The sequence below is a fragment of the Oryx dammah genome, unplaced genomic scaffold (genome assembly GCF_014754425.2).
Source record: "Oryx dammah isolate SB20612 unplaced genomic scaffold, SCBI_Odam_1.1 HiC_scaffold_10, whole genome shotgun sequence".
Classification (NCBI taxonomy): Eukaryota; Metazoa; Chordata; class Mammalia; order Artiodactyla; family Bovidae; genus Oryx; species Oryx dammah.
In genome coordinates, this window is record NW_024070194.1 from 47,116,166 (window position 1) to 47,188,254 (window position 72,089).

The following is a 72,089-nucleotide window of genomic DNA, read 5'->3' on the forward strand; positions in this document are numbered from 1 at the left end:
TCAGCTGTGGTCCTGGCTTGGGTTACCCCATCTATCCTTTCCTCGAGTTCTCTTTCCAGCTACCCTAAGACACTGGGGACTTTTTATTCTTACAGAAATTAAGTGACCTGCAAATCTTGGTTTCATTAGCACCGTGTTTTAAGCAACTTAGGTAATATCTGAGACACATGTATTGCCAGTTTGTCAAAAGTGTGTCTGGGTGTGTGTGTCTTAGTGTGATTAATAAATTACAGGTGGCTTATCTTGACACAGTATTTCTATTTCCCATCTATTCCCACAGGACTGTCCTAACCCTATCCCAGCCTCACTCCGTTTAAGTGATTTATGATGTAAATTAAACCTGAAAGGATATCATTAAAATTTTTTTGAAGCATAGGAGTTTTAAAGTTACTGTTTTACAGTTTTGTTTTCCTTGGCAGTTTAGACACATTTTATAACCTAAATAGTAATTTAGAATATGAATAGTATAAACCTGTTAGAATTATTATAGCTAGAAAACTTTATCAGAGTATGTCATGTGTGTGTATAACATCAGCATTATTGAGCACTTAAACTGTAGCGTATATTTTATAACATGTTACCATGTTTAACTCTCATATTACTCTGCAAGTACATATTATCATTCAATTTTACAGAGGAGGAAACTGGGGCAGAGAGAAAGTATGACACCAAATGTCCAACAGCTGACACATACATCCAGGATTTGAACTCATTCAAAGACTTGGCTACAAAGGTTGTGCTTACTGCACTGTGAGAATTCTACTAATTTAACACAACGTGTTAAAATTCCAGTATTCTGAAATGTGTTGTTCTAATGCCTGAGTTATGCAGTTATATGGTGCTGCTTAGCACACACCTCATAAATTTTCAGCTGGAGTAAATCTGTCACTCAGAAGTAACAGGAAACAGTTACATGCAGTTCTATGATGCTCTGTTTTGCAACTTGATACATTTTTGAAACTACAACAACACAGGAAATAATGTAACTAAAGTCTGCTAAAAATTTGGCAGCACAAACAACTTTAATCTCATTTCTTAGAATGTGATTTTTTTTCAAGCATTTTCAAAGAAACAGTTTCCATTTGAAGAGAGACCCATGCAGACACATTTTTTTCAAGAGACACTTGGAAAGCACCTGGAATTGATTTTTGTTAAGAAACAAAGGAAAGGCAGAGGGTTCCTCTCAAATATGTGAACTCAAATATATACATAAAATAAATTGGGACTAGGAGAACCCTTTGTGAGTGTTGAGGGGTTGGGGAGATGAGAGCGGGGGTGAAGGTTGTCACAGGTGTCACCAGGAAACACTGAAAGAGGAAGAATTCTCACAACAAAGTTGTAGAACAACTTAGGAGAAGGCAGTGGCAACCCACTCCAGTACTCTTGCCTGGAAAGTCCCATGGATGGAGGAGCCTGGTAGGCCACAGTCCACGGGGTCGCGAAGAGTCAGACACGAATGAGCGACTTCCCTTTCACTTTTCACTTTCATGCATTGGAGAAGGAAATGGCAACCCACTCCAGTGTTCCTGCCTGGAGAATCCCAGGGACGGTGGAACCTGGTGGGCTGCTGTCTATGGGGTCGCACAGAGTCGGACATGACTGAAGCGACTCAGCAGCAGCAGCGGCAGGAAGAAATGAGTGGAAGTTCCAGTTCAAAATATTAAACATAAGAGAAACTTGGTCCAAATAGAACAGAAGAAAACACACTTGGGTTTTTCCCTGTAAACCCTTGACTGTTCATGGCAACAACTGAATCCACTATGAGATGATTGTGAGGTGTCTTATTGAAACTGAGATTTTGTTTCTTTTTCTTTAGTTGCCAAGCAACATGTTCACTTAGAAGTTCTTTCCTATTATGTTTATGTTCATATGCCGGGTGTTTATTTGCTGTGATACAAACCATGTACAAACTTATAGGGGTTAAAATGTCTTTTGCAATTCTAATACTGATATTTTCTCTTTATGGACCTCTATTTCTCTTAACAATTTTTTCTTTATAAATATATGTGTGTGTGTGTGCACAGTTGCTCAGCCACGACCAACTCTTTGTGGCCCATGGACTGTAGCCTGCCAGGCTCCTCTGTCGATGGGATTTCCCAAGCAAGAATACTGGAGTGGGTTGCAATTTCCTTCTCCAGGAGATCTTCCTGACCCAGGGATCAAACCCATGTCTCTTGCTTCTTCTGAATTGGCAGGTAGATTCTTTACAACTAGTGCCACCTGGGAAGTCCTATGAAATACATATTTTGTCCAAATAGCTACGGAATATTTTAAGTAAAACAGAAAGTGTGATTACAGTTCAAGACAGAATGCATGCATTTTTTTGCTCCTTTTCAAAATCTATCTATGAGTTTAAATGTATTTCAAAATTATATTAGTTATTTACTGTTGAGTAGCAAACTTGAGGGCTTAAAATAACAAAATTTTTTTTTTTAATTCCACAGTTTGGTGGGAATTAGGGAGCAGTTTTCAGCCTAGGGTCTCTTAGGAGGCTGTAATCAAGATCGGGCAGGCAGGGCTACAGTTGTCTGAAGACTTGACTTGGACCTGAAGGACTGATTGCCAAGCTCACTCCCATGGCTGAGGACAGGAAGCCTCAGTTTCTCACCACGAGGGCCTCTCCATGAGGCTGCTTGAGTGACCTTGTGAGGCACCTGGCTTCCCTCAACTCCAGTGACCCAAGCAACAAAGGTCAAGGTGGAAGTCACCATGTTTTTCATGACCTAGCATCAGAAGTCCAGCTTCTATTAGTCACATGGACTAACTTTCATACAAAGTAGGGAGGAATCCGCAGGAATGTGACTGTGAGAACAAGGAGATCACGGGGAGCTTTTCTTGGAGACTGGATACCACAAAAAGAAAAATCCATAACAGCAAAGTAAAAGGGACATGACTGCCATCCAAAGATCAGAAAATATGAGGACTCTGGGAATGGTAGAAAGCAGATGAAACTACAGAATATTGACAGACAAGTAAAAACAAGAATCCTGGATATAAAACCTATGAATGTTGTCAAATTACTACTCAGAGGAACAGGCAGAGCTGTAATTCATTATTATAAGACCCAGAATATGGAAAATATATTATCTAAATTTTTAACTCAAATAATTATAAAAACTCATTAATTTCAGCTTTTGTCTGACATAGTTTTTTTAAGTACTTTTGAACAAAAAAGCAAAATATGTTTCTTTCCCAAAAGTAGCAAAGTTTTTGAGAGTCTGATCAAGAACAAAAGAGAACAGATTTATATAAAAACTAAAATAAACCAATCCACAAATTATGAGAAATAGTAAATCACTGCTTTAAGACATAAAGTGTTGTGGTGGTTTGATACACAGCAGTGGACATTGAAGACTCACAGCACATAAACCTTGTCCAGCCAGGGTTAGGGTTGGGTTAATGACATTCTGGTCAATTAGAAGAACTGGCACACATCTTCTTTTGTGGGCACCTGATAGTAAATATTTCAGGTGTTTCAAATATTTTGGCCCCTTTATGGGCCAAATGATCTCTGCTCAAATATTCAGCTGTCACTGTGGCATAAAGACTGTTATAGACAAAATATATTGAATTGTGAGGTGTTTTTCAATAAAACTTTATTTACAAAAACAGAAAGCAGACTGGATTTGGCCCATGGGTTGCCTTTGCTGACCCGAAGATTAGAGCATCACTTTTCTTGGGGTTTGGTCCAGGGAAGGGTACATGGTCAGTCAGATCCACTGAGACTCAATTCTAGGAACTTGTGACTCTGTTGGAAAGAGAAAAATCACCATTTTCTCCTGTGATTGTCAACTAGAAGAGGGAAGCTTGAAGATGCTGCTGGTGTCTTGGTGCTGTGAGGGGACCACTGTCTAACACTAAGGAATACATGTCCAAGAGGTGGAAAGAAGGGGACTTAGTGACAATATTTAAACTCTTGGATCCAGGTAAGCCTGAAACTACATTTATCTTTGGACTTTTCAAGTTCTTGAACCTATATATTATTTATTTAAGCCTATTTCAGTTGGGTTATCTATCATTTATAACCAAATGAGTCATTTATTTCTTTATTTCTTCCTTCATTGAACAAATACGGATTGTGTTCTCCTGTATATAAAGTGCTATTCTAGGATCTGGGAATATAACATGGTATGAGGCAAATGAGTGCCCTACTTTTATGGAGCTTATATTCCAAAGGAAAAAGTCAGGCAATAAACATGGTAAATGAATAAATAAACGCTGTAATGGCTTCCCTGGTGGTCCAGTGGCTATGTTTCTCTTCTGCCAATACTGGGTTCAGTCAAGGAACTAGATGTGTGGCTGCATCTTGCATGCCACGACAAAGATCAAAGGTCCGCAGGCCTCAACTAAGGCCAGGCGCAGGCAAATAAATAAATACTGTAATTTCAGATACGGATCAGTGGGGTGAGGAAATAAGCCAGGAATGAGGGACAGTAGTCATTTGGATCTAGATGTTTAGAAGAAACCTCTCTGAGGAGAGGCCAGAGTGATGAGAAGGAACCAGACAAAGGAAAACTCTACTCCAGACAGAGAAACCAGTGAGTGTAAAGCGTGGAGGCATTAATAAGCTTAGTCTGTTTCAGGAACTGTAGGAAACCTACTGCAGAGAACATGGGATGGGCAAGGCAGAGGGGGATACAGGATGAGAGTAGAGGCCCAGATGGGAGACTCCAAAAGCTTGGAATTTCTTTTTCCTAAGTATAACAAAATGCCACAAAATATTGTCTCCTTTTTTTCTTTTTGCACAAAGAACAACATGAATTATTTGTATATTAAGTTGCTTAAGAGAATAGATCTTAACAGTCCTCATCACAAGCAGAAAAAAATTAACTATGTGTGGTGATGGATATTAATTAGATGTGGTGTGCTGGTCATTTTGCAACATACATAAACAGCAAATCATTAACTAATGGAATGTTCTATGTCAATTATACCTCAGATATATATTGATTCTGTAGTTGCTATGGATGGAAGAAGAATGAAAGCAGAGATGATTCAGAGGTTCCTGTGGCCCCCAGACAAGAGGCAGAAGTGGGGTCTTAGCCAAATGGGAAGTCATATTGATGGTGAGTGGTGGCTGGATTTAGGGAAGTGAAGGGAAAGTCGCTCAGTCGTGTCCGACTCTTTGCAACCCTATGGACTATACAGTCCATGGAATTCTCCAGGCCAGAATACTGAAATGGGTAGCCTTTCCCTTCTCCAGGGGATCTTCCCAATCCAGGGATCGAACCCAGGTCTCCCACATTGCAGGTGGATTCTTTACCAGCTGAGCCAAAGGGAAGCCCAAGAATACTGGAGTGAGTAGCCTGTCCCTTCTCCAGCAGATCTTCCAGACCCAGGAATTGAACCAGGGTCTCCTGCATTGCAGGCAGATTCTTTACCAACTGAGCTATGAGAGAAGCCCAGCTGGATTTTGGGTGTATTTTAAAAAGAGAAGAACAGAGTACTTACTGACAGGTTGTGTTGTGAGGTCTTAGGTTGTGGCATAAACAACTAGTAGCACCACTAACTGAGAAAAGAATGATTCCAAAGTGGATGTGGGGAAGGGGCTGAGGACTGAGTGTATGCTGATGAAACATACACATGGATATAGGAGTTAAGTGTTTGAATACTTTAGACAGGAGTCCACTGAAAATCTAAACATGGGAATCATCAGCAAATATTGTGCTCTCAAAGTCATGGAAATAGATGGAAAAGAGGGCTAAGGACTGAGCCCTCAGCATAGCAGGACCTTCTGCACTTAAAGGCCAAGCTGAGGAAGAGGAACAAGTAAAGAAAACTGAAAAGTAGAGGATAATGAAGTGGGGATAAGCCAACAACACAGACTTTCCTGGTGGGGTCCAGAGGTTAAGAATCCGCCTTCCAATGCAGGGGATGCAGGGATTCAGGGATCATCTGTGTTGGAAGAACCAAGATCCCACACGCTGCAGGGCAACAGCTGAGCCCTCACGCTCTGGAAACCACGTACCACAATTAGACGGAAGCTCGCACGCCACAGCCAAAGATCCCAAGTGTCACAACTAAGACCCAACACAATCAAAGAAATAAATAGTTAAAAAAGAAAAAAAAAGTCCAGAAGAGCATAGTCTCCAGATGTCAAGAAGAGAAAGGGATTCAAGGAGAGAGGGTCAAGGGCACAATAATAACACTGCTGACCAGTCATTGCCCAATAGATCTGGCAAAACGGAGCCTCTGTGACTTTGGCAGGAGTGGCTCCAGTGATGCCGGGTTTGTGGTGAGGATAAAGGCACGTGTGCAGTGGGCAAGAGAGATGTGGCAGTCGAGGAGGCAGAAATACGAGTCTAGGCGAGGTTTTCAAGGAGCCATAAAGAGGTGTTGTGTTTAACGGTGGGACTGTGCCAAATGCTGCAAGGACTCTGGAATCCATATGGTCATAAAATTTTGGAAAGAAAATAGAGATTTGTAGAAAATGGAAGAATTTTTTTCAAATAGGAAATTTTACTAAGACCAGGCTGTAGAAGTTTCCTATTAGTGAGCAGGAAAGTATTCAAATTAAATTCCAGACTTTTAACTAGTATCTCTCAAAAGCAGAGTAAACAGCATTGTCAATGATAAAATAGAAATATTAATATAAGGATCAAATCAAGAATGCCAAATAACAGTACCATTGTTTCATATTGTTCTGGAGTCCTAACCCACGCAGTAGGTGCAAAAGAAAAAACAAACAAAGAAAGAAATGAGTGAGATGTAATTTTTGAAAGGAAGACAGACTTTCATTATTCAGATGCTTTAAAATAAGAACTGTGGTGATACCTGTGAAATGGGTTCTCTGAGTGTAGTTCCGGGATGTTTTCATTTCCATTAAGGAGTAAGAAATTTGCCTTAACTGTACTTTGTTGGTCTACTATGTGGATTTTTTCTTGATTAAATTGAAAAATAGTTTTTAAATACTGTAAGAGTATTTCCTCAATTTTTGGTATTATTGACAATGTAATGACAACAGGTGTGACATATTTTAAAATTTAATCTCCATTATTAATATTTTCTCCATGCTTGTTGCCAAGAAAAGTCTGGAGAATTAACAAAATGATTGCTGAAGATCTGTTTTGTAGCATTTGCTGATTTTCGTGCTGTCAATCTCTCATCATCGTTTCTTTCAAGCTACTAATTAAACCCACTGAACATGAGGTTGGGAGCAATCTACTGTAGCACACACAAAAAGTTTCCACTGTACAGAAATACTAGAAAAAATTAGGAGGCTGGGATTAACATATACACACTACTATACATAAAATGAAAGTGAAGAAGAACTAAGGAGCCTCTTGATGAAAGTGAAAGAGAAGAGTAAAAAGTTGGCTTAAAACTCAACATTCAAAAAACTAAGAACATGGCATCTGGTCCCAACACTTCATAGCAAATAGATGGGGAAACAGTGGAAACAGTAGCTGACTTTATTTCCTTGGGCTCCAAAATCACTGCAGATGGTGACTGCAGCCATGAAATTGAAAGACACTTGCTCCTTGGAAGAAAAGCTATGACCAACCTAGACAGCATATTAAAAAGCAGAGACATTACTTTGCCAACAAAGATCCAGCTAGTCAAAGCTATGGTTTTTCCAGTAGTCATGTATGGATGTGAGAGCTGGACCATAAAGAAGGCTGAGTGCTGAAGAATTGATGCCTCCTAATTGCAGTGTTGGAGAAAACTCTTGAGAGTCCCCTGGACTGCAAAGAAGATCCAACCAGTCAATCCTAAAGGAAATCAGTCTTGAATATTCATTGAAAGGACTGATGCTGAAGCTGAAGCTCCATTACTTCGGCCACCTGATGCAAAGAACTGACTCATTTGAAAAACCCTGATGGTGGAAAGATTGAAAGCAGGAGGAGAAGGGGATGACAGAAAATAAGATGGTTTGATGGCGTCACAGACTCGATGGACATGAGTCTGAGCAAGCTCTGGGAGTTGATGATGGACAGGGAAGCCTGGAGTGCTGCAGTCCATGGGGTCAGAAAGAGTTGGACATGACTGAGCAACTGAAGTGATATGTAAAATAGGTAACCAACAAGGACCTACTGTATAGCACAGTGTGCTATACTCAGAATTCTGTAATCACCTATGTGGGAAAATAATCTAAAAGGGAGTGGATATATGAAAAACTGAATCACTTTGCTGTACACCTGAAGGTAACACAACATTGTAAATCAACTACACTCCAATATAAAATAAAATTTAAATTTTAAGACATTAAAAAAAATAACTTTCAGAGCATAGGTAAGGGGTGGGTGAGAGCTGTACTCCATGGGATAAGTCACTGGTGGTGCCCAACAGAGCAGAAGATGGGGGAGCATGGGCTGGAGGTACTGTCAGAGCAGCACCCCTCCCAGCCCTTGTCCTAAAACGCCTTCCCGAGGCTGACCCCAGAGGCTTGGACTCCAGCTTTCTCTAGTGCTCGAGGTCCTGAGGACCTGGGCCCCTCAGGCCCTTCAGAAGAAAACTTGGACATGGAGTCTTCACTGAGACGATGGAGGCCAACATGCCTGGCTCTGCCCACCTCCCAAAGGGTACCACAAGGGACATGATGCTAAAGTTTCCTTACAGTTGAGAGGTACCTGCAACCACAAAGCTCTGAGGTCCAAGGTCAGGCATCCATCTCCCCAGAGTCCCTGTGGCTGCCCAGCAAAGCTCCAAGAAGGGAGTAGGTCTCTCCTGCTGCTGCTGGGGACCCCCAAAAGGAGGCAATGGGTGCTGTAGTGGAGCTGCTGCTAGGGTGGGTATCCCCTGAAGTTGTTCCCTAGCTGTTGGAGGGAGCACAACTAGGAAGGCTGGCCAAAGCCTGGGGTTGGGGCTGGGGAGCTTAGAGGAAGTTGGGCAGAGGCTAGGAGAGGGGAAGAGGGAGGGACTTCCAGCCCAGGATGGCCCCAAGCAGGACACCCAGGTACCCCAGAGCACCCAGAAGGATGAGTCGATGCTTTCCTCCTGTAGAAGTAGTGATGCTGGGTGACCAGAGGACCAGAAGATTCGCCAGGCCTTGGATTATTTTTTTGTAATTTAGACATGGTAAAAGATTTCCTTAGCAAGACACGAAACCAGAAACCTGAACGTGATAAAGGAAATGCAGCACAAGGAACAGATTCCTAAGAACAATCTTTGCATTTCAAGAAACTCGGGAATTCAATAAAAATCAAGTTACAGACTGAGAAGAAATATTTGCTACAAATATAGTGGTCAATGGGCTTCCCAGGTGATGCTAGTAGTAAAGAACATGCCTGCCAGTGCAGGAGATTTAAGAGACCCTGGTTGGAAGCCTGGCATGGGGTCTGCAAAGAGCTGGACACAACTGAGTGACTATCACTTTCACTTTCATGGTGGTCAATGGATAGGTGCTAGCAATATATCAAGAGCCCCTATAAATCAATAAGAAAAAGATAACACACCTAAACCAAAATCCTAACATCTCTGTCCAACAGGAATATCACGTGAGCTATACAGGTAATTCAAAATTTTTCAGTAACCATATTAAAATTATCTAAAGCAGCATGTGGATAATATTATTATTTGAACATGCAGTCAATAGAAAAACATTCATGAAGTATATGATACCCTCTTTGAAGTATCTAGTGTATTTTAGGCAGACTGCCCGTCTCTGTTCTGGCACATCCGAAGTGTTCAATAGCCACATGTGGCTCATGGCCGTCGTGTAGGATGACACAGATCTGAACAGTTCACAAAAGAAGTGTAAATGGCCAACAGATTAAAATAATGCTTCACTTAATTCAGATGAAATGCGAGGGGGAGAAACAAGGAGATTGCAAGTTTCACCCATCACACTGACAATCCTTGAAAGAAGGAAAATTGTTAGAAAAGAAACTTGGGTACAGAGAAGTTTATGATAGAACTGTTTGTGGGACTTCCCTGGTGATCCAGTGTTTAAGAGTTCACCTTCCAACACAGGGGACTTGGGTTCAATCCCTGGTCAGAGACCTAAGGATCCCACATGCCCATGAACTAAGTGCAATCATCACTGTGCTTGCTACAACTAGAGAAGCCCCACACCCCACGAGGAAGACCCAGCGCAGCCAAAAAAAAAAAGAATAGTAACAGCAAAAGGAAAGGAAGGAAAGGGAAAAATAGGAAGGAAGGGAAAATAACTGCTCCCGGAGCAAACTGAGCTAGACATGTTAGATGGCTTTATGAAATAGAAACTGTAGTGACCTAAAGGAATTATTTCAACTGTTAAGTAGTCGCATGAGACATTCTCTCATAAAAAATGATAACAGAAAGAAAGGAACTTGTGGAAATTATTATGTGATAAGATTTATATAACACAAGTCATTTTTTAGGTTGGTTTGCACGTATGCACATGTTTCTAAGTGCACTGAAAACTATCAGAAAGGATATGAATGGAAGTATTAACAACATGCCCTCTGGTGAGGGTGGGGAGAGATGCTTGTTGATGGTGGGGAGGGAGACACCTCGTTGTACAATATGTAGCTTTCTGCACTCAGCACAGGTTAGATCTGAAATTGGCAAAAGGTTTCTTTTTAAACACTGGAGGCTCCATAAACCACCACTGAGAATTCAGTTCTCATGATCCAGATTCCATGCAGCTGGTTCTCTCAACTACTATAGTCCTTACAAATACTCAGAGGCCATCCCAGGGACGGTTAGCTTAGGATATATACTTTTAGAGTTGTTGCAAGTATCTAGGGGCCAGTAGTTAACTTTTGACAGTTCCAATCCAAACAGCTCAACATTGAAGGTATTTCACTCTACGCAAATTTTCTGTGTATCCAACCATCCTTTTTCTGAACATACACTGGAGGGTAAGTCTTCACTGAGAGAATATAAGGATAAGAAGCCAGGAGTCTGGCTTGGGAGGACTCATCCCAATCAGAGGATCATTTTATGGAGCAGAAAAGGAAACCTCTTTGGTTTTCCTGACAGAAGTGTGGTCCTCATTTTTCAACAACCCAAGCTGTTAATGATAGGTAAGAATTTGTTAGCCTATTTTACCCTCTACCCTTCCCCATTTCTTTGAGCCTAAAATAAAAATGTCATCTCTGAAGAGAGGACAGAAACCACAAGCTAAGGAAGGTATTGAAATCCTCTAAATATCACCAGGCTCCCTGTTAATACAGCAACATTCAGTTGATTAGAACTCGTTGCAGGAAGGGAGCATGCCCCCTGGACAGTCTTGGCAGGGAGTCTTGAAAGAAAGTGCTGTTGAGAGTGATCTGTTTTCCTAGGGAGCAGACTGTGGCCTCAGATACAAAGATGGGCAGAAATTCCCTGAAGTAACAGGGATGTAACATATTGGTTAGTTATTTCCTTGGGCAAAGTTCTCTAGAACCAACAATGCAGTCATGCTTGGTTGAGCATTTCCATATCTAGTCTTTGTTCTCAAATTCTCATTTTTTTTAACCTGGCAGTTGACATGGGTAGTCTAAGTTCTGAGTCCTACTCGCTGTACTGTTAAGAACATAATTTTTCTTTTTTCCGTTAAGTTTGTGTTTAGTAAATCACTCAGTGGTGTCCAATTCTTCTGCGACCCCATGGTCTGCGGCCTGCCAAGCTCCTCTGTCCATGGGGATTCTTCAGGCAAGAATACTGGAGTGGGTTGCCATGATCTCCTCCAGGGGATCTTCCTGACCTAGGGATCAAACCCAGGTCTCCCGCATTGCAGGGAGATTCTTTGCTGTCTGAATCACCAGGGGCGCCCCTCCCTGTACTGCTGAAGCAGGTGGATGCAGTTCTGAATGGTAAGTGGAGTCTAGAAGGAACCTGAGTCCATTACAACTTAACAGCACAGCAGGCTCTGCCCATGTCCGGGTTTCTCATTATGTGGCTTACACTTAAGCCAGTGTGCTTAGGTTTGCATTATAGGCAGCAAAATTCAATTCCAAACTAATGTACCCTGAGGAAAAAGTTGTGTTAAGCAGCCCCATGCTCTTAAAAGATTTTCTGAAAAGAGAAGTAAATGTGGGCAAAGGGTGAAGGTCCTTTTGAGCCATGCTAAGGAGAGTGGCTTTTATCTGTGGTGTCATGGGGAGCCTCTTAAAAATTAAGCAAGAAAAATTGATTCCTAATCAGACTGCTTATCCCCATTTTGTTCCAAGACATGACTGATCTGAGAGATTTCTCCCTAAGAGTCAATACAAATTTAATTAGAATAAATTGCTTTGTTTCTCTCAGTATTGATGGACTGATGTTCATGTAGCTTTGCAAAGAAACTTGGCAATAACCAACCTGAAAGAACTGACCTCTTCATGGACCAGTGTCTCAACAGAATAAGAAACGTCAAGAAATTTTATACCCCAAACTTTGTTTTGTGGATCTAATAAAATTCTTGAATGTTAAAAAAAAATTAGGCAAAAAAAGTTACCAGATTTATGTTCTAGAAAGTTCCAGTGGTGTTAGAGAGAGGCAAGATTGGAGCCAAGAAGACTTATGGGGAGGCTACAGTTACATACCAAAACAAGGATTAAGAATCTGAGCTGTGATGGTGGGTGTGAGGAGTTATTCCTTTATTCCCACACGTATACTGAACATTCACTACTTGCCAGGCACTGTGCTAGGCATTGGAGATTCAATGGTAAAAAACCAAAACAGTCCTTGTGGGCTTACAATCTAACCCATGTTAAGGGCCTTCCGTGTGCCAAAAGCTTTATGTTCATGATCTCATCGGCTCTTCAAAAACACTGTATTACTGTGTGTGTGTGTATGAAAGTGAAAGTGGTTCAGTCATGTCTGACTCTTTGTGACCCCATGGGCTATACAGTCCATGGAATTCTCCAGGCCAAAATACTGGAGTGGGTAGTCATTCACTTCTCCAGGGGATCTTCCTGGCCCAGGGATCAAACTCAGGTCTCCCACACTGCAGGCAGATTCTTTACCATCTGAGCCAGCAGGGAAGCCCAAGAAGACTAGAGTGGGTAGCCTATCCCTTCTCCAGCAGATCTTCCCAACCCAGGAATCGAACTAGGGTCTCCTGCATTGCAAGTGGACTCTACCAACTGAGCTATTAGGGAAGCGCATGTGTGTGTATGAGGGGACACTGTTATTATCTTATATCACAGATGAAACCCTGAGGACACTAGGGAAGTGGAAGAAAGGACAGATATGAAGGAGGCTGACCAACCTGATTTCTTCTAACATAGAGTGTTGCTGATCTAAGCTAGTGGGTTTTGCTACATGTGAGGATTCTCAGATATACGAGCATTTTCAGCGAGTAGTTCCTACAACCCTTGCCCTGTGGGGTGGTCAGCAAACACTGAGGAACTTCATTTCCAAACCCAACTTTTGTCCTCAAACCAGCAGTTTCACGTGAAGCTACTTGACACTTGATGCTCTCAGGATGGATTCTAATGGAGACATGTTATTTTTCATCTGCACACCATCTCTCTACCCCAGGTAATGCATCCCGGAAGAATCCCACTTCTACTCATCACTCTTCTTCTACACTACAAAAATACCTTCCCTTTCTTTATCCTGTTTCTATTCATTCTCTCACTCAGCTGAGCAAATTCTGCAATACCATTTTAGATACTTAACTATGAAATCTCCAGGAAACGTCGTCACATCTCAGTAATAGGAAGAGAGGGACTTTGTCCTTGGCCGGCCCCCTAGCAGGGTGACAGAATTCCACCAACAATCTTCCTCTTTTCTCTTAGAAATTCCTTGAGTAATAGATTATGAATTGACCAACTCCTTAAATTCTTCTCCTTTCCTACTTGACATTGCAGGCCTGGTGAAACAGCTCTTGGAATCATCCCGTAGATCTTATGATTAAGATCCTACAAGCGACCTCTTGGGAGCTCATCAGAGAAGATGAATTGTCCTTTGAGTAGTCCCTCAAAGTGTCTGCTTTTCCTCCTTCCTGCTCCTTTCCCTGCCTTTCTCCTCCTCCTCTCCTTCTTCTCAACACCCGTTAAGTTCCTTTTATCCACTTGGAACCGTAAAGCAAGCAGCAGACGCCAGACCACTCTTCTTCCTCTAACCTTTCCTGCTCCCTTTTCTTCCCCGGTTACCTATGCATCATTTCCTCCACGATGGCCTCATTCTTGGCACCTTCCCTCCGCACCGGAGTCTGTGCCTGCTTCCCACACTTCATCCCCACTGCCCTCCTTAAGCTTCAGATCTTTCTCCTCAGCCTCACCCCCAACTCCTACATCACCTTCAGTCCTCTCAGAGCAGATGTGGGCTCTTTCAGACTGCCCCTTTCTTCCCCAGATTGGCAACACCTTTTACTTTTAGAGAAATAGAATATAAAAGAGTATGGTCATGATGTTTGTATCACATTACCTTTGACACAAACAGTCTAAATCATTTTCTGCTATTATTCATAAGTCCACAGAATCAACAGAGGGAAATACAGAGACATATGCCTTCCATTATTGTAATAAATTATAGCGGACACTTATTTGTCAATTGTCAGCTTGTATTATTCTAATCTTTCAGTCACCTTCAGAAGGTATGAAATGGAGTTCTTGATTCCCACCTGCCTATCTCGCTGCTAATGAGGAGATTCAAACTGTCAAAATGATTGTGAAAACCCTGCAGCCAAGCTCCACAGACGTGTGATACATGACTCTATGATTTCCCCCACTTGTCACATGACAGACCTTGGGAGTCTCACAGTATCTCTGTGTTACTGATGGACTCATTCCCACTTTATACCTGAGAAAACAAGCAATGATTATCCACGATCAAAAGGCAGATGAATATTATAACTGGAAAAAGATCTATTTCTAGTCCTTCCTGTTTTATAAGCTTCCTATTTTGAACATGGAGCTGTAGCAAAATTATACATGGAAAATGCATGTGATCTAATTTGTTCAGATCAACTTCTTTCAGTGCAGCATAAGAGTCACAGTGTTACCTTTTAAACTCTCAGCAGCTGGATAAATATAATTACTGCTGCTGCTAAGTCGCTTCAGTCCTGTCCAACTCTGTGCGACCCCAGAGACAGCAGCCCACCAGGCTCCTCCGTCCCTGGGATTCTCCAGGCAAGAACACTGGAGTGGGTTGCCATTTCCTTCTCCAAATTAATTACTATGTATGTGCAAATTAAGTGATAGAAAGCACTAACCAAATACAAGGATGATTTTGCTGTACATTCTATGATTATTGGTTGCTGTTGTTGCTGTTTAGTTGGTAAGTCATGTCCAACTCTTTTGCAACCCCATGGACTGTAGCCCACCAGCCTCCTCTGTCCATGGGATTTCCCAGGCAAGAATACTGGAGTGGATTGCTGTTTCCTTCTCCAAGGGATTTTCTCGGACCAGGGATTGAACCCGTGTCTCCTGCATTGCAGGCAGACTCTTTACCATCTGAGCCACCAGGTTGCCAGGACCCAAATCAGTTCCTTTATTCTGAATAGCCATGTTTGTGCCACTACAAGTATCAATATTTTAATACTTATTGAAATATTACTACCCACTAATATGATGCATTTGAGCATTTATTTGCCAATTTGTGGAATGATGTGCTTCTCTGAACACAAACTGAAATTTTCTGTAAGGTAAATTAAGGAAATTTTAATAAATCTTTGAAGCCCAGACTAAAACCTGCTTTACTGACAAACTCAATCATTTATGTTTCAGTGAGCCAACAGAAGAAAACCATTTCCTCTAGCTAAAAACAACAGTCACTATTCATAATTTTTTGTTTTATGAAATATTTCTCTTTTCAGAATTGCAAAGGTTGCTTTACCCTCCCCCTTGAAAGAAGCCCTATTAATCATTTTGAAACGTTTTGTAGATAAATGATCAAATATTGGTTACGTTACTTCAAAGCAACCCCCAATAAAACCAAACACCAATCTGTATTAACAAAAATTTCTCCAGTAATGATCAATTGATTTCCAATAATGATTTGTCCAATAGTTTGAGTGCTGATCTCTTTTTAAAAGTCTTCTATTTTCTTGTTGAACTAAACAAAAAAACCCAATAGGTTCTAGGATTTCCATGGTGGTCCAGGGGCTAAGACTCAGAGCTCCCAATGCAGGGGTCCTGGGTTCTATTTCTGGTCAGGGAACAAGATCCCATATGCTGCAACTAAGATCCAGTGCGGTCAAATAAATAAATAAATATTTTTTAAAAACCCATTATGTTCCAGAATAAAAAAAGAGCACAGTCTGACAAACAGATCAGTAGAACTGAGTAGAAGTCCAGAATGTAAGCTACATATCCAGGGTAAGTGATATTGAACAAATCACAAGGGTAAATTAGTGCAAAAAATGATTTTTTTCAATAAAAGGTGCAAGAATAATTGGATAAACATATGCCAAAAAAAAAAAAAGAACAACTTTGATTCACACCTCATGCCATATTAAAAAAAAAAAAATTCTCTTAAACAGATCATTGGCCTAAATGTAAACCATAAAACTATAAAATTTCTAAAAGAACTAAAATTTCTAAACTATAAAATTTCTCCCTGGTCTCTCAGATTGTATAGAATCTGCCTGCAATGCAGGAGACCGCCTGCAATGCAAGAGACCAGTGCTGGATCTCTGGATCAGGAAGATCCCCTGGAGAAGGAAATGGCAACCCACTCCAGTATTCTTGCCTGGGAAATCACGTAGACAGAGGAGCCTGGCAGGCTGTAGTGTGTGGGGTCTCAGACATGACTTAGCGACTAAACCACCACACCATAAAATTTCTAAACAGATCATTGGCCTAAGTGTAAATCATAAAACCATAACATTTCTAAAGGACTTTTTTTCAGTTGTAGCATTTATTTTGTTATAGAAACTTACTTAAAACAGTATATTTTCTGTAACATACATGAAAGTTCACATCCAGATGTCTTTTCTATCAAACCCATGAAAAACTACTTGTGACTTGTGGCAACATTTCTTAGATATGATCCACAAGAGAAAAAGGTGGACTTGATTAAAATTAGGAACGTCTGCTTTTTGTAAGACATTGTTACAAAAAAAAAAAAAAAAAAAAAAACTCAAAATGGGAGAAAACATTTGCAAATAACATGTCTGATAAAGGTTTTAGATTCAGAAAACATAAAGAACTCTTAAAACTCAATAAGAAAATAAACAAATTTTTCAAATGGGCCAGAGTTGAACAGACACATTATCAAAGATATAAAAATGGGAAACAAATATGTGAAAGACATTTGAATCATGTCACTGGCAAAATGGAGTACTTTTTAATATCGTGCTGTTTAATTTATCTGAGAAAAGTGTGTGCCCTTGAACCGTAATTTGCATTTATTTAATAGTCTTTAGTGAAAGTTTCATGATTTATTTGACTTTATTTTTGTTCATGTGTAGTAAGTGATGTCTTTAATCAATATAAATAATTAATTGATACTGAAACATTACTGTTTTCCCTGTACCTTTGAAGCTCTCTTTCTCTTGTATTCTTGAATAAAGTAAATCTTTGTTTCATATATTCATTCAAAATTTATGAAGAGCTTGTTATGTGCTGGCTTCTGGCAAGGCCTGAGAATACAAAGATTAGTGAATCCAATGATGATTCTAAGGATTTATTCCCAGCATTATGTTGTACAATTATCTGCTAATTTCAAGCTGTTTTATTTAGGTATTTTTCTGGAAGGTGATGCCATATATTATTTCATTTTTATACTTTTCTCAGTCTAGAGACATTCCTGTGAAGATGAGGACTGTCTTAGACTCTCCACTACAGGCAAAAGGACAATTATGAAAAGGGAATTAGGAAGGTTTACTTGGACCAACAGATTGCCAATGGGCTCCAGAATGCACAAAGGACCTGTGGTCTCACTAGATCCCACACTGTTGGGGTCCTGTGTAGACAGCCCCACGAGTGAGTGGCCAAGAGTGGTGGCCACCACCTGTATTTGTCAGGGATCTCCAGAGAACCAACAGGTAGAGATATTGATACAGATACAGATTTAGATATAGATCAGATAGAGTGAATATATTATGATATTACATATCATATATGTGTATAAAGAGATTTATTATAGGAACTGGCTCCTGTACTTATGGAGGTCAAGAAGTCTCACCATCTGCTATCTGCAAACCGGAGAACCAGGAAAGCTAGTGCATGATTCAGTCTGAGTCCAGAGGCCTGAGAACCAAAAGCACCCATGTCCAAGGGCAGAAGAAGAGATGTCCCAAGTCCAGCAGAGAGCCAGTCTGCCCTTCCTCTACTTTTGTGTTCTGGATAGTCCCTCAAGGGACTGGCTGATGCCCACCCATACTGGGAGGGGCCACCTGCTTTACTCACCAATTCAAAGGCTAATCTTTTCTGGAAACACCATCACAGACACACTCGAAGGTATGCTTTATTAGCTCCCTGGACATCCCTTAGCCCAGTCACACTGACATGTGAAATAAACCATATAGCATCAATGGTAAGAGTACGAAGGATTGTAAGTGAGACATGGGCAAAGGGGTACTCAGAGGCTTTTTTGGCAAAAATATGGGGGACATTATTCTTAGGATCAGTATTTCCTGCAGGTGAAGGATGGATGTCCTAGAATTTGTGTAAAGTGGCACTGGAACAAGAGTAATAGCATATTAGAAAAAGAATAATAGAATAAAGTGTGTTGTCATTCAACTAGTAACATCATCGAATAATTTTTTTCATCTACTGATTTTATTGATTTATTGATGCTGCCCTGGGTCACAGTTGCTGGATTTTCTCTAGTTGTGGTGAGCGAGGGCTACTCTTCCTTACAGTCCACAGGTTTCTCTTTGTGGTGGCTTCTCTTGCAGGGCACAGGCTCCAGGGTGCAAGGGCTCAATAGTTGCAGTGCACGGGCTGAGTTGCTTCACAGCATGTGGGATCTTCCCGGACCAGGGATGGAACCCAAGTCCCCTGCACTGGACCACCAGGGAAATCTCCATCAGATAATTTAAATTGTGACTAACTAAATGCTGGGAAAGATTGAGGGCAGGAGAAGAAGGGGGTGACAGAGGATGAGATGGTTGGATGGCATCATCGACTCAATGGACATGAGCTTGAGCAAACTCTGGCAAACAGTGAAGCAGTGAAGCCTGGTGTGGTGGAATCCATGGAATTGCAAAGAGTTGGACACAACTGAGCGACTGAACAAAAAGTCAACTTAAGGCTTCTCAGGTGGCTCAGTGGTAAAGAATTTGCCTGCCAATGCAGGAGACGCAGGTTTGATCCCTGGGTCGGGAAGATCCCCTGGAGGAGGAAATGGCAACCCACTCCAGTATTCTTGCCTCAAAAATCCCATGGACAGAGGAACCTGGCGGGCTACAGTCCATGGGGTTGCAAAAAGTCGAACATGACTAAGCAACTGTGCACACAAACAGAGTCAACTTAATGACTAGAATCAAGAAACTTTCTAAAACAGAGGCTGCTGTAATGATCCATTATACCAATTATTTTGAAAAAACCTTTTAAAAAACTAATGATTACCTGTAAGGGAAGAGAATCTGGAAAAGAATATGTATGTGTGTGTATAACTGAATCACTTTGCTGTAATATGAAACTGACATGATATTGTAAACCAATTATATTTCAATTTTAAAAAAAGAAAAAAATACTAATGAAAAAATTTTAAAGGTAAAAAGTGAAAGTGAAAGTCACAAAGTCACGTCCAGCTCTTTGCGAGACCCCATGGACTGTAGCCTATCTGACTCCTCTGTCCATGGAATTCTCCAGGCAAGGGGTTGCCATTTCCTTCTTCAGGGGGTCTTCTCGACGCAGGGATCAAACCCAGGTCTCCTGCATTGCAGGCAGATTCTTCACCAACTGACCACCAGGAAAGCAAGTAAAAAAACCTCAATCTACCCACAAGTATGAAGCAACCATGCATACTTATAATCTTAGCCTTGATTTTAAAATAATACTGAAATATTTATAAGTCAAAAATTCTTAAATTATTTTTAATAGCTATTATGACAGTGTAATTTTTAAAAAAATATTCTAATGCCAGAGTACCATATGGAGACATTAAAAGAGGTTTCATCCTAAGCATTTCCTTGGGTCCCTATAAATGTTTAGAAAGACTCAGTTATTACTACCACATGAGCCAGTGGTTTCACATCTCTTTCCAACATCAGGTTATATGACATGAAATCCAGAACTTTCTCCGACGGTCTACAGCCGGGGGTTGGTGTGGAGGGTGGAATTTTAGAAGAAAGGGAGGTTAAATAAGAAAATAAGAAATGAGAATTAGGAGAACAAAACAAAACAGGTTGAGAAAAATAGAAGGGAAAAATAGATAAAGGAGAAAGAGAGTAATGAAAAAAGTGTTAATAAAAGGAAACTGAAAAATGAGCCACTTATGCAGATAGAGTGTTACATATAATTTGCTTCTATCTTTACAGATTGGGGCACGTGACCTTTTAGGTTTTGGTTTTATTATTGCTGCTTTTTAAAAAGCTAGAAATCCTTATAATTTTCTTTTACTTCCTTCTCAGCCTCTCCTCACCCACCCACAACGTTCACGTACAAAAAGGGGAAGGAGAAAAGAAGCGGAAGGGCGTCTAGTCACGTATGGCCTGTGGTCGTTACAGAGAATGCTTGCTGGAAAAGGAGAGCCTGATGGAAACCCTCTCATGGTGGATGCAGCTGAGACCCCTGCCAGCTTCCAAAGTGTGAGACGACGTGGCCTCTTCTGTGCTCGCTCTCTGGGCGGTCGTCACCTTTCTGCTCCTGACAAGTGTTTCCTTTGCAGAGTCAAACTCTCTTGCCAAGCCGTCTTTCAGCCAGAACTCCTGTTCCTCTAATTCACAGGAAAAAGAGGAAGACAGAATCCCACCCATCCTTTTCTCAGCTGATTATTTTCCATTTGGAATTAATGTGCTTCCCGCAGGGAGGCCAAGTGGCTCTGCTTAGATAACGAAGCTGGACTTTTCTTGTGGATCTTAGCCATCTAGGGACAGAGTCCTTCCCACGGCTAAAAAGAAGAAAGGCCACTGTTTGATGGAGACTGACGTTAGACTCGAGTTTCTCTCCAAATTTATCTGCCCACTGTTAACAGGGGAATTTTCAGTGAAAAGGTCAATGTTCACTCAGGACCTTTCACATGTGGATGTACAGTTTAAGTGTCTTCTGGGTGGCCAGTGTTTTAGAATATACACTGAGGACAGTAGAGGAAAGAGTGGTGATCCTGGACCAGGTATACATCACCATCCTCTACCATACAGAAGACTCATCTCGCAGGAAAAGCCCACCTCCCTGTGAGTCAGCATCAAGGAGCCCACACACCTGGGGGTCACTGGAGACTCACGCCTTCTCACAAGGAGCAACTGACAGAAAAAATATACAGCAAGAGTCTCCTTGGCATAAATTCTTCTCTATACCTCCCACCATCTGGATGCCCTTAAAACTGGGAGAATTGAAAGGCAGAGCTAGAAGCTATTCCTGGGCACAAATTAGAAATTACCTTCAGTTAGAAGAATCGGAAAAATGTGGCTAGGACTTTCCTGGTGACACAGTGGACAAGAATCTGCCTGCCAATGCTCAGGACAAATGGTCTGGAGCAATTCCACATGCCCCGTGCACCACAACTATTGAGCCCATGCTCTAGAGCCCGAGAGCTGCAAATACTGAAGCCCGTGCCGCTGGAGCTGGTGCTCAGCAATAAGAGACGTCACCGCAAGGAGAAGCCCTCGCACCCCAGTGAAGAGTAGCCCCCACTCACTGCAACTAGAGAAAGTTGGCACATAGCAGCAAAGACCCAGCACAACCAAAGACAAATTAATTAATTGATTAATAATAAAAAAGGAAAGAAAACGTGGCTATTTGTCCACTCAGGCTCACATTTAATGAAAGTACCCAAGTCATAGTGATTAGAACAGCTTTAGCTTCCTGAGAAAAGAAGGGAGATGGTGAGTGACTGTATCCTGCTCACCACCTGCAGGCCCACTCACCCCTGGCCAAAGGGCAGGGGGTTGTAGTAGAGGGTTCAGAGAGATGCGAACAGGGCCAGTGGAGGAAAAATCGTGGTGGGTCAAGCTTGGGGGCAAGAGTGGCTCTTTCCTACCTATTGACTTGGGCTCTTGGAACAAAACTTAGAGAGTAATTTTCAGATGACTGAATGCATGTAAAATGCCAGCATTTTTCATCACTAAGCATGAGTTTTAATTTGAAGAATTTGTTGTTTTGCAGGTGAAGATGACAAGGCAGAAAGCAGACATTTTTATTCTGATGCATTTCCAGCGTGTATCTGTGCTTAGTCGTTCAGTCCTGTACGACTCTTTGCAACCCCATGGACTGTAGCCAGCCAGACTCCATGGGATTCTCCAGGCAGCAATACTGGAATGGGTTGCCATTCCTCCTCCAAGGGATCTTCCTGACCCAGGGATCGAACCCGTGTCTCCTGCATTTTCAACAAAAGGTTTCATTTTGTTATATGCCTCTTTATACCCTGATCACATCCTAAAAGATGTTGACACCAGGGAGAAGGGAATCAGGACAAATTGTGAAGTAATCACTAGTCACTTTTACCTTCACCTCCACGCGGGGCCAGGGAGTAAAATCACACACACACACACACACACAAACAAAAAACACCTAAGCACCTTAGTGTGGAAGGCAGATTTCATATGAGGAGAAAAGTTCATTCATTTGACAAATATTTCTCAAACACCTACTATAGGCTCTAGCCACTGGGTACTGAGGGTGCAGCAGCTAACGACACAATGTTCATGTACTTCTGGGCCTTTGTTCTAGTCAGGGAGACAGAGTGTATACAAATAAACGATACAATGTTAGTGAGAAGTAACAGGAATAAAACTAAGCAGAGGGGGTGAAAGTGTAAGGGTGATGCTTTTATACGGAATGGTCAGTGAACAAAGCCCTTCCTGAATAAATGCCTTTTCAGCAGAGATCTGTAGGTAGGGAGAAGGGGATCTTGTGCTGGGTGAAGGAGACCATGTGTGCAAAGGCCCTGAGGTGGCTGGTAGACACTTGTGGGGAGAAGCATACAAAGGGTGCAGGATGCTCCAGGCAGGGCTGGAGAGGAGCTGGTGAGGGTGAATTTCTTCCTCTGAAGTCCCCCTTCGTGGTGAAGGAACTGAATGGCAAAGGTTAGTTCCCTAGTTAATTGTCACTTCTTTTTTGAAAAATCAGTTGGTTTGGCTGCAACAGGTCTTAGTTATGGCACATGGGATCTAGTTCCGTGACGAGGGATCAAACACCCTACATTAGGAGTGTGGAGTCTTAGCAGCTGGACCATCAGAAAAGTGACCTGATTGTCACTTTTATCCAAAAGGTAACAAACCTGGAGAAGGAAGTGACTTACCCGAGGTCACCTCATTGGTTTCTGTCAGAGTCAGGATCTGCGTTCTAGGACTGCTGGTGATCCTTCTGGGACCTTTGGACAAATTAGGAAAAGGTGTCTCTTCCTTTCTGCAATGGCGCCTGGGCAAGAGTAAGTTTCCCGGAAGGTGGGGCCTTGCCAGAGTTTCAGCTCTCACGTGCCTCCTGGGGTGCATAACTGGGCCCCCTGTGCAGGAGGATACGTGTTGGCCTGGTGTTAACACTCTCTTCCCTGTCCCACTGTACCTCCCCTACCAATGACCCTACAGATCCCAAGTCATGGCTTCTGTGTCTGAACTAGAGCTCATTCTGATCACACAGCTCATTCTGCAGCAGTTGTGCAGCACAAGGCTCTTTGGAATCCTGGGGTCTGTGTTGGAAACGGTGGACTGGTGGGCTGGCAAGGAAGCTTGGCCACAGATGGAGTGTGAGATGGGTATGGGTTTCTTGTTGCTGCTGTAACATATTACTGCAAATCTGCTGGCTCAAAACAGCATAGATTCACTGCCTTATAATTCTGGAGGCCAGAGTCCTAAACTGGAGGTGTCAGCAGCATCTTATTCCTTCTGGAGGCTCCAGGGCAGAAGCCACTTCCCATCTTCTCCAGTTTTCAGGGGCCGGCTGCACGGCTCAGCTTGCGGCTCCTTCCTCCCCTCAAAGGCAGTAGGACGGCATCTTCAAGTCTCTCTCTCTGTCCCCTTACTTCTCCCTCCGTAGTCACCACTTCTCCTCTGACTCTGGCCCTCCTGTCTCCCTCTCGTAAAGGCTCTCCCGATTGCACTGTGTCTGCCTGGACGATCCAGCATAACTTCCACATCTCCCCTGGAGGAGGGCACAGCCACCCACTCCAGTTTTCTTGCCTGGAGAACCCCGTGGACAGAGGAGCCTGGTGGGCTACAGTCTGTAAGGTCGCAGAGAGTCAAACATGACTGAAACTTCTTGGCAGGCACATACCTTGTTCTTAAATTAGTAAACACTCACCTCAAGACTTTAGAAAAGAAGAAAAGAAAATCATAAAATCCTAATAACATGAGAAGGAAAAAGGTAAGGTGATTCATGAGTGAACAAGTTAGAAACCAAGATATCATTTAGATTAATAATTCCATTCCAACAAGATTTCTTTCATAAGAAAACTACCCATCAAAATAGACGAATCCTGAAATATTCTTTGAGAAAAGCACAAATGAAAGGAAAGAAAAAGAATAAAAAATGCCATGGAATAGATGGAATAAATGAGATCACTATAAACACTTGAATATATATTTTCATTTAGACAAATGTTCTTTCCCCAAAACTGACAACAGAAGAGATGTAAAGTGGGAACAGACCAAATAGGAAAGGACTTCCCTGGCCTGGATCCTGTTAAGTCCTCCCAGGAATGTTCAGAATGCTGTTTGCATCTCTGCGCTCTGAACTCCTACCCTCTGCTTCCTCCTTCCTTTTATCCGCCCTGCTCCCCCCACCCAGACCCCTTCCTGCATCACCACCCCATTCCATCTGCCCCTCCCCAGCCACTCTTGTGCCTATGGGACACAGGCTCAATTCTGAACAAGCTCCCCTGCAAGTTCATGCATTTTTAATTAGCCATTTACTTATGCAATTACTGTGTTGTGAACAAAATAGACCAGAATCGCTGTTCTCTGAGAACTTACATTTTCAGTGGAAGAAGGTTCCTGGTTGTAACACCCCCAGGGGTGATAAGAGGAATAAAGAAAAGTGAAGCAGACCCTGGGCCTCATGGTACAAAAAGTCTGCCTGAATCACTATCATAAACTGCAAGGTGGATTTTCTTCTGCCTCCGTCCATCACTGGATTTTCCCAAGATTAATCTGACACACTTTGGTCTAATTATCTAAACTAAAAATAGTTATAGGCATAACCATGCCCTTAATCCTCATAGCAAGTCCACCAGGTAATATCATAATGTTGTTATCACACACTTTTTTTTTTTTTAACAGATGCAGAAACTGAGATCCAGGAACTGTCTCCCAGCTCCAAAGGGGCTGAGCTGCTATTTGAACCAGACTGTCTGTCTCTGGAGCTTGTGCACTTCACCACTGCAGGTCTGTCTACACTTTAGACCAGTCATCTCACAAGAACCCTTTCCACGATCGTCCCCGTCACTTCAAAATTTCTGTGTATTTTCAGTCTTCTCTATATTTGCTCAAAACTCATCACTCCACTTGCCAGGCCTCACCTCTGCAGCTTCACACCCCCAGTGGTACAGCCCTCTGTGGCCTTTGGAAACTAAGAAACGGAGCATGCGTGTGAGTGAACACACTTTCTTTCTGTCTTGCTCAGGACGCAGAGCTTTACTGCGCTGTCTGGAGGCGTCTGTGAACCGGGAAGGAGATTAGGATTGCCATCAAAGGAATGGCAGCAAGTTCCCAAAGAGGAGGCATGACTGTCTTCTGACTTTCAAAACAGGATTCTGCCTTGATTCCTGCCTACCCTCTCACTGCATTTAACCAACGGGGCTCCACAGGGTCAGGTATTCAAGTCCTCCTGTTGTGTGGGGGAATCCCAGTCAGAGAAGGCTTAGCAGGGCTCCAGACAAGCAGAGTCAGAGGAGAAAAGATTTTGGGGACTGTGAGAAAAAATAGAGCTGGGAGACCTGGGTCCTGGCACTCCCTTTCCAGGCTCCATCCGGGAAGAGGGCAGAGAACTGACTCCTGCCAGCTGCCCATCTGGGACCCAGGAGACTGTCCATTATACTCCCCCACCGTTGGCCTCACCCACAGCATCCTCACCCACCCAAGGGGCATCCTTGCCCACGACAAACACCATCCCACACCGCCTCGTCCTCCTGCCTGTCTCATTCCCTCTTGTAACATTTTACCCGTCCTTTCACCTATCCCAGTTCCCTTTCTGCCTTCCTTCTTTCAGCGTCTGTTCTCCAAAGTTTTGCCCTCAGCATTTTCTCCTTCCTCTAGTGGTCTCACTCTTTTCTTACGATATTAGCAGTCACCTCCAAGAAGGTTTCTCCCAAATCCATATACCTGGTCAAAACTTTGCTTTTGGATTTCTGTGTTTTATCTCCAAATGCTCTTATTTCCACCTGGTCTTGTCTGTAACTCCAACTCAATACAATTAAAATTACAAATACTCCTTACAGTCATTCTTTCTGCTTTCCTATAAGTGTTAATGACATCACCATTCTTCGTGAATTTCCCTAGTTTCCATTTTGAGGGAAAAGCTTCAAAACATCTCACGTATGTATGCAGTAACTTGGTCCAGGATCTGAAATGTAATGATGATTGTGTGACAGGCACGAAGGGCTGCCCGTGTGCTAACTCATTTAATCCTCACAGCAACCCTATGAAATAGCTACTATTATCACTATATTTTATAGTTTTGGAAACTGAGGCAGAGAGGTCAAGATCACACAGTTAGTAAACAGCAGACATTGGGGTTTGAACCCAGGCAGCCAGGTCTAGAGTCTGTACTCTTGACTACCACACTAAACCGCTTCTCACTAGATAATCAGCAAAAAACTGATGCGAAGCTGTATGCATTACACAATTACAACTTTATCAAACAAACAAGCAAACAAACAGTCTAAGTAACTAGGTAGAAAAAAAAAGACTGGAAGAAAATACACCCAGATATCACTAGTGACTATACTGGGTGCAGAAAGGACTGAGCAATTTTATTTTCTATCCTCTACTGTTTTGATTATCTACACTTCCTCTTACAATGTTTATAATGAAAACTAATACATTACACATTTCATTTTTAAATGACTGCAATACATTGTAACATGGAAAATAAAACTCTCCCCAACAGAGAGAAAAATTACACAGCTAACTCCTCCTTTCCATTTCCCCACCCTGGCCCTGGCTATCATTATCTTTCATCTACATCCTACATACCAGGTTAATCTTCTTAAGACAATATTTTCTTTATATCACTCCCCTATTCAAGAGGTTTCTGTCTTCCTATTACTCATGAAATTCAACTAAACTTTTTAGCCTGGCCTTAAATTTGTCCACAATCCAGCCCTAACCATCTTTGGAGGCTTTTCTTCCACTTTTTTCCCTATATGTTTCCTAGGACTCATTCAGCCCCATGTCAACCCTCTGTCTGGCTCTTTCCTCCCTCTAGGCAGCTGCAAGGTAACCTTGACAGAGAGTGGACCAGCACACTGAGCCCAACTTCTGGAGCGGTTTGCAATTAGCTCCTGCCTCTTGAGTCCCTTCGACTGCAAGGAGATCAAACCAGTCAATCTTACAGGAAATCAACCCTGAATATTCACTGGAAGAACTGATGCTGAAGCTCCAATACTTTGGCCACTGCAAAGACCCAGTTCATTGGAAAAGACTCTGATGCTGGGAAAGATTGAAAGCAGGAGGAGAATGGGGGTGACCAAGGATGAGATGGTTGGATGGCATCACCAACTCAATGGACATGAGTTTGAGCAAACTCCAGGAGATGGTGAAGGATAGGGAAGCCTGGCGTGCCACGGTCCTTGGGGTCGCAAAGAGTCAGACATGACAGAGCTACTGAACAACAGCAACCTGCCTCCCATGGCTGATGTCCCTGGCCGCTGAGCATTGCCCTGCCCTCCCCTTGGGATCCTGCAGAGCTGGAAGCCAGGGTGCCCCCGGAGTCTCGGCATCACTAGCCCTCCTTCCAGATGAGCTCTCAGCCTATGGGGAGGGCTCTTCTGCCCTACATTCCACTCTGCTGTCTGATGACCCAGTGTTCTGCACAACTCCAGCAGGATTTAGGCTGAGCCCCAACCAGCCCTCCTTACTTCTTATTGGACAAACAGCTAATTTCCCAGCACAGTCTTCTGCTCGCTGAATCAGACCTCTGTGTATCACCTGACACCCCTGCCCCAGGACCCTGGGTGCTGGACGCGACCAGCTCCTGAGCTGTTCAGTCTGACCCCAGACTCTGCTGCCTCACCCTCTCTTCCATACCTGCTCTGCCATCACCTGGCAGCCTTGCGTGGCCAAAGCATCACCCAAGGTACCTGAGAGTTTTTGAGATTTGACAGCTTCTGCTCAAAACACAAAACAAACAAAACAAAAAAACCCTCAATCTTTTCTGTCCCTTGAACCTTTGGTTATATTATTCCTTTTGCCCAGAGCGTCCGGTGAACACAAAGTTCCTACCCAAACTTTTTTTCTTTAATTGTGGTCCGGCTTCCCTGGTGGCTCAGATGGTAAAAAATCTGCCTGCCCAGCAGGAGACATGGGCTTGATCTCTGGGTTAGGAAGATCCCCTGCAGGAGGGCATGGCAACCCACTCCAGTATTCTTGCCTGGAGAATCCCCATTCTCCAGGTGCCTGGAGGACTACAGTCCATGGTGTTGCAAAGAGTCAGGCACAACTGAGCAACTAAGCACAGCACAAAATATATATACGTATATATATATATACATTTTTACCATTTTAACCATTTAAAGTGTTCAATTTAGTGACATTTGGTACATTTACAGTGTGGGACAACGATCACTTCATCCATCTCCAGGAGTTTTCATCACCCCAAACTGCCCCCATGAAACACTGCCTCCACGTTCCTCCTTCCTCCAGCCCTGACAATGAACAGTCTACTTTCTGTCTGTGAATTTGCCTTTTCTAGGCTCCTCATACAAGTGGAATTGATAGGCACAGAGTAGGATAATTAGTTTAGAAATTCCACTATGGGTTAAAGATAGAAAGGGAATTTTAAGGGAGTTTAGGAGACTCTTGTAGGCTAATGACCACTCAAGAAAAGAATGCAGTAACCTAGCAACAACCTACTCTACCTTGAAGGAAGAACAGGTACATCCAAGTGCCAGGCACAGTCAAGCTACAAACCCTGACAGCTAGAACATAAGACAATAGACACGAGGTCTGAATCTTGTTACATGAATTCAGGGAGTTAATAGTCTTTAAAAAGTAGCATTTCTGCATGTAGCCAAGATAGGAATATAGGTGAAAGGGGAAAGAAACTAGGTGAAATGGGGCATTATATCAAAAGCTGAGATGAATTGCCATATTTTAATATGTGTTATCACTCTTCTGGTTTCCCCGGTGGTTCAGTGATCAAGAATCCACCTGCCAATTCAGGAGACACAGTTTTGATCCTTGAGTCAGGAAGGTTCCCTGGAGAAGGAAAGGCAATCCATGCCAGTATTCTTGCCTGGGAAATCCCATGGACAGAGGAGTTGAGTGGGCTACAAACCATGGGTTCTCAAAAGAGTAGCACACGACTGAGCAACTAAACTTCACCCTTCTGCTAAAATACATATGATTTAAACCCCACTCCAGTACTCTTGCCTGGAAAATCCCATGGACAGAGGAGCCTGGTAGGCTGGAGTCCATGGGGTCGTGAAGAGTAGGACATGACTGAGTGACTTCACTTTGACTTTTCACTTTCATGAATTGGAGAAGGAAATGGCAACCCACTCCAGTATTCTTGCCTGGAGAATCCTAGGGATGGGGGATCCTGGTGGGCTGCCATCTATGGGGTCGCACAGAGTTGGATACAACTGAAGCAACTTACCAGCAGCAGCAAATAGTGCCATGACAGTTTCAGTTAAACCATAGAGGGTCAAAGGAGGAACTAATGATGTAGGCTTTGTGTGTGCCCAAGAATGAGGAAAAAGGTGGTCTTCTCTCCTCTCTGCTTTTTCTTTGATTATAAAAACATAGCCCTCATTGTTCTCAGGGCTGCAGGCTCTCGCCTACCCTCTTGCATTTCTCACGAGCATCCTTTGCTAATAAACTCACTCTCTGCTTATTGCTTTGCTTCACACTGAATTCTTTCTACATTGAGACAAGAGAACCTGAGCTTCAGTAAGTCCTGAGATCAGGTAAGCAGTTTCAATTAAAAGACAGTGGGTTTGAATCTCATTTGAGCAAGAGTGTGGTTTCAGAATCATATAATATTTGCCCTTTTGAATCTTGCTTCTTTCACTTAGCATAATATTCTCAAGGTTAATCCATGTCATAGCAGACTCGACTTCCTTTTTATGGCTGAATAACACACCTTTAAATGGACCTACCATATTTTGTTTAACCATTTGTCTGTTAATGGATTTACCTATCTTTTAAGATCCATTTTTAAAATTGTTATTTCAGAGGTATATTTGATTTACAATATTCTGTTAGTTTCAGGTGTACAGAATAGTGATTCAGTATTTTTGCAGATTATATTCCATTATAAGTTACTACAAGATAATGGGTATAATTCTCTATACTTGTTATATCCTTGTGCTTGCTAAGTCATTTCAGTTGTGCCCAGCTCTTTTGCTACTTCATGGACTATAGCCCACCAGGCTCCTCTGTCCATGGGATTCTCCAGGCAAGAATACTGGAATGGGTTGCCATGCCCTTCTCCAAGGGATCTTCCCAACCCAGGAATTGAACCTGCATCTCTTACGTCTCCTGCATTAGTAGGCATGTTCTTTACCACTAGTGTCACCTAGGAAGCCTGTTATATCCTTGCTGCTTATCTATTTTATATAAAATAGCTTGTAGCTGTTAATCCCATACCCTTAATGTATCTCTTCCCCAATCTCTTTCCCCTTGGGTGACCATAAGTTTGTTTTCTATAAAGTAAAGTGAAGTGAAAGTCACTCAGTCATGACTGACCCTTTGAGACTCACTCCATGGACTATACAGTCCATGGAATTCTCCAGGTCAGAATACTGGAGTGGGTAGCCATTTCCTTCTCTGTGGACTGAATCTGGAGATTCTCAACCCAAGGATTGAACCCAGGTCTCCTGCATGGCAGGCGGATTCTTTACCAGCTGGGCCATGCGGAAGACTCCTTTCTATACATGCTGCTACTGCTAAGTCACTTCAGTCATGTCTGACTCTGTGTGATCTCATAGATGGTAGCCCACCAGGCTCCCCCATCCCTGGGAGTCTCCAGACAAGAACACTGGAGTGGATTGCTATTTCCTTCTCCAATGCATGAAAGTGAAGTCGCTCAGTCGTGTCCGACCCTCAGCGACCCCATGGACTGCAGCCTTCCAGGCTCCTCCGTCCATGGGATTTTCCAGGCAGGAGTACTGGAGTTGGGTGCCATTGCCTTCTCTGACCTTTCTATACATATCCATTCTAAATGCCACATCCTCCAGAGGACCCCTCTTTACAGAAAGAATCTGAGGAAGGATCACCTTCCTTTCCCCAAAGGCACCTGGCACAGTGCTTTTCCCCTAATAGACACCCAGCAAATACTTCGAATGAGAAGTTAGTGAGCGCATAGATAAACACAGGCTTCCCAGGTGGCACAAGTGATAAAGAACATGAGTGCCAATGCAGGAGACAGGAGATGAGGGTTTGATCCCTGGGTTGGGAAGATTCCCCGGAGAAGGGCATGGCAACCCACTCCAGTTTTCTTGCCTGGAGAATCGCATGGACAGAGGGGATTAGCAGGCTACAGTCCATAGGGTCGCAAAGAGTCAGATACAACCGAAATGACTTAACACGAACACATAATAAACACAACTAAGGATCCTCCATTCTTTCTACCTTTCTAGTGAAACAACCAGTGTTTACTCACTCATTTTCACAATTTCATTATTTAAAGAAAACTCTTCAAGGAAGCACACAAATATTATCTGTATATCATCTTTCCAAAAATAATGATCGATTGCAATCATATAGTTATCCATTATCTAAATGTTCTCTTAAGTTGAAATTGTTGTGCCCGAAGTCCGAGTCCCCAAAACTGAGAGAATAAGACGTCCATAGCAATGCAAAAGCATAAATGGGTTTATTGCTAGCTCGAGCTAGGGCCCAGGTCTCATCCAGCACAGTGGAATCCGACCAGAGCCCCGAGCTCTGAATCACATCTACTTTTATACAGACGGTTCTTTGTTCCTGTAACAGCATAGCTGATTGGCTAAACCATACGCGCGTGCGGGACTTTTAACCTTGCATCCCTATCCAGATTGGCTCGGGTCTGGCGCGGGTCGGGGGCTACGGGGATTTTTCTGATTGGTCAAGCTACACTGCCTGTGGGAGTTTCCAGTGCCTCAGCCTTCCTAGAGACTAAACCTCAGGCCTAGCCTGCCCCTTAGAGCCTGTCCTGGCGCCAGGTTGGTCCTAACAGAAATAAGCCAACTAATTTTTCCAGGAGAGAAAACTGACCCGTGTGAGTGTCTATACCCAGAGTTTTACTTTGACTGTGTGATCAGATACCTAAACTTTGATAAGGAGTGGTTTTAATTCTCAGACAGCCTTCTGAGAAGTCACATTCTCGGAAAAGTTATTTAATTATGGAGAAAGAAGCAGCTGTGGGTTTCCTGTATGGAATTCAAAACCTTGCCTAATGTGAATGCTGATCTACAAAGTTTCAGATTTCACAGAACAAGTATTCTCAGAAACACCCAACCACACATGTTAAACAATTTTTACAAGTTTATCAGAGAGTGAATGATGTGGAAGAAAGGAGAAAAAAACTAGTGCCCCTTAATAACTGGAAATAGACACCGTTCCCTGTGCAGCATTTGAACATATATATGTATATATATATGTATATATCAGTTGCTCAGTTGTGTCCGACTCTTTTGAGACTCCACGGGCTGCAGCCTGCCAGGCTCCTCTGTCCATGGCAATTCCCAGGCAAAAATATTGGAGTGGGTTGCCATTTCCTCCTCCAGGGGATCTTTATGATCCAAGGATCAAACTTACAGCTCCTGCATTTGCAGGCAGATTTTTTACCACTGAGCCACCCAGGATTCAAATCATGTAAATCATCATTTGAGATGAAAAAGTAAATGTGAAAAAGATTCCCCAAAGTGTTACCGACTCCATGCTTACTCTGCTTGCCACACAGCAGCCCAATAAGTTGAAGTAAGGAATATTTTATTTAGAAAGCCAGTCAACAGAGAAGAAAGCAGACCAATGTCTCAAGATAACCATCTTATTGGTGTCAGGATGCCAGATTCTTTTGTAGAACAGAGACTTGGGGGTGGCGATGGGGAGAACGTGAGGAAACAAAGTCAGAAGGTCATTAATCTTGCAAATATCTCCTAGAATGGCAAGCCTCAGGCAAGGGATGTGTTTATTTCTTCCTTCCTGACATCCATAGGTGGGCAGAGTTCTGAACAAAGGTACTTAACAGTAAGCCAGAGGGGCAGGTTTTCTCTGAGGCAGGCCATTATGTATGATTATAATAACAAAAGCAAGGAAAAGGAAGTCAAAGAATCCGTTCCAACAGGGAGTCAGAATTGGCTTTTCCTTGCAAGAAAAGTGGTTTAAAAGATCTTAAGCAAGTGAAGACAGGGAAGAGAAAATTATGTTAGGATGTCCACTGCTGCCTTAACAACATCGCAACCCTGTAAGTATCTCAGGAACTCCAGGCAAAGACCAAGCTTGGGCTACCACCTGTCTCCACAAACACAGAGAACTGATGTTTCCTGCGTCTCCTCCCTGGGTCACTGTAGAAGGTACTAGGCTGCCATCTGCTGGCTCCCACCAATACCGCTGGGAAAAAGGGTGAAATTCATAGAGAACCTCTTCTCTTTTTTTCTTTTAACCTCCTTCTCTTTGCGGGGGAATCATTCTCCAGAGGAGACCACAGTAAACCTGAAGAAGGAAGTGCAGAGCCCTTTTGTCTTGGTTCCCAGCGGTGGATTTCAGCCTCTGAATTCTGGAAACACTCTTGAGTAAATAAACAGGACTCTCCAATGCCACTGAAAGTGTGTGTTAGTCGTTCAGTCGTGTCTGATTCTTTGCGACCCCATGGACTGTAGCCCACCAGGCTCCTCTGCCCACGGGATTTTCCAGGCAAGGATACTGGAGTGGGTAAGCCATTTCCTTCTCCAGGAGAACTTCCTGACCTGGGAATTGAACCCGGGTCTCCTACATTGCAGGCAAATTCTGTACCATCTTAGCTCCCAGGCAAGCCTCTAATACTATTGAATGGTAACCAAGTCTTCCAAGGCCTAGAGAATTCAGAAAACAAACAAATCCTATTCTGGTTTCACAGTCCTGACAGAGCTTCCAGGGAGGGGGCTGTGAAGCATGGGACGTGGGAGTCAAACCAGAGAAAAGCACTTCAGCCTTAAATTCAACAGTGTTTCAGCTGCTGCTTTTCTGTGAAATGGGATTGGCAGCAGGACGTGGAGAGATTTTTTCCGGCTGAAATCTGGAATGTGTGCTATTCCATCTTGGTCATTCTCTGGGATTCAGGCCCAGAAACTGGCCCTGCAATGGGCAACGTAGCAGCTACCAGCCACGGATGGAGACCATGCTCTTGAAATGCGGCCAGTTTTGCTGCTATACTTTTAAGTATAAAGTACTCACTGAATTTCAGAGAGTTAGGATGGATAAAAAAAAGATGGCTATAAAATGTCTTGCTAATTATCTATATTGATTATATTAAAGTGATAGCATTTTGGATATATTCAATATTGAAATGAATCTATCTTTTTTCCAATGTGGGTTCTACAAAAATTTAAATTGCACACATGGCTCATGTTATTTTCCCATTGGACAGCACTGAGCTTGACCAGTAATTACGGCCAATGTTTTTGGAAAAGCTTATTGGGTCCTAAGTGTTACCTCACATGTGTGACTATGAAGGGTTTTATGGATGTTGGTTTTTCATCTAATCTTCATAACAGTATTGGTGGTGGTTTAGTCACTAAGTCGTGTCTGATTCCTGCGACCCTGTGGACTGTAGCCTGCCAGGCTTCTCTGACCAAGGGATTCTCCGGGCAAGTATACTGGAGTGGGTTGCCATTTCCTTGTCCATCATAATAGTATTAGAAAGATGTATTACACAGTTTACAGGTTAGGAAACTAAGAGACAGTTAGGAACAAGGCTACATAGTTGGTGTGACTGTCCCTGGACTTCCGGCTGGATGATTAAGAAGCTGAATCCAGGCTCTACCCACAAGGTGCAGACCCTGCAGCTGAGCTCTCCTGGGTCTTGCCTCTGCTCACATTCGCTATCTGTCCAGTGCCTTTTTCCTCCTCCATCCGTCCTGCTGCTACTGCTGCTGCTAAGTCGCCTCAGTCGTGTCCGACTCTGTGCGACCCCAGAGACGGCAGCCCACCAGGCTCCCCCGTCCTGTCCACCTTACTGTAAATTCTATAGTCAGGTAAAAAGAGGTTTCCCTCCTTAACATATTTTCCTAGACCATATTAAATAACAAACTTAGAGGTGGAATGGTATATAAAGGTAAATTCTTTCCAACGACTCCAAATTTTTGACCATCTTGGTTTTCCGTGTCTTGAGGTATAAAATTTCTCAGACATTATAAATCCTTGAGAAAGTGCTGTAAGGGGTTTGAGATGCAAAGAGATTTTCCAGATTTGCCTGGAATATTTTTTAGCTTTTTGCACAGAAAGAAAATTCTGTTTATGACAAAGCACTAGGCAGAATTTCTGTAAGCCACAAATCCTTCTGTTACTTGTGTACATGAAGGCTACACACACACACACGTGCACGCATGCACGCTCACATACCTGCTGAAGTCATTTATAATCTCTCTGACACGGAAATAAGGCTTTGATTTTTGTTTTTGTAAAGCAAATCTGAAATTTCTGAAATAAGTAAGAGCTATTATTTCTGGAGTAATTGTTTAGGGTTGGATAAATGTAACCTCTTCCACATGTCCAAATACTTCCTGCACTGTCTCTAATTGTCTTGATTCTTTCTGGTTATGAAGTGCCAAGAACTTTTTAGCAGCATCTAACAGAGCAAAATCCAAACAAGACTTTTGTTAAGTAACACAGTTTTCAAGTGCAAGCAAAGAAAGCAAAGATTAGATCTTTTAAGACTTACTCATCCATCCACCCATCTACCCATCTTCATCCACTCATTTATCCACTCATCATTCATCCATCCATCTACTGACACATGCCAGGCATGGAGGAGAGTAGAGATTCAACAATAAACAAAAGAGAACTCAACCCCAACTTCACAGCGTTTCTTATGGGAAAGGCAGATCATAAACAAGGAAACAAGCAAGTAAAAACTACAAATTGAGACCAGTCCTGTGGAGGAAGCAGAGACAGGGCAACCTGGTCAAGGAAGGCCCCTGCTTTGCAGAGGCTGGTGGAGGAAACGGTGTAGCATCCAAGCAGAAGGAAGTCCAAGTGCTGTCAGGAATGGCCAGTTTCAGGAAAGGGATGTGAATACTGATGGCACAGTGAGCGAGGTGAGCACGCAGGAGCTAAGGTAGAAGCAGCAGGTATGGGAGAGCTCACCCAGGGGTTTCCGAGAGAGTGAGGAGGCTGGCTTTTGTTCAAAGTTCTGTGGGAAGCTACTGAGAGTTTCTAAGTATATGAGGGACACACTCAGATTTGCATTTTTTTAAAGAGTACTCTTTAAAATAGTGGTGGAGCAAGCAATAAATGCTAGAGAGGAAGTGGAGAGAAGGGACCCCTTCTACACTGTAGGCGGGAAGGTAAATTGGTGCAGCCACTATGGAGAACTGTCCGGGGCCAGCGTGAGGAACTCCGCCCGTGGCAAAGGTCATGAGGAAGGAGGCTTGGCACACGCAAAGGCGTGATCAAGCCTCAGGAAACCCCCTGTTCCCGGGCATCTACCCCAAAACCAGAGTGTTTTATGTTCTCCCCCATAACCATTTCTCTCGGAGAAGGAGTAAACATGCAGCTCCAAGGCAATAAAGATTCCTGGGCGTGACAAGAGTGTTTCAGCTTACGGACTCCTCTGAAGGTTATCTAGCCCGCCTGTATAGGTTCATCCGGCCACATGTGATTGTTTACAGCCTCCCAATCAGAGAGGCATGAGATGTTTTAGACTTACTAAAGGCAAATTCTTTTGAGGAGTTAGAAATTATTAGTATAGTGGGTTGGTTAGGAATTGGTGAAGGGTTTTTCATTTGTTATGTCAATAATTGCTGCTAATTCCCTGCCCTGGGTGTGACAAGGATGTCTCAGGTCAAACCTCTCTGCTGACAGGCTAGCTTGTGTGACAGGATTATCCATACTCCTGCCACTAGCATATGATTGTTTACTACCTCTCAACCATAAACAGCACAGAGAGTTTTGGAGTATTTTGGAAGTCTTAATTAACATAGGGCTTTTCTTCTTATTGAGTCAATGATTGCCCAGGCCTCCATATCCTTAGGCACCTGGGAATATATTAATCAATGTATTTGGAATATAGAAAAGGAAATATAGTAGTTTTTGATGTTAGCAATACTAGACTTTTTGAGTTAATGAATTTTCTCTTTTGTAATAGATCACTGTACTTTGTTATAAATCACTGTGTCCTTGCTATGTAAAAATGTAACTTTATCACTATCTTAAGACTAAATAGATCTTAAGGGGAGCATTGGTGAAAGGATTTTCATTTGTTGGGCTGATGTTTGCTGCTAAATCTCCATATTCCCTGCCCTTATAATGAATATAACTAGCATATAGGAGAAATAAGCATTAACCTTTAAGCATATAGGAGAAATAAGTATTAACCTTTAAGATTAATCATGTTAACCTTGGGTTAAATACATTCCTTTTTTGATTGTAACTCACTACACCCTCACCCTATAGGAATGTAACTATATTTGGAGGGTGGTGCCTGGTTTAAGAAAAAAACACCCTTGGAAAAAATAAGTTTTTGGTTATCAGAAAGAAAGGATCATAAAATCCCTAAGACCTTTTTATGTGAAGCACCTGATTTTGATAAAGGTCAGGACTGCTAACCCCCACGTGACTCTGTATTCATCCCTCTATGTAACAAAAGGCATATAAGCAAACCCAAAAATAAAGGATTCGGATCAGTTTCCGGAAAGACTGATTCCCCCATGTCGCTTCTTTCTTGCTCCCGTTTCTCTGGCTGAATTCCCATCTGGATTCAGCCTCCTTTTCTCCACTACACTATCTCCTACTACATTATCCATTTCTAATCTCTCTCTATATCTGTAATTAAATATGTATTTTTCCAAAGACGCCGACACCGTCCCCTCACCTTCGAATTCCCTGGATCCACCGGGGCTGGACCCCGGCAGAGAACAATGTGGAGGTTCCTTAAAAACCTAAAAATAGAGCTACTATATGACCCTGCAATTCCTCTCCTGGGCATATATCCAGAAAAAAACATGGCCTTGTTTTTAAAAGGATATGTACACCCCAATGTTCATTACAGCACTGTTTATGATAGCCAAGACATGGAAGCAACCTAAATGTCCAAGGATGGAGGAATGGATAAAGAAGATGTGGTACATACACACAGTGGAGTATTACCCAGCCATTAAAAAGAATGAAATCATGTCATTTGTAGCAATACAGATGGAGCTAGGGATTGTCACACTGAAGTAAGACAGAGAAGGAGAAATACTGTACGATATCCCTTATATGTGGAATCAAAAAAGAAATGATGCAAATGAACTTACATACGAAACAGAGACTCACAGACTTAGAAAATGAACTTATGATTGCAGAGGGGGTGGGAAGGATGTAGGGATGAGAAAGGGAGTTTGGGCTAGACTTGTACACGGTGCTGTATTGAAAATGGATAACCAACAAGGATCTACTGTACAGTGCAATGAACTCAGCTCAGTGTTATTCAGCAGCCTGGATGGGAGGGGGCTTTGGGGGATGATATGTGCGGCTGAGTCCCTTTGCTGTCCACCTGAAGTTTCAGGTTATACCCCAATACAAAAGAAAAAGTTTAATAAAAAAACCTAGTAGCAGAAACTAGACAGACGAGGCAGGACAGGGGCGTCTCCTGACTTGGGGCATCTTTTTTCTCCCTACATCCCTCTTCCGCAGGCTTGCACTGGTAACAGTTATGTTACAAAATTCCCAAATCGCTCCACCTTTTTCCCAGGTTAAAACATTTACATTTTCTTTCTTGCTGTTTTTATTTGTTTTCCATCTGTACGTCTAGAATCTTTAAACTCCTAAAAGAATACCGTTTCTTTCCTGGTGCCCGTGAAACGTCTGGATGTGATGTAATGGAGAATGCAGCCCTGCTCCCAGGTGTGCCCAGGTGTGCCCAGGTATGCCTGCTGCAGGCCCAGCATCAGCTTAGAGACTCCCTGCAGCACTTCAGGGCTTCTTACTGCCAAGCACTGGAGCTTGTTGGCAAAGGTCTTTCCACGGTGATGATAAAACAAGGCCTCTGATTCTGACAGAAGCTTTGGAGGACACCCCCTGCCTCTGGCACAGTTTCTGCCCTTGGGGGACCCTCCCTGGAGTGGATGGGCTCGTCCACCCCGTCACCTGTCCCACGGGGGCTGACTTGGTGCTTCCTGCACTCGGGCATCAGTGTGCTGCCTAGGTCTCATGGTCCCGTGCTCCCCACTGGTCATCCCTCCACCATTGTCTCTCCTCTGCCACCTCCCTACCGTGCTGGTTCACAGGGTGAATGGCGGTGACCTCTTTCTCAAGGACTGGAAATACTTCCTTCCCTGGAGATATTCCACTTGTCCGTCTCAAGCCCTGCCCTGAGCCCCCAGGGTGTCATCCTGCAGGCACCACCCAGGGGTCCTCTGGCTTGCAGCTGGGTTTGGCCAGCAAGGACCAAACAGGAAAGGAGAGAGGTCCAGGGCAGACCCACCACCCTGCCCACCTCTTTCCATGTGGCCCACCTGGTTTGTGTTCCCTCCTGATGCCCCTGAGGCTGAAGGACATTCATGTCCCCCTGCTGGTTTATGTCTCAGGACCCCCTGCTCCTCCCCTTGTCTCTTTATTAAATGCTCCTACAATTATCCCAGGTGGAAGGTGCTGTCTCTTTCCTGATAGATACATCATTCTCCTTGAGGGTCCCTCTTGCCCTCCCATGCCAGGATGTAATGACTGACCTCTGACCTTTGAGAGAGTGACCAACATCTCGCCCCACCCCTTCCTCCTTTCACCAGGACAGTCCTTCCTGACAGGACCACACCCTGCTCTCCCAGGGCTGGGAGACCCTGAAGTCACCCCCACTGAGCAGCAGTGCCACAGAGAAACTAAACAGCCTGCGCAGCAACCACGGCCTAACATGTGGGATGTGATTCATTTATAGTAATGATTCTCCGACTATAGTGTAACCGAAATCAGTGGGGGTCAGGGACCCTGGGGGTGCTCCTGTCAGAGATAAAGACTCTGGCGCCCCCCATCAAACTTCTGAACAGGAATTCCCGAGGCACCTTCATAAGCAGAATGATAGCTTCCCAAAGATGTCCACATCCGAATAGCTCAAAACTCTCAGTTTCCTTACATGGCAAAGGGGACTTTGCAGATGTCACTAGACTAAGGATCTTGAGATGAGACAACTATCCTCCATTGTCTAGGGAACCCAACAAACTTTCAAGGGTCTTTATAAGTGAAAGAAGGAGGCAGAGGAGGTGTGACAACAGAAGCAGAGGATGGAACCAAGGGACGCTGTGGACTTCAGAAGTTGGAAAAGACCAGGAAATAGCTTCTCCCCTAGACTCTCCAGAAGTCACGCACCTTCCTGACCCATCCTTGACTCCTGATCTTCAGACCCAAAAGACGACACATCTGTGTTGCTTAAAGTCTGGAGGTTTGTAGTCATGTGTTACAGCAGCAACTGGAAACTCGTACAGGCAGTTCCCAATTTATGATGGTGTGCAAGTGATACACCTTATCTAGAAACTGTACTACTTCTAATTGTGAATTTGTTCTCCTCCCAAGTTAGCGATATGCAGTGTGATATGCCCTGGAGGACTGGGCAGCAACAGAGAGAGAGGTCCCGGTCAGCCACGTGATTAGAGGAGGAAGCAACACCTACACTTAGAGCCAGTCTGCTTTCCACTCTCAGTACAACACTCAGTAAATTACATGAGCTATTTGACACTTCATTATAAAACGGGCTTTGGCGTAGATGATTTTGTCCAATTATAGGCTCATATAAACATTCTCAGCACATTAAGCATAGGCTAGGCTAATCCACGATATAGGTTAGGTGCTTAAACGCATTCTCGATTTAACGATATTCTCAAATTACGATGGTTTTATTGGGATGCCATCCCACCATGTGCATGCTGAGTGGCTGCAGTCGTGTCTGACTCTGTGCGACCCCATGGACTGCAGCCCACCAGGCTCCTCTGTCCATGGGCTTCTCCAGGCAAGAGTGGGTTGCCATGCCCTCCTCCAGAGGATCTTCCCAACTCAGGGGTTGAATCTGCATCTCTTAAGTCTCCTGCATTGGCAGGTGGGTTCTTACCACTAGCGCCATGTGGGACTCCTCAATCACCCAGTCATAAGTCAAGGAAAACCTGGACACGGGTTAGCCCAGGAATCTGCATTCGTAACACATTCGGAGTGATTATTTCATAGATGTTCTTTCAAGAACTCAGCCTTATAGCAAAAGCCTAGATGCAGGCTCTGGCAACAGGAGAGATGAGAATAAGTTTATCCAGCTTTTCCTTTTTAGAAGGAGAACACCCCCGCCTACCCTCTGCCCCCTTTCAAAATTTAAAACAATACTCTGGTCTTTTATTTTTAAAATATAGGTCATCAACTTCCCATGTGTATGAGTAACTGATCATGACTTAGTCATGAAAGAAGCACAATTACAGCAGTGAAAGTGTGGCACTTAGAGTTGGCTGCCCCGATGTGCCCCCACTTCTGAGGTATGTGATCCTGTACAGGTTTCTTCACCTCCAGGAGCCTCCGTTGTAAACTCTAGGATAGTAACACCCCAAATATGTATACCTCAAAGGGCCTGGCATAAGCAGCAGCTAGTAACAAATGCTCAGGAAAGCAAAGTCCTGGTTTCCGTGTTTCTCCATCCTCTTTCCCAAATTTAATGACAAAACACTGGTAAAATTCCATGTGTGTCAGTCGACACGGCGAAGCTCATGTTCCTTCTTTGTTTCCACAAACAGATCCCAGCCCACAGGTGCTGACCACTGCCCCCCATGCCCCCACCCCTGCGCTGCCCAAAGTGAGGCTGGGCCACCTGGCCACACTCACAATTCAGGTATTCAAACCCAGTTCTTTATACTTAACCCAGATCCCATCTTGAGGGTATACGATATTTGCAGCTGGAGATCAGACAAGATTTCCCTGGAGAATATAATATGATTGATGTGCTGGAACATTTCTCTGCCAAAGGAAAGCGTGGTAATCACTTTGACTCAGAGATGTCTGCTGTGCGCTTGAAAAAAATAACTTGCAGTGAGCTGCGTTTTAGGAAAGTGTCCGAGCGCCCTCTGGTGGCCGATCGAAGGGGTGCGGTGTGTGTCCGATGGGCCAGGTGTGGCTGGAAGGGGTTGGACGTCTCAGGAGATCTCGCCAGAAGTGGAGAGGGTGGAGCTGTTCTCCCGGAATCAGAAACTCGGGAGTGAGTTCTGCTTGAATCTAAATGAACAGCTGATGAGATGTCCAGTGACATGGGGAGGGCACCAAAGAACCCCCATGCCTTCCTTTTCTTAGTTTCGCAAGTGGACTGTTCAACAACCCGTTCTATCATTATTCCAGGGTTTGAGGACAAGCTCCCTGGCTTTAAATTTCTGGTATCTTTCTCCTCTTAAAAAAAAAAATAGAGTATTTGCCTCCATCAGCTGCTTTTCAATAAATAACCCCACAGAAGGGACACCGGCGGGTGGTATCAGGAGGGGAAGGGAGACTACAATTATTTTCATTTCATATCCCCTGAGTCCTGCCTCTTCCTTATAATGATTTTTTAAAACATACTCAGTGTCAAGGGAAAATTATATAAGATCATTATGATTTTTCAGAAAAAAAATCGTATTCTGGGAAACGCAAACATTTCTATAAGAATATAAAGCTATTTAGTACCCTTTGAACCATGTAGAAACCATCTGCTCACAGTTTTGTACATGCATTCCTGGATCCTCTTCCCTGCTTAGTGGGAAACAGCTCAAGTGTTTCTTTCTAATTATAACAATAATAGATGCTCACTGTTAAAAAAAATCACCAAGTACAGAGAAGTGTAACCAAAAAGTGAAAATAGCCTCTAGTCCTAACAATCAGGGTTAATTACCAGTAACGTTTGGGGATGTTTGTTGGGAAGTTTGTTTTTTCATGCTTCCAGATTCATAATTCTCAGATCTGGGAAAACACCGCTTAGGGAGAAAGCCTGCGAGTCTCCGTGCAGGAAAGCAGTGTCTGAACCGTCCTGGAGGGGGCGCCCTCGGCAGCCTCTGGCTGAACGCGGCCTGAGACTGTAGGTCCATTATCTGTGGCTCCTCTCCCACTGGCAGGGAGACTTTGGACTCAGTCTTTTTGTTCAAATAAAGCTCCGAGGTCACCACTTGACCCCGGTGAGCTTTTTAACTTCTGCATCGCTCAGTTTCCTCATCTGTAAAATGGAGGTGATAACAGATACCTTATCAGTTTGGGGAGCATTTCATAAGACAAAAAATAATTAGCGCTGCGTCCAACACACAATAAGCTCCCAATAAATGTTGGCTTTTTATCACACCTCTCTTTCACCGACTGTGGGAGCAGGTGCTGTTCGTCTGCCTCCTGGATTTCTACGAGAGAAATGCAATCCCTCTCCCATCCATGTGAGAGCCTCTAGCATTTGAAGGTTTCCCTCCTGCTGTCTCCGTGGGTTGTCCATGAATGTGTCAATGCTGTGAAAGGGTGCCCACTGGAGGGGGACGCAGGACCCCAGACAGGGGGCTGCGTGCTGCAGGCACTGCCATGGCTGGTCACTGGCACCATTTCTCACCATAGACTCGTCCTGATCTTTTTCCTGGACCCTGGCCCCAGCCTTTGCCATTGTTTTTGAAATTATATGCAACGCTATACATCTGTCTCTACTCATTTTCACTCTTCTTTTGGAATGTGATTCTGTCAGAGAACGAAGTGAAAACTCTTTCTCACTCTGCACAGTCTACACTTTGTGACCACACCTTCCTTTTCTTAGTTCCGCAAATGGACTGTTCAACAACCTGTTCTATCATTTTTCCAGGGTTTGAGGACAAGCTCACTGGCTTTAAATTTCTGGAATCTTTCTCCTCTTTAAAAACAAAACAAAACTAGAGTATTTGCCTCCATCAGGTACTGCAGTAAATTCTTTTAGGACTGAGGTGTTATTTATTAAAACTTTCTTCATGGGTGGTTTCCTGACTTGGAAAGTCATCTGCCTGGGCTTCCATTTCCATCAATGAATGTACTTGCCTTCTTCGAGATAATGACATAAAACAAAACATATTCAATATATTTCTTCCATAGTTTCCTTGTCTGCTCATATTTATATTTAGGTGGGAGTATGCAGTTTCATGAGGCTTCCCTAGTGGTTCAGTGGTAAAGAATCTGCCTGCAATGCAGGAGACCCGGGTTGAATCCCTGGGTCAGGAAGATCCCCTGGAGGAGGGCATGGCAACCCACTCTCGTATCCTTGCCTGGAGAATCCCGTGGACAGAGGAGCCTGGCGGGCTACAGCCCTTAGGGTGGCACAGAGTCAGATGCGACTGAGCGACTAAGCAGCAGCATGCCATTTTCTGCGTCTTACTGTTATGTCGTGTTGCTAAAACTTTTTGTCGATTCGCTTAAGAGCTGGCTTAAAAACATCACAGGACAATAACAGCAAAACGAGGAATTAATGAGAAACAGTCAACATAACATTTAATATAAGTATTAAACTGCATCGGATTACCTGCCAGGTTTGTTTCCTCTAGAGCTCTATCTGCTTCTTCCTTTTGCTATTTCTAGCAATAGGAATTTAAAAATAAAACTTTTTGTCTTTTGAATAATGAACTTATTTTCAAAATGGATTTAGTGGTCTCAGTTTGGTCTTTAGTAGTTTTATCATTTTAGCTTCTAGAAATGTGCCACTCTACATTCGAATTGCATGGATTTTTGTAATACATCTTGTCCCCTTAAACTCATCTTTAAATACTTTCTCAACATTGCTTTATACAAAGTTTATTCTATACATTGAAAATAAGGTGGACTCTACTTTGCATTCATTCCCTTAAAACTAGAATTTCTCTGTTGATTTAATCAATTAGAGTATAATCAAGCGTGCTGAATTGCTTAGATCCTAAAGTGCATTGATAGTAACATTTTTTAGAGGAAAATAACACATTAAATCTGTATGTTGATTTTCTGGTTCATCCTGTCTTTGTGTGCCAGCTTATTGACTCTGTACCACAGGTCCTGTGATAGAAAATGCTCGCTCTCAGGTCCTGAGTTTACGTGATACAGATACAAGTCACACCAAGACTAAACCAAGCTCTCTCTTCTTTTTTCCTTCCCCTTCCCTTTCCTTCTTCCTCTCAAGGGTTTCTCAAGTGGCACTAGGGGTAAAGAACCTGCCTGCCAATGCAGGAGACATAAGAGACATGGGTTCATTCCCTGGGTGGGGAAGATCCCCTGGAGGAGGGCACGGCAACCTTCTCCAGTATTCTTGCCTGGAGAACCCCTTGGACAGAGAAGCCTGGTGGGCTACAGTCCCTGGGGTCACAAAGAGTCGGATACGACTGAAGCGACTTAACAGCTCTATCCCCAACCCACCAATTTAAACTGTAAACAAGAGACCCCCTGGCAGCCCCATTTGAGTTAAGGAAGGACCCACTCAGTCCAGTGACTTCCATGATGCCAGAAACTCCCCTGGGGAATTGTGAGGGGAGAGGTAGGGGAGCAGGGTTAATTTGGGAAAGAGGCAGACACTCCAGAAGTTGTCTGCTATAAGAGCAGAGTGACCTGATTTCCTTGCTGCTCAATATATTATTATTTTTTATTGAATTGGACCAAGAAGAAAGCTTTCAAGAGCTTAGTAATTCCTGCAATGATCTAATTTGGGGATAAATGTCTTTTTGGACAGTTATGTAATAGGAATACCAATAACCAACTTTCAGTGCAATTTTATTCAGGTCATCATTTTGCCACTCACCATCCCAAATTGTAACTAAATACTAACAGAGTGATAAGTGAAAGTCCATGTGTTTCCTTAAAAAAAAAACAAAAACTCAGAATTTTGGATGAAAAAAAAGTAAATTTCTTAGTCCTTGGGGGGAAAAAAAACAAAAGCTTCAGAGTTTGTTAGGAAAACTTGCAAGATTCTTGGCATTCAAATCGCTTTTACAAAGCAATACTGGGATGAGTCAAGTGTAATTGAATCAGGAACATATGGATTAAATTCTCCTGTAAATACACACGGGTATAAATACGAAGGGGAAGAGAACTTGCCAGATGGGTTACCAAAACAAAACACTTTCAAAATAACTCAAGATCGTCAACAGACCCCAAACACAGCTGTGTTCTCTTATGTCTGAAAAAATGCATTTTCCCTTGGATGTCTTGATATGTTAATTTAATTTTTGTTGAGTGCCTACAGCACACCAGATACCCTAGAAAGCTCACCACGTCTGCAGGAAGGGCTTCCTATTTGGAAACCCGGACTCTTCATGAAATGATCAGCGCACTTCTCTTCCTGCTTTTCCACTTCTATTTTGAATAATTGTTTACGTCTGTGCAGTAATGGGCGTCTCTGACAGTCCTGTGTCTGCAATAGATCTTTATGGCTCTGACCCACTTAACAGGAGTAAACTTCTTGGAGAGGATGAACTCTGATTTGGTTTTTACTGGAGTAAGTGCTGGCTGGCGAGAGGCCCCCAGGGCTGTAGGAACGGCCAACACCAATTCTACAGACACCGAGTTTGCCGGCTGTTTACTGCTGTAGCAGAGTGATTAGAGTTTCGTTTATACGTGTTGACTTCTTCACTTTTTCTAAGACTAGAGTTTTCTCACTGAGTCTGGGCGATTTTATGAGGTTTGGAATTTTCCCATTATTTCCACGTTTGTCTTTCAACACAGTGAATTAGAATTCAGGTTATATCACACATGAGAACTTTCTAGCTCTCCTGAGTTCTACCCTGCGCAACACGCAGCCCACCAGGCAGAGGTTAGCCTCTCGAAGCTGGCTTCTGGAAGGGGGTTGCTTATTTCACTCACTGTGGCCACCAGATTCCTGACAACAAAGAGTCATCAGGATCTGTCCAGGCCAGATAAGTTTCAATTATAGTATTTCAGAGTGTTCATTACTCCACTGTTTAAAAAGGCAACAAAAGATAGGTTGATCACAACTGAGGATCATGTTATATTATGTCAGGCTTCCCTGGTGGCTCAGACCATAAAGAATCTGCCTGCAATGAAGAAGACCTGGGTTCGATCCCTCGGTCGGGAAGATTCCCTGGAGAAGGAACACCTACCCACTTCAGAATTCTGGCCTGGAGAATCCCATGGACAGAGGAGCCTGACAGGCTACAGTCCATGGGGTCACAGAGTCAGACATGACTGAGCGGCTTTCACTTCGCTTACATTATGTCATACCATAGATATCATTTTTACTATGCAAGAAATGAGGAGTTGGGACTTCCCTGGTTGTGCAGTAGTTAAGAATCCACCTTCCAAAGCAAGAGACTCAGGCTCCATCGCTGGTCAGGGAACTAAGATCCCACCTGCACTGGGGCAACTAAACCCACTCACCATAACCAGAGAGCCTGTGCTCCGCATCTAGAGAAACCATGGAGCTACAACGAAGAGCCCAAGTGCCACAATGAAGACCTAGCACAGTCAAAATTTTAAAAAAAGAAAGTAAAGAAATGAGAAGTTCACGTATCTAACTAGATCTAGCAGACAGGGAGACTGGCCATGAATTTCCTGCCTCACCTCCCCAGAAATCCTCTGGAAACCCGGTCAGTGTGGCTAAGAGAACAGTCTCTCCTCTAGACTGAAATAATTTGTCTGCTTTTTCCCCAAATTCTACTGAAGTTTGTCTGCATGTTCCTGAGTGAATCTGTGTAGGATGTTACTAACTGGTCCTTACTACTACTGGCACAAAAGCATCAACCTCTGCCTGTACAGTTTCTCAAAAATGGCAGTTGACATAGACTTTAATCGGCGATGGTCCAAAACCGACCTGAGAATTCCGCTTTCTAGAAAGCGATCCTCTGGAATTGCTCAGGTGGCCATCTTCCTCTGGGAGAGTTTCTCTTTCCGTCGGAGAGGTCCTCCCCTCAGCTGGTATGACCTGCCTTCTGTTTTCTGGACAAACTCTTCAGCTCTGTTGGGCCTTATCATCCTCGTGCTCCTGGCCAAATGGTGCAGCAGTGAACGGGTTTATCCTCAAGGCAGCCAAGCAAGGAAGCCAGAGAACAAATCTCAAACCCGTCTCCTCTGAGGGCAGAGGCTGGGGTATTTACGGGGCGACACGGAGGCGTGGAGAGTGTGGGGAACACGGATTGGAAATCAGAAAAAGGTGAGGTCACCGCTATCTGTACAGACGCATCTAAGCTGTGGGATTCCTCGCATGACACAGGCTCAGAAAATAGTGCTGTTTGCATAGGTGGTGCAGTGGTAAGGAGTGCGCCTGCCAATGCAGGAGACACAAGAGATGCGAGTTCGATCCTTGAGTCAGGAAGATCTCCTGGAGAAGGAAATGGCAAACCACTCCAGTATTCCTGCCTGGGACATCCCATGGACAGAGAAACCTGGCAGGCTACAGTCCATAGGTCGCAAAGAGTCGGACACGACTTAGCGACGCACAATAGCACAGTTTGAGGATGGAGTCTGGGGCCCTCTGATGTCAAATGTCACTGAGCAAACACCAGCCATGTCCAGTTGGAGGGTCAGCAGTCCTAACCAGCCTTAACTGGCTGCAGCTGAACTGGACACAGCTGACTCCAAGTCCCTAAGAAACAACTCTGGCAAAAGTCTGTTTAGGCTATGTGGCACTTGGAGTTCATGCAAGTTTTCTGTAGTGAAATTAAAGGCACTTCATCAGTGAAGACAGTTTGCAGGTGTGATGGATCTAAGGGATGATTATGCTCAATTTCAGGAGAGCAATGAAAACTGTGAGCACAGAAGAGTAACTTCTCCAGCTGAAGGTAGACTGTCCCCACCCCACCCCCTTTTCACCCTGTGGGGGAGTTCAACTCAGTGAGTATTTACAAGGTACCTGCTATGTTGCCAACACTGGCCTAGGTGCCAGGGGTATAAAGAGGGACAGGACACGGTCTCTGCCTTCCTAGAGCACATGACCTACTGGGGAAATTAGAAATCTGTGTGGTGGGTCAGGAAGATCCCCTAGAGAAGGGATAGGCTACCCACTTCAGTACTCTTGGGCTTCCCTGGTGGCTGAGACGGTAAAGAATCCATCTGCAATGTGGGAGACCTGGGTTCGGCCCCTGGGTTGGGAAGATCTCCTGGAGGAGGGAGTGGCAACCCACTCTGGTATTCTTGCCTGGAGAATCGCCATGGACAGAGGAGCCTGGTGGGCTACAGTCTATAGGGTCACACAGAGTCAGACACGACTGAGCAGCTAAGCATAGCACAGTGGTGGGTGCAGAGAAGGATGCCCAGCTCGGGGAGGTGGGCAGGAAAGGGGGCAGTTCTCCAGAGCGCGGTGTGTTAGTTCTCTGTGGTTGCTGTAACAAACACCTACAAGCTGAGTAGCTTAAAGTGATGCACATTTATTCTCTTGTGGTTTCAAGATCAGAAATCTGAGATGGGGTTCACTAGGCTGAAATCCAGGCGTTGAGCAGGCTGCCCTAGGGGAGAACCCTGTCCTTGCCTTCACCAGCTTCTAGGGATGTTGTCCTTGGCTGGTGGCCCTTTTCTCCATCTCCAAGGACAGCATCGTAGCACCTTCAAGTCTCTATCTGCTCCATCTTCACCTCACCTCCCCTTTTGTGTAGTAAAGCCTTCTGTACTTCATTTCTTACCAGTTGCAGTTAGTGACCACCCAGATAATCCAGGATAATGTCTCCATCTCAAGACCCATGACTTAATCACACCTGCAAAGTCTTAGAACCTGGTGTCTTTTGGGGTGGGGGGCATCCTGCAGCCCTGAGGGTGGGAAAGTCTTCTTTCTCAGGAAGCTGGAATAAGTATTCCAACAGAAGGAATGACCAGCTGTGGGAACCATTTGTAGTTTAGTGTTATTGGAGCATAAAATGTGAGCCAGGAGGGAGGCGCTGGCTTGGAAAGGATGACACGTGCCAGGCAAAGTCACTTGGGTTTTATTTTGTAGGTTCTAGGCAGTGGTCTCTAACCTTTTTGGCACCAGGCACCTGTTTCGTGGAAGACAATTTTCCCACGGCAAGGTGGGAGTTGGTTTCAGGATGACTCAAGCACATTATATTTATTGTGCACTTTATTTCTATTATTATTACATCAGCTCCACCTCAGATCATCAGGCATTCGATCCCGGAGTTTGGGGACCCCTATTCTAAGGAGTCTATGAAGGCTTTTCAGTAGGGCAATTATGTGGTCAGATTAGCCATTTAGAGAGATCATTCATGCAAACAGATACAGTCAGAGATCATGAGTCTGAAACACAACAGGGATTAGGATGAGAAGATGTACTGAAAAAGAAAGTTCTCCCAATCAATAGAAACAGTCACTAACTGGAAGGTGGGGGTGAGGGAAAGAGAAATCTGGGATCATTCTCAATTTTCTGCCCAGGTGCACAGTGGCACATTAAATATAAGTCAGTACACAGAGAAAAAAATACGTTCAAGGTAGAAAAAATTGGTATTTAGTTTGACTGTGTATAATTTGAAGATAATCTGTGAGCAGGACCAGTTTCGGGGGCTTGTGACCTGTGCCGTCGCTCAGAGTTCCATACGTAGAGGAGCTCTCACCTGGTTTAATGTCCAGCTATAACCATCTTGAAAGTCTTAATTGCTCTCAAAAGGCACTACATTTTTATTGTGCACTGGGCCCCACAAATTATTTAGCCAGTTCTGCTACTGGGTTAAGAACTCAGTGCTAAAGCAGCAAAAGATCTGAACAAAGGTTTCCTTGGGTTCACAGTCTTTCCCAGGAACACAATCGCACCTTCTCATTCCCAATTACCCACTTCCACCCCAACAGTACGTGCCCCTGGAGAAAGCCATGTACCCCCCTCCAAAAAAAAAGGGCTCTTGAAGCAAAGCTCAGTGAATAAAAAAGGCCCTTTATGGGCTCGCTCTTCTCCACCAGCCTCAGTTCAGAGGCCCAGGGAGTTAAATATGAGAGCCTAGAGGTTTTCGTGTGAGTAAATTTGGTGAACAGAAGAGGCAGCCCATAGAGCGTGTCAATTCCTCTTGACCCAGGAAGCACTTGTGACACTGCTCAGTGACAGTAAAGCAGAAACGAACATTCAGAGGATTAATTTTGGTGTGCTCTGGAATGCTCCAGAATTAGCGGAAAGGGTACTGCCCCTCCCCCACCCCAACTCTGCCTCCTGCACCCTCCTTCCCAACCCCTCTACTCCCCAAATCCCCCACCCTCTGGATGGTGGAGCCAGCTCACTTTCCCTTGCAAAGTCAGGCTCCCGCAGGTTCAGAACAAGTCCCAGCATGGGAGAAGCCCCTGCTCTAAAAGACACCTGCCTAAATACCTTCTCTTTGAAAGTGTGAAAGTGTTATTCAGGTCGTGTCTGACTCCTTGTGACCCCATGGACTTCAGCCCACCAGGCTCCTCTGTCCAGGGGATTTTTCAGGCAAGAAAACTGGAGTGGATTGTCATCTCCTCCTCCAGGGGATCTTCCCCACCCAGGAATCAAACCTGCAGTCTCGTGCATTGCAGATGGTCTCCTGTACTGCAGGCAGATTTTTACCATCTGAGCCACCAGGGAAGCCCGTCTTTGCTTTACCTAGATGGTAAAATCACGTCGGCTGTCTTTTTCCAGCTACCAGATCTTGGTGTCCTGGTTTTAGCTTTGATCCTGCCTTCATTTGTTATCTGGACTTAATCCTTTGCCTTCTGAAGATCTTGGGGTCACCCCACACTGTAAGCTTCACTTTCTGTTTTGAATCAAGTGACCCTGAGGAGTCAGACAGAGACCCACAGGACAGCAGAGCAGGCACCCTATCCCTGTGTCTCAGGTCTTACTGCTTTCCAGGTCCAGAAATTCTTTCTGGAAATAGAAAGGAAACTCCATAAATATACAGATGCGTAAACCAGAAAGAGAAATTTATTTAAACAGTAGGAGTGAGCAAGGGAAGTAACCAGTTTCTTTCTAGAGATAGGAGTGCTGGCAGCGTCTGGCTCCTTTAGTATATCAAGGTATGAGCGACACTAAATTATTTATTAGAAAGTTATTTAGAGTAACAGGAGATGGATTTTCCTAACGGATAGTTTATCCTCCAGGACACAGTGAAACTAAGATCCACCCTCAAACTATGTGGAGAGTAGAAGCCAGGTGTCTGGCAGACTTGGGAACTCCCTTCCCTGGCCACATGGCAGAAATGGTGCAGTGGGTTCCCTAAACCAGGTAACCTCTCTCAAGGAAGACTCTGTAGAGACCCTGGGCTGGAACCACTTTGGGGAAGTCTAATTCTCTCAGTAACCATGTGGGGACCCATACTAGTCCCAGTGGACTCCCAGCAGGACAGAAAATCCATCTTTATTGTGTTCAGATACTCTTTCAAGGCCATTTGTTATAACACTTGGCCTCTCTTGACTCATAGAGAAACTATCCAATAAGCTACAACAAGCACTTACTTTTGGGGGGTCCTCTTTGAAGACTGTGCCAGTAATTTCCATTTTATGGCTATGCTCTTTTTTCCAGACAAAGTAAAAAGCAATGGAATCATTTAATACTTTAGCCAATTTCCCATTGACTTACTACTAATGCAATTGATTGAGCTGAGGCTTTGTGCTTACTGGGACGACCCCCCTCCCCCACCCCCACCCCCACCTCACTCCACCCCACCCCACCCCACCCCACCCCACCCCCACCCCATCAGCCACATACTGGGAATCTCAACTCTGGAATTAGCTCAACTCTCTGGTCTCTGGAGGATGCACCAGTTCTCCAAAAGCTGATCTTATCTAGTAAATGTTTCAAGCCTTTTTTTTTTTTTAATTAAAAAAAAATTTTTTAATAACTTCTTTTTAAAATTAAATACATTTTTTAAGAAATGGAATATATAAAATATAAGGAAAATTAAAATCACACGAAACTCTATAAGCTGATATTTTTGTGAATATTCCTCTTTCCCCTTCATATACAAGCATGCATACCAACAGATATGTGGGAATACATACATATATGACTACATGTACATAGACACAAATATGGTGACTATGCGTTGTGTGTATGTTTGCAGGGTGTTATTTTTTAAACAAAGTGGGCTCTTACTACTTTTAAATTTAAAAAAAAATTTTTTTTTTCATTTATTTATTTATTTTTTTATTTTACTTTACAATTCTGTACTGGTTTTGCCATACATTGACATGAATCCAGCACGGGTGTACATTTTTTAAAGTAATTCTATATTTATTTGCTTATTTGGCTGCATTGGGTCCTAGTTGTGGCACGTGGGACCTGTCATTTCAGTGCACAGACTCTTTAGTTGTGGCTCGGGGGCTCCGTAGCTCTGGCTCACAGGCTTAGCTTGTGGCACGTGGCACCTTAGTTCCCCAACCAGGGGTTGAACCTGAGTCCCCAGCATAGCAGGCAGATTCTTAACCACTAGACCACCAGAAGTCCCTCCTACTACTATTGCAGGTATTTTTTTCCCCATTTCATTATCTTTTAACTTTGTGGGGTTTTTCCATATTAAAGATGTTATGCAAACAAATGTATCACTTTTCTTGGGTTTCAGGATGTCATATGATGCTGTCAACCTCAGTTCCATGCTTTTTGCTTAAGTTTTATGTTTTCATGTTTTACATACAATCTCTGAAACTTTTTCTCATATAAAGATGATTAGCTCGTCTTTTTTCCCCACAAATTATCATTAATTAATATTACTACCGTTTATTGGGCATTTACTCTGGGTCCAGCACTAAGTGTCTCTGCTCACCCCAACTAGAGAAATGCCTGTGCAGCAACAAAGACCCGGCACAGCCAAAAATCACTAAATAAATAAAATAATTTTTAAAAAATAAGGAAGAAGACAAGCCATTTTTCTCCTCTGGCGTCACTACCCTTGCCCTCTCCAGGCCCCAGCCCTCCTGATAATCTGGGTGTGTCTTGTGATACTGAACACTAGGAAGAAGGCACCAAGGTCAGGGTTCAGGGTGAGCGAGGTCTGTGCCTGAGCCTACATCAGTGTTCTTGGGAGAGATGGGCCGGTAGGAGCCGATTGTGACGTGGGGAAAGCTGGCCTTCCCAGCCTCACTCTGTCTCACCTCTCAGCCTGTCCCCTTCCCACAGCATCTCGCTCTATGAAATGAACAGCTGCTATGAAAATGACCCCTGAGAATGTCTCTGGTATCAGCTTGAGCATGTTTTCTCTCTTTAGAGATACTTTCAGAATTAAAAATACATATGAGGACCGACTGGTGAGAGACACTGAGCAGTGCAGACTGCTGTGTCCATAACATCACTCAGCTTGACAGCCACTTTCTTCAGGGTGAAAATAGCTGGAAAAATCATATAAAGTATGTCCAGCACGATCAGTGCAAGGAGAATTAATCTTTGCTACAAGGATCACGCCCAGAAATTGGGGCTTGGATATTTAGCATGTGAATATGATATCCCAGTAGGAGTAAGGAAGGTTTCCTGGTTATGCTGATGGGGAGAGGAAAATGAATCTGGGCAAAAAGTAGGAGTTTGTGGGGAGGGCTTGTGGATTTTCTATGCAGAAAGTAGACCATAACAGAGTTGTGAAGACCCCAGGAGGTGGATTCATAGAGATTATGGGATCTGTTCTGCAGAGGTAAAAACAGAAAGAAAAAAAAAAGATTATGGAGAAATTTCTCTGTGGGATTTCAAGTGAATGGCTGGATTACTTTTAACTGAAGGCAAAAGGTTGGATCTTGGATTAAAAGAGAGGATGAAAGAGTGACCCACCCAAAGAAGTTAAGATCAGAGCAGGGCCCAAAGGGGAGAGGGGTTGGGGAGGGAAGGACTGGGAGTGTGGGGTTAGCAGATGCAGACTATTGTTTGTAGGATGCATGAACAAGGTCCTACTGTATAGCACAGAGAACTGCGTTCAATCCTCTGTGATAAACCATGGTGGGAAAGGATATGTAGAAGAATATATATATATATAACTGAATCACTTTGCAGCAGAAATTAATACAACATTGTAAATCAATTATACTTCAATAAAATTAAAGAAAGAAAAAAAAGAGCATAGCTAAGGCTCCCAGTTCTAAAAGGCTGCACTTGCAGGAGAAACTCACATTTCTTAACACAGCTGGCAGGCATAATTTGGCCCCTGGTTGATTTCCTTTGTGCTCACGATACTTCAGTTGTATCTACCTTTTCAAACATTTCTAAACGCAGTGTGTGGTGGGGCCTCACTGTATGCATAATCCATTCTCCCACCTGGAAGGCTCTTTCTGTGCTGGCTGGCAGCAGAGTCCTGGCATCCTTCAGGATGTAGCCAAAATATCACCACCTCCGAAGAGCCTCCCTGACTGCATCTTCCTGCAAGCATCTGCCCTGGGCTGTGAAACACTGGGTGTGTATGTCTATTAATATTTAATAGACTCTTTATCACACTCATTTTATAGGGTCCCCTCAAGGGCAGGGAGCACCCTGCTTTATCTGAGAGTCCAGCCCCGATACAATGCCTGAAATGTAGTTGGAGTTAACACATTTGAGATAAATGGGGGTGGGTGAGGGTTACAGGAAGATTCCAGAAGAGGAAGGGAATATTTTGTGACATAATTTGAAGAAGATTATGAAACATACCCTTGACATAAATTTCTTTTTCTCTTCTTCGAGGTGGTGACAGTGAGAAGTGACTTAAGGGCAGGATTGCCTGATGGGTTGACCTGGCGTTGAAGGGGACAAGGTGCGTGCCGACACCTGTGGCCGGGGCAGTAAACGGGCAGTGGGCGTGGCTTTCCATGTATCTTCCCACCTCCGCAGAAGCAGGCAGGGTGTCCATGGGGGCAAAGCAGCCTGCACCATCATGAGACACACCCGGCTTGTGGACACGAAGTCCAGTTCCAGATCGGTGGTTCTCACCCAGAAAAGATTTTGCTTCCTCCGCCAAGCAATGTTTGAAACTGTCTGGAGCTATTTTTGGTTGAAATAACTAGTGGGTTGGGATGGTTATTTAACTTCTACATAGAAGTTATTTAAGTTCTATATAATCCTGCTTATTTAACTTCTATGCAGAGTACATCATGTGAAATGCTGAGCTGGAAGAAGCACAAGCTGGAATCAAGATTGCTGAGAGAAATATCAATAACCTCATTTATTCAGAGGACACCACCCTTATGGCAGAAAGTGAAGAACTAAAAAGCCTCTTGATGAAAGTGAAAGAGGAGAGTGAATAAGTTGGCATAAAACTCAACATTCAGAAAACTAAGATCATGGCACCCAGTCCCGTCACTTCATGGCAAATAGATGGGGGAACAATGTAAACAGTGAAAGACTATTTTTTTGGTCTCCAAAATCACTGCGGATGGTGACTGCAGCCATGAAATTAAAAGACACTTGCTCCTTGGAAGAAAAGCTATGCCCAATCTAGACAGCATATTAAAAATCTGAGACATTACTTTGCCAACAAAGGTCTGCCTAGTCAAAGGTATGGCTTTTCCAGTAGTCATGTATGGATGTGAGAGTTGGACTATATAAAAAGGCTGAGCACCAAAGAATTGATGCTTTTGAACTGTGGTGTTGAGAGTCCCTTGGACTGCAAGGAGATCCAACCAGTCCATCCTAAAGGAAATCAGTCCAGAATATTCATCGGAAGGACTGATGCTGAAGCTGAAATACCAGTACTTTGGCCACCTGATGCGAAAACTGACTCATTGGAAAAGACCCTGATGCTGGGAAAGATTGAAGATGGGAGGAAAAAGGGACGACAGAGGATAAAATGATTGGATGGCATCACTGACATGATGAAAATGAGTTTGAGTAGGCTTCTGGAGTTGGTGATGGACAGGGAAGCCTGGCATGCTGCAGTCCATGGGGTGGCAGAGAGTCAGACACAACTGACTGACTGAACTGAACTGAACTGGGATGGTTAGGGGCTTCACACAACTGAGTGACTGAACTGAACTGCACTGATCTGGGATGGTTAGTGGTAAAGAATCTGCCTGCGAAGGCAAAAGACATAAGAGATGCTGGTTCCATCCCTGGACTGGGACGATCCCCTGGAGGAGGGCATGGCAACCCGCTCTGGTATTCTTGCCTGGAGAATCCCATGGACAGAGGAACCCGGTGGGCTACAGTCTATAGGGTTGCAAAGAGTCGGACACGACTGAAGTGACTTAGCACAGGGGTGTTACTGGCCTCCAGTCGGTGGAGGCCAGGCATGCTGGTAAACAGCAACACAGTGCACAGGACAGCTCCCCAGCGAAGAGTTATCTGACCCCTGATGTTAATCACACTGAGGTTGAAGAAGCCTGCTGTCCATCATGATGTCATGGGAGAGGTCAGTCATTCTCAGAAACACCAAGCCTGATGCTCCATTTAGCCACTCTGGGCAGGCGTGCCCAGAAACACATCAGCATCCTCCTGAGATTCTGGATCAGGCAGAGTCATAGTGACCTCACTGCTCATCACTCTCATGTGGGGGCCTGGTCTAACGCTCTGTCCCCTGCCCTAGAGCCCAGTTCCTCTCCTCTTTTTTCCTCTGGCTTTACCTGTGACAGGACCTGCTCTGTCTGGTGTGTCCTCCATTTCCACAGCTAATGTCCCCACCTGGACCTGGAGCTCAGCCTCTCCAGCCCACGCCAAGACCTTCCTCCACTGCCCCCACCTCCTCCTGTATGTCCACCCTCTTCAGAGTCCTGGCTCCTTCCCTGAGTCTGTCAATATACATGAGATTCTGCATCCTTTAAAAAAAAACTAAAGTTGTCTTAATCCAACTCTGTCAAGTTTTTTCCTTATGTCCCTCCGTCCTTTTGCCACCTAATTTATTTCATTAATCTGAATACATACTGTCATTGTAAAAAAATCACCAAAAATTTGAATAAAACTTATTAACCCAGACCAGCCAGTCACAAAGAAATCTCTAGTAATTGGCTTGAAGTTTCTCTCTAGACCTCTGTGTATTCCTTCTGCTATATAATTAGATTTACTTTGTGAAGTTTTTATTCTCCCCTAAATGGCATTATTTTGTGCGGGTTGGATGGCTGTTTTTTTTTTTCTCTTTTCTGTAGATAGACTGTTACCTCCTTGTTCCTTCCTCTGTCCTTTCTGGTGTTACAGGGCCTGAAAGCCTGCTCTCAGACTCCCTTGCTCCAAGTCTCCAGTTTAGCTTCCATTAATTTGCGGTACTTGCTTGAGATTTGGAAGGTGAAGGAGAAGCAGAGCCCTACTTGAGGAACAGGGCTGGAGCAGTGGGCTTCTAGGGATGCGAGAACAATTTCTAGACATGATTTGGCTCCTCCTGGAAGTCACCTGGGTGCTCAGGCAGCTGGGCTCGCCCCCACCATTGTCCTGTGATTCCTGAACTTCCTGATTCCCCAGGTGTTAGTGTTGCCTCTCCTGACTTTTGCTCCTATAGTCCTGTCAGCAGTTGCATTGAGCTCCAAGTCCCTGTATTAAATCACCTGAATGATGGTTTGTGTGAGTCCCAAATCCCTGAGTTAAATCACCTGAGTGTTGGGTTTTCCTGATTGAACCCTGATGGTACAGTGTAGTATTCCTTTTTCTTATTCATTTAGTAATATTAATGTTAATTATTAAAAGAATATAACTGGTGAATATTATATTGATTGCATCAACAATGTGTTGATATGCATATGATATAATTCAAGTCATAATGTGATGTAATGTGTAACCATTCAGAAATGGCCTTGGGAAAGAAATCCATGAGGATGGGGCTCCAGGATTAGGTATCTGATCTGGTGGGTAAGAAAGTTGTGGAAGATGGAATCCTGATAGTCCATGGCTTGGAGTTACAAGCACATTTCAAAATTATCACCTGGAGTTGTCTGGAGTGAAGAACATACTGAAAGGGAGGTTTTGAGGGACCAAGCAGCTGCCGTGGAACAATGATGATGGTAGAAGTAAAGACTAAAGGTGCTGAGAGTGGGCTGGTCGCTTGGCTTGCCTGGCAGAGGAGAAGAAAGGCAAAGAAAGACACGTTCAGTGCTCCAAATTGTCCACTAACATCTGGTCAGAGGACCCAAGTGCTTCAGAGACAGGGGTCTCTGGTCTCTCATTGCTGTGGGCAGGTGAAGAGCAGACCCAACATCTGAGACTAGAGATTCTCAAATTACAACCTCCGCCGAATTCACAGCTTCTCTGGGTCCTCTTTATGCTAATGTCAGGGAACTGGCCCAGAAAGAATGAGTACAGAGAATCTGAACTGGACACCCCTTGACAAGGAAGCAGCCCCTTCCTCTGTCTGAAGAGAAACTTCCTCTTGCTTGAAGACCCTGCCGGGTCCTCCTCAGAGTTTTCTTACAAGGAGATACCACGTTATCCTCAAAGCCCACCCTTCCACCTCTTGTAACATCCAGACCCATAACTGGAATTAGACCCCCGCAAACCTTAGAGGGCAAGTGCAAGCAGTAAGCATGGAGAAGGCAGACGACACTGCGCAGGAAATCAGACTTTGGTGATAAATATCCACTGACGCTCTCCACCACTCCCCCGATAGGTCACACGTTCTATATTTTCTTTGTGGATCTCATCACACTTGATAGTATTAAACTCAAATTTTTGTCAGTTTGATAGAAGAAAAATGGTGTCTCTTTCTGCTTTGTCTGCATGTCCAATTATATTTTCACATGATTATTACCCTTCTGTACTTCCTTTTCTGTGAATTGCATAAACACATCCTTGCCCATTCTCATGTAAGTAATATTCATTTTTATCTAGTAATATTAATGTTAATTATTAAAATAATGGGCTTTCCTGTTGGCTCAGGTGGTAAAGAATCTGCTTGCAATGTGGGAGAACATGGTTCAGTCCCTGGGTTGGGAAGATCCTCTGGAGAAGGAAATGGCAACACACTCCTGTATTCTTGGCTGGAGAATCCCATGGATGGGTTAGCCTGGAGGGCTACAGTACGTGGGGTCTCAAAGTGACCAGCAATTTCACTTTCATTAAAGTAATATAACTAACATATATTAGCTAGTATGTTGATTTTTATCTATAATATGTTGATATGCATATGATATAATCCAAGTAATACAATGATACAATGTAGAACTAATGTATATGGCATTAATAACAATGTATGGACTATTTAATGATGATTACATATAATAGTATGATAATATTAACTGTAATAATCTTTACAAAAATATCAGTTGATATTAATACAATTGTTTTATTTACTATAATAATATATGTTAATGTGTCATTTAAATTAAATTATATTGCTATATCATTAATATATTAGTGTCATGAATATTTATGATTTTTTGTTGTATATGTTGCTAAACTTCTTCAATAGAAGTGAATGTTGGATTACAAAGAAAGTCCATGTTCATTGCTTTTATTTACCTAACTTCTCAGTAAACCTGTTATGATTTGACTTCTGACCCTAACATTCTACAGAAATTCCTTTCATTAAAGTCTTCAGTGATCTTCAGAGTCAAATCCAAAGATTTATTTTTAATCTTGATCTGACTTATATGGAGCCTTATATGCATTCTGAAACTCTCTTTCTTTTTTTTTCAATATAAATTTATTTCTTTTAATTGGAGGCTAATTACCTTACAATATTGTATTGGTTTTGCCATACATCAACATGAATCTGCCACTGGTGTACACGTGTTCCCCATCCTGAACCCCCCTCCCACCTCCCTTCCCGTACCATCTCTCTGGATCATCCCAGTGCACCAGCCCCAAGCATCCTGTATCATGCATCAAACCTGGACTGGTGATTCATTTCATATGTGATATTATACATGTTTCAATGCCATTCTCCCAAATCATCCCACCCTCTCCCTCTCCCACAGAGTCCAAAAGACTCTTCTATACACCTGTGTCTCTTTTGCTGTCTGGCATACAGGGTTATCGTTACCATCTTTCTAAATTCCATAAATATGCATTAGTATACTGTATTGGTGTTTTTCTTTCTGGCTTATTTCACTCTGTATAATAGGCTCCAGTTTCATCCAACTCATTAGAACTGATTTGAATGTATTCTTTTTAATGGCTGAGTAATACTCCATTGTGTATATGTACCACAGCTTTCTTATCCATTCATTTGCTGATGGACATCTAGGTTGCTTCCATGTCCTGGCTATTATGAACAGTGCTGTGATGAACATTGGGGAACATGTGTCTCTTTCAATTCTGGTTTCTTCAGTGTGTATGCCCAGTAGTGGGATTGCTGGGTCATAAGGCAGTTCTATTTCCAGTTTTTAAAGGAATCTCCACACTGTTCTCCCTAGTGGCTGTACTAGTTTGCAACAGTGTAAGAGGGTTCCCTTTTCTCCACACCCTCTCCAGCATTTGTTGCTTGTAGACTTTTGGATAGCAGCCATTCTGACTGGCGTGAAATGGTACCTCATTGTGGTTTTGATTTGCATTTCCTTGATAATGAATGATGTTGAGCATCTTTTCATGTATTTGTTAGCCATCTGTATGTCTTCTTTGGAGAAATGTCTCTTTAGTTCTTCAGCCCATTTCTTGATTGGGTCATTTATTTTTCTGGAATTGAGCTTCAGGAGTTGCTTGTATATTTTTGAGATTAGTTCTTTGTCAGCTGCTTCATTTGCTATTATTTTCTCCCATTCTGAAGGCAGTCTTTTCACCTTGCTTATAGTTTCCTTTGTTGTGCAGAAGCTTTTAATTTTAATTAGGTCCCATTTGTTTATTTTTGCTTTTATTTCCAATATTCTGGGAGGTGGGTAATAGAGGATCCTACTGTGATTTATGTTGGAGAGTGTTTTGCCTATGTTCTCCTCTAGGAGTTTTATAGTTTCTGGTCTTACGTTTAGATCTTTAATCCATTTTGAGTTTATTTTTGTGTATGGTGTTAGAAAGTGTTCTAGTTTCATTCTTTTACAAGTGGTTGACCAGTTTTCCCAGCACTATTTGTTAAAGAGATTGTCTTTTCTCCATTGTATATTCTTGCTTCCTTTGTCAAAGATAAGGTGTCCATAGGTGTGTGGATTTATCTCTGGGCTTTCTATTTTGTTCCATTGATCTATATCTGTCTTTGTGCCAGTACCATACTGTCTTGATGACTGTGGCTTTGTAGTATAGTCTGAAGTTAGGCAGGTTGATTCCTCCAGTTCCATTCTTCTTTCTCAAGATTGTTTTGGCTATTCGAGGTTTTTTGTATTTCCATACAAATTGTGAAATTATTTGTTCTAGCTCTGTAAAAAATACCACTGGTAGCTTGATAGGGATTGCATTGAATCTATAGATTGCTTTGGGTAGTATACTCATTTTCACTATGTTGATTCTTCTTATCCATGAACATGGTATATTTCTCCATCTATTAGTGTTCTCTTTGATTTCTTTCACCAGTGTTTTCTAGTTTTCTATATATAGGTCTTCAGTTTCTTTAGGTAGATATATCCCTAAGTATTTTATTCTTTTCATTGCAATGGTAAATGGAATTGTTTCCTTAATTTCTCTTTCTATTTTCTCATTATTAGTGTACAGGAATGCAAAGGATTTCTGTGTGTTGATTTTATATCCTGCAACTTTACTATATTCATTGATTAGCTCTAGTAATTTTCTGGTGGAGTTTTTAGGGTTTTCTATGTAGAGGATCATGTCATCTGCAAACAGTGAGAATTTTACTTCTTTTCCAATGTGGATTGCTTTTATTTCTTTTTCTGCTCTGATTGTTGTGGCCAAAACTTCCAAAACTATGTTGAATAGTAGTGGTGAAAGTGGGCACCCTTGTCTTGTTCCTGACTTTAGGGGAAATGCTTTCAATTTTTCACCATTGAGGATAATGTTTGCTGTGGGTTTGTCATATGTAGCTTTTATTATGTTGAGGTATGTTCCTTCTATTCCTGCTTTGTGGAGAGTTTTGTATCATAAATGGATGTTGAATTTTGTCAAAGCCTTTCTCTGCATCTATTGAGATAATCATATGGCTTTTATTTTTCAATTTGTTAATGTGGTGTATTACATTGAGTGATTTGCAGATATTGAAGAATCCTTGCATTCCTGGGATAAAGCCCACTTGGTCATGGTGTATGATCTTTTTAATATGTTGTTAGATTCTGATTGCTAGAATTTTTAAAGGATTTTTGCATCTATGTTCATCAGTGATATTGGCCTGTAGTTTTCTTTTTTTGTGGCATCTTTGTCAGGTTTTGGTATTAGGGTGATGGTGGCCTCATAGAATGAGTTTGGAAGTTTACCTTCCTCTGCAATTTTCTGGAAGAGTTTGAGTAGGATAGGTCTTCTCTAAATTTTTGGTAGAATTCAGCTGTGAAGCCGTCTCGACCTGGGCTTTTGTTTCCTGGAAGATTTCAGACTACAGTTTCAACTTCTGTGCTTGAGATGGGTCTGTTAAGATTTTCTATTTCTTCCTGGTTCAGTTTTGGAAAGTTGTACTTTCTAAGAATTTGTCCATTTCTTTCACGTTGTCTATTTTATTGGCATATAATTGCTGATAGTAGTCTCTTATGATCCTTTGTATTTCTGTGTTGTCTGTTGTGATCTCTCCATTTTCATTTCTAATTTTATTGATTTGATTTTTCTCCCTTTGTTTCTTGATGAGTCTGGCTAATGGTTTGTCAATTTTATTTATCCTTTGAAAGAACCAGCTTTTGGCTGTTGATTTTTGCTATGGTCTCTTTTGTTTCTTTTGCATTTATTTCTGCCCTAATTTTTAATATTTCTTTCCTTCTACTAACCCTGGGGTTTTTCATTTCTTCCTTTTCTAGTTGCTTTAGGTGTAGAGTTAGGTTATTTATTTGACTTTTTTCTTGTTTCTTGAGGTATGCCTGTATTGCTATGAACCTTCCCCTTAGCACTGCTTTTACAGTGTCCCACAGGTTTTGGGTTGTTGTGTTTTCATTTTCATTCATTTCTATGCATATCTTGATTTCTTTTTTGATTTCTTCTGTGATTTGTTCATTATTCGGAAGCGTGTTGTTCAGCCTCCATATGCTGGAATTTTTAATAGTTTTTCTCCTGTAATTGAGATCTAATCTTACTGCATTGTGGTCAGAAAAGATGCTTGGAATGATTTCAATTTTTTTTAATTTACCAAGGCTAGATTTATGGCCCAGGATGTGACCTATCCTGGAGAAAGTTCCATGTGAGTTTGAGAAAAAGGTGAAATTCATTGTTTTGGGGTGAAATGTCCTGTAGATATCAATTATGTCTAACTGGTCTATTGTATCATTTAAAGTTTGTGTTTCCTTGTTAATTTTCTGTTTAGTTGATCTATCCTTAGGTGTGAGTGGGGTATTAAAGTCTCCCACTATTATTGTGTTATTGTTAATTTCCCCTTTCACACATATTGTGGTGCTCTTATGTTGAGTGCATATATATTTATAATTGTTATATCTTCTTCTTGGACTGATCCTTTGATCATTATGTAGTGTCCTTCTTTGTCTCTTTTCACAGCCTTTGTTTTAAAGTCTATTTTATCTGATATGAGTATTGCTACTCCTGCTTTCTTTTGGTCTCTATATGCGTGGAATATCTTTTTCCAGCCCTTCAGTTTCACTCTGTATGTGTCCTCTGTTTTGAGGTGGGTCTCTTGTAGACAACATATATAGGGGTCATGTTTTTGTATCCATTCAGCCCGTCTTTATCTTTTGGTTCAACCCATTTACGTTTAAGGTAATTATTGATAAGTATGATCCCGGGAGTTAGTGATGGACAGGGAGGCCTGGCGTGCTGCGATTCATGGGGTCGCAAAGAGTCAGACACGACTGAGCGACCGAACTGAACTGAACTGATGATACCATTGCTATTTACTTTATTGTTTTGGGTTCGAGTTTATACATACTTTTTGTGTTTCCTGTCAAGAGAAGATCCTTTAGCATTTGTTGGAGAGCTGGTTTGGTGGTGCTGAATTCTCTCAGCTTTTGGTTGTCTGTAAAGCTTTTGATTTCTCCTTCATATTGGAATGAGATCCTTGTTGGGTACAGTAATCTGGGCTGTAGGTTATTTTCTTTCATCACTTTAAGTATGTCTTGCCATTCCCTCCTGGCCTGAAGTGTTTCTATTGAAAGATCAGCTGTTATCCTTATGGGAATCCCCTTGTGTGTTATTTGTTGTTTTCCCTTGCTGCTTTTAATATTTGTTCTTTGTGTTTGATCTTTGTTAATTTGATTAATATGTGTCTTGGGGTGTTTTGCCTTGGGTTTATCCTGTTTGGGACTCTCTGGGTTTCTTGGACTTGGGTGATTATTTCCTTCCCCATTTTAGGGAAGTTTTCAACTATTATCTCAAGTATTTTCTCATGGTCTTTCTTTTTGTCTTCTTCTTCTGGGATTCCTATGATTCGAATGTTGGGGCATTTATCACTGTCCTGGGTGTCTCTGAGATTGTCCTCATTTCTTTTAATTCATTTTTCTTTTTTCCTCTCTGATTCATTTATTTCTACCATTCTATCCTCTACTTCAGTAATCATATCTTCTGCCTTCATTATTCTACTATTTGTTACCTCCAGAGTGTTTTTTATCTCATTTATTGCATTATTCATTATATACTGACTCTTTTTTATTTCTTCTAGGTCCTTGTTAAACTTTTCTTGCATCTTCTCAATCCTTGTCTCCAGGCTATTTATCTGTGATTCCATTTTTATTTCAAGATTTTGGATCATTTTCACTATCGTTATTTGGAATTATTTATCAGGTAGATTCCCAATCTCATCCTCTTTTGTTTGGTTTGGTGGGCATTTATTCTGTTCCTTTACCTGCTGGGTATTCCTCTGTCTCTTCATCCTGTTTATATTGCTGTGTTTGGGGTGGCCTTTCTATATTCTGGCCGTTTGTGGGATTCTCTATATTGTGGAGTTTCCTCTCTGTGGGTGGGGTTGCATGGGTGGCTTGTCAAGGTTTCCTGGTTAGGGAAGCTTGTGTCAGTGTTCTGGTGGGTGGAGCTGGATTTCTTCTCTCTGGAGTGCAACGAAGTGTCCAGTAATGAGTTATGAGATGTCAATGGATTTGGAGTGACTTTGGGCAGCCTGTATATTGAAGCTCAGGGATGTGTTCCTGTGTTGCTGGAGAACTTCCGTGGTATGTCTTGCTCTGGAACTTGTTGGCCTTTGGGTGGTGCCTGGTTTCAGTGTAGGTATGGAGGCGTTTGATGAGCTCCTGTCGATTAATATTCCCTGGAGCCAGGAGTTCTCTGGTGATCTCAGGATTTGGACTTAAGCCTCCTGCTTCTGGTTTTCAGTCTTATTTTTACAGTAGCCTCAGACTTCTCCATCTATACAGCACCATTGATTAAACATCTAAGTTAAAGATGAAAAGTTTCTCCACAGTGAGGGCCACCCAGAGAGGTTCACAGAATAACATGGAGAAGAGAAGAGGGAGGAGGGAGTTAGAGGTAACCCGAATGAGATGAAGTGGAATTAAAAGAAGAGAGAGCAAGCTAGCCAGTAATCACTTCCTTATGTGTACCCCACAGTCTGGACTGCTCAGAGGTGTTCACGGAGTTATACAGAGAAGAGAAGAGGGAGGAAGGAGACAGAGGTGGCTAGGAGGATAAAGGGGGGAATCAAAAGGAGAGAGATAGATCCAGCCAGTAATCAGTTCCCTAAGTGTTCTCCACCGTCTGGAACACACAAAGAGATTCACAGAGTTGGGTAGAGAAGAGAAGGGGGAGGGAGGAAATAGAGGCGACCTGGTGGAGAAAAAGGAGAGTCCAAAGGGGGAGAGAGAAGTCAATCCAGTAATCTTGCTCCCCAAGTAAAAATGGGTACTGAAATTGGGTTCTTAAAGGTACAAAACTGATAACAAATACCAAAAAGCAAAGATTAAAAATCTAGAGGTTGGATTTTCAAAAATACAATATTAAAGAAAAGAAAAAAAGTCACGAAAATTATTTTAAAATATATATATATGAAGTTTGCTTTAAAAATAGGGTCTCTTTTTTTTGCAAAGTAATAGTAGGTTATAAAAATGAAAATTAAAGGATTAATAGAGGACTTAAAAACAAAAAAAATTTGTTTTAATGCTAGCAAAAATAGTAAAAATATATCTAGGACTTTTTCTGGTGTTGTTGTAGGCAGTGTGGGGTCAGTTCATTTTTGGATAGTTCCTTGGTCAGGCTTATATTTCTCAAGATCTATAGGCCCCTTCCTATGTAGTCAGTACTAACTACAGGGTTTTAATCTATTGCACCTGTCACTTCCAAGGCGGTTCCCTCTGTTTTAGCTTCTCCTGTGTGCTGGTCTCTTCAGTGTCTGATTTCCGCCCTGACACAAGGGGGGCGGTGGTGGACACTTTTTTTAGGCTCCCTTGTTCAGTTGCGCTGTGGGGAGGGAGGGACCCTGCAAACAAATAACACTGGTGTGTGCTCGCAGTGCCTCAGCCACACTGGGCCTGCCCCTGCTCACGGTGTGTGCGCCCTCCCTGCCCACAGTGCTCAGGCTCTAGGTGGCTCCACCAGGAACCATCCAAGGCCTGCCCTGGGCTGCATGCACCTCCCAGGTCTAAGCCGCTCAGGTTCAGGCACTTGGGTAGTCCTCAGAGGCTCAGACTCGGTTGAGCCTGCGTTTTGTGCCCTTCCCAGGTCCAAGCAGCTCAGGTGATGAGGTGTTTGGTGAGTGCGGTCGCTGCAACTTATCACCTCCCCCATCCCTGCCACTCAGTTTTCTGGGTGTACAACCAGCACACCTTCTCAGGTGGATGTTGACCATCCAGAACCCCAAGAAGTCTTAGTTAGCAAAGAAGCCTGCTTGCAGTTTGGTAGGTAATGCCTCTCTGGGGCTGCGATTGCCCCCTTCCGGCTCTGGCTGCCTGTCACCAGAGGGGGATAATTTGCAGCCAGCTAGCTCTGTTCAGTCCTTTGTTCTGTGAGTGGGCCTGACGGTGTCTTAGGTTAGGGCTTTTTGCATGGTAGCTGTGGCACAGTCTGGTTTGCTAGCCCAAGACAGTTCCCTCAGACTGCCCTCGGGGCATTCAGGCCCGGTCCTTACCCTAAGCAATGCAGCCCGCGCCTCCCTGCCCAGCCCCCGCTTGCTAGTGGCTGATGCGGGCGTCTGCGCTGCTTCTCCACTGGGGGAGTTAACATTGGGCACGTAATCTGTGGGGTTTAATTATTTATTTATTTTTCCTCTCTGTTATGTTGCCCTCTGTGGTTCCAAGGCTTGCCACAGACTCAGCAGTGAGAGTGTTTCCTGGTGTTTGGAAACTTCTCTCTTTTTAAGACTCCCTTCCCAAGACCAAGCTCTGTTCCTACCTCTTTTGTCTCTCTTTTTGTCTTTTATATTTTTTCCTACCTCCTTTTGAAGACAATGGGCTGCTTTTCTGGGTGCCTGATGTCCTCTGCCGGCATTCAGAAGTTGTTTTGTAGAATTTACTCAGCGTTTAAATGTTCTTTTGATGAATTTGTGGGGGAGAAAGTGGTCTCCCCATCCTATTCCTCCACCATCTTAGGACTGCCTTCCCAACTCTCTTCTTTCTTAAAGTTCAGCAACTGCTCTTCTGGTTCTCTTCACCCCCCCCCACACACACACACAAAAGTGAAGGTATTAGTCACTCAGTTGTGTTTGACTCTTTGCAACCCCATGGACTGTAGCCCATAGCCTGCCAGCCTCCTCTGTCTATGGAATTCTCCAGGAGAGAATACTGGAGTGTGTAGCCATTCTCTTCCCAAGTCTCCAACAACTGTTCATCAGTCTTTTAGGCTTCGCCTCCTTTGACCTCCCTTAAATGTTTTCATTCTTCTAGCTTGTTTTTATGGGGTGGGGAGGTGCTGCGCAGCATGTAGGATCTTAGCTCCCCAACCAGGGATTGAACCCACGGCCCCTACATTGGAAAGGGAAGTCTTAACCACTGGACCAGCAGGGAAGTCCCTATGTTCTGTCTGTGTTTCTGTCTTTTATTGTTTCCCACAGTCTTCTTTGGTGATTTCACCTAACCTCAGGTTTCAACAACTACTTAAACATTGTTACAAACCAAACATATTTTTTGCATTCAAGACATTTCACTCCATTTAGTTTTTTTGTATCTGACTCTTCTGGAAATCTCCACTTCAATACACATGGGCATACCCAGTGCAATATGTCCAAAATGGCAATCTCACCCCTTCACCACCAATTTTCTCAAATTGCCTACTTTCACAATGAAAGTTGTGATAAATATAACAGTTCATTATAGTTGTGACAAGTGTGATGAAGGAAATGTTCACTGGTGCCAGGAGACCATGTGTTAGTGAGATCTAACCTGGCTGAGAGTCCTGATGGGTTTCCCTAAGAAAGGGACTTCTAAAGTGAGCTTCCCTGTAGCTCAGTGGTAAAGAATCCCCCTTCCAATGCAGGAGACACAGGTTCAATCCCTGGTCTGGGAACTAAGCCCATGTGCCGCGATTATTGAGCCTGTGCTCTAGAGCCCGGGAGCCACAGGAAAAGCCACTGCAATGAGAAGCCCGCACACCACAGCTAGAGAAAAGCCGGTACAACAACAAAGACTCAGCGCAGCCAAAACTGAATAAACAAATAAGTTAAGCTCCAAAGGATGAATAGAAATTTTCTACACAACAACCGAGTGGAGAGCTCCTCAGGCACAGAAAACAGCTCTTGTGAAATATGCAAAGCAGCAGGGGATTTAGTGGGATCAATGGACTGAAAGGAGCTGAATGAATGTAAGAGAAGAGTGAGAAGAGAACACAGTAGTGGGCAGGTGGTGGGGATCATACATACAGACCATACTAAAACACTGGTCTGCCTAAAGCCAGAGTCAACCCTTCCAAAAGTCAGTTGCCATTTGCAGATCTCTTTTGCAAGTTTGCCTACTTGCTAAAATGTATTTGTAACCATGATATTGATACTGATGGTGCTTCGGCCATCATTTAAAGATACATACCATCTCCTCCTGCACAGGTTTCCAGCTAAGACTGAACAAGACGACACCACCTTCTTGTTTCAGCTCCCACTGAACAAATGACCTTTCTGCAGTCTGTTCAGTGCCACGTCTTCCACATTTCTGTGCTTTTTCTTGGTGATTGTTCTGTTTGAAATAGCCCCCAAGCAAAGTACAGTCTGATGTTCCTGAGCACAAGAAGGTTGTGATGTGACTTTGGAAGAAAATATGTGTGTTTAATAAACTCTGTTCAGGCATGAGTTACAGTGCTATGTCTATAGGTTTAATGTTAAGGAATCAGTCATATGCAAGCAAGCAAGCAATCGCTCAGTCATGTCCAACTCTTTGCGATCCCATGGACTGTAGTCTACCAGGCTTCTCTGTCCATAGGATTTTCCAGGCAAGAGTACTGGAGTGGGTTGCCATTCCCTTCTCCAGGGATCTTCCTGACCCAGGGATTGAACCCAGGTCTCCTGCATTGCAGGCAGATGCTTTACCCTCTGAGCCACCAGGGAAGCCCATCATATGGGGCACCCAGAAAAAAGAAGAAGAAATATACTGGCCTGTGCATCAGGCCACTCCGGAAAGTACTAAGTATCTGTTGTGTGTGAAGAACCTACAGGAGAGATGGAAAAGAGTTTAATCTTGCAGATTTGAAAGAGAGAAGAGCAGAATGAACACCATGTCGGAACTGCCTGCATCATTCTTTAGCCTACATATTCCATCACTTTAGCTCTGCACATAAAGAGTTAAATATTAGAGAAATGTTACTTGGGCATAACTAGCTCTTATGGTACCTGAAGAAAGTTCCTATAACACTGACCAGGGTTAATTATGGCTACTACTTGTAGATAAGCTTGCTTTCAGCCTAGAAGCCTTGCTGAGATAAAGAGATAAGAATGTTAAAGTAAAAATAACTGCTAACAACTTGAAATTTTTGCAAGAGATTTGTGACACAGCCTATATGAGCAAATAGAACAGAGACATGTTATGCTTCCTTGAAGGCTAGGTGTCCCCAGGACATCTTCACTCATGTTTAACCTTTCAATTTGACTCCTCTGACTTCCCCTTTTCCCTTAGCATAAAAGAAGCCTAGATGCTCTTCCAAGCTAAGATGGTTCTTTAGAACATTAGCCCACCACCTTCTTGGTTTGCTGGCCAAAGTCACTATTTCTTGCCCCAACATTTTGTCCCTTGACTTACTGGCCTGTTTTGTGGAAAGTGGTACAAGTAAAACAGATTCAAAAAAGAAATACACAGTGGACATCATTGCTGTGAGGTCATGAAAGCCAAAGAAATTTACTATCACATTCCCCAGCATCAGGAAAACATTAAACTCTTGTGGGCCAGTGGTGGCTCACACATTTCAAAAGCCAGTATAGCATGAAAAATGTGAAACTTTCAGATATGGCAGGCTCTGCAGGGCAGGAGGCTGGGGAAGAATTTTTTTAAATGTCTGCTAAGTGTTATGTGTAGGTCTTCAGGACTGATGAGATGGGCTTGTTTCACAAGGATGTTGGCAAATACAGAACACGAGTGGTGTTTTGGTCGATGACAACACAGGCCAGAGGCTCGCGAGAACGTCACCCTGTTTCCCCTTGGAGCCGTAGCTCAATATTATCGGATTCAACATTGGTGGTGACCCTGTAGAACATTCAGTTCAGTTCAGTTCAGTCACTCAGTCATGTCTGACTCTTTGCGACCCCCATGGACTGCAGCACGCCAGGACTCCCTGTCCATCACCAACTCTCGGAGTTTACCCAAACTTATGTCCACTGAGTCAGTGATGCCATCCAACCATCTCATCCTCTGTCGTCCCCTTCTCCTCCTACCTTCAATCTTTCCCAGCATCAGGGTCTTTTCCAATGAGTCAGTTCTTCGCATCAGGTGGCCAAAGTATAATTACCATGGATAATGGAGCCTGTATGGATGGGAGAAGGGAGAGTAGCACCTCCTCTTGAGGTTTTTTCCAAAAATAATTTTATTTATTTATTTATTTTTGGCTGTCCTGGTCTTCACTGCTCTGAGGGCTGCTGGTGGCGGCGTGTGGAAGCTACTCTTTGTTGCCATGTGTGGGCTTCTCCGGGGGAGCACAGACTTGGAAGCAACAGGCTTCAGTAGTCACAGTTCCTGGGTTCTGGAGCACAGACCCAGTATTTGCAGCATGTGGGCCTACTTGCTCCTCCGCCTGTGGGATCTTCTTGGTCCAGGG

The 72,089-nt window shown here is 43.2% G+C and overlaps 1 long non-coding RNA gene across 1 annotated transcript; it reads left to right on the forward strand.

Moving 5' to 3' along the window:
• The first annotated feature begins 29,889 nt into the window (after positions 1–29,889).
• Positions 29,890–44,387, forward strand: LOC120869001. The gene is made up of 3 exons (XR_005722389.1): positions 29,890–30,009; positions 41,587–41,706; positions 44,311–44,387. It is a non-coding gene; the product is annotated as an uncharacterized LOC120869001 (long non-coding RNA).
• The last annotated feature ends 27,702 nt before the right edge of the window (positions 44,388–72,089 follow it).